The following is a 72089-nucleotide window of genomic DNA, read 5'->3' as shown; positions in this document are numbered from 1 at the left end:
TTAGCTTTTGTTTATCATGGAAGGATCTTATCTCATCATCAAATCTGAAAGTTAGTTTTGCTGGGTATAAGATTCTTGGTTGGCATCCGTTTTCTTTTAGGGCTTGGTAAATGTTGTTCCAGGCCCTTCTAGCTTTTAGGGTCTGGATTGAAAAATCTGCTGATATTCTTATTGGTTTCCTCCTGAATGTAATTTCATTCTTTTCTCTCACGGCCTTTAAAATTCTGTCTTTATTTTGTATGTTAGGTATTTTCATAATAATGTGCCTTGGTGTGGGTCTGTTGTAATTTTGTATATTTGGAGTCCTATAAGCCTCTTGTACTTGGTTTTCCATTTCATTCTTCAGATTTGGGAAATTTTCTGATATTATTTCATTGAATAGATTGTTCATTCCTTTGGTTTGTTTCTCTAAGCCTTCCTCAATCCCAATAATTCTGAAATTTGGCCTTTTCATGATATCCAATAATTCTTGTAGATTCTGTTCATGATTTCTTACCATCTTTTCTGTTTGGTCAACTTTGTTTTCAAGATTAAATATTTTGTCTTCAATATCTGAGGTTCTGTCTTCCAGGTGTTCTATCCTATTGGTTATGCTTTGTATGGAGTTTTTAACTTGGTTCATTGTTTCCTTCATTTCAAGGATTTCTGTTCGGGTTTTTTTTTTCAATATCTCTAACTCTTTATTGAGATGTTCTCTTGCTTCCCGTATTTGCTCCTTTAACTGTTGATTGGTGCGATCATTTAATGCCTGCATTTGCTCTTTCATCTCCTCCTTCAATGCCTGCATTTGCTCTTTCATCTCCTCCTTCAATGCCTGCATTTGCTCTTTCATCTCCTCGTTTGCTTTCCTGATTGTTTTAATTATGTACATTCTGAACTCCCTTTCTAACATTTCTTCTGCTGTGCTGTCATTGGGTTTTATTGTTATAGTATCTAGGTTTGTTTGTGACATTTTCTTCCCTTGTTTTCTCATATTGGTCAGATGTCAGTGGGACTTTGTGATATTGCAGAATTCTTCTATTGGCTTATATTGTCCCTGTAGATTTCCAGTGTATCACCTTCCTGCCTTCAGTAGTCTGAAGTCTTGGAATAACTTGATAATGCAGTGCTTCCAAGGAAAGCTGCCCCTAGCCCTCTACTGGTTCCAGGACTTGTAGCTGGCTCTGTGTGAAAAGGCTCTCACTGGGGGGATCTGCTCTGAGAAGCTAGCCTGGAAAGGTGTTTCCCGCCAGAGGGGGTCGGGCTGCGGGCTGCTTGGGGAAGTCCCTGGCTGCCCTGTCCTGGTCCTTGAATCAACATGTGGGCAGGAACTTGCTGCCCTGGTTCAGTGACTTGATGCTTGGTTCTGTGCAGAAAGTTTCTCACTGGGCGGCCTGCTCCGAGATGCTGGAGAATCTGGCCCTGTGGGAGGAGCCCACTGCCGGAGTGCACAGGGCTGCCTGGGGAGGACTCTAGCTGCTCTGCCCTACTCTAATAAGCCACCTGAATCCAGGCCTGGCACCCGGGCAACACTTCACCGGGTGGGGGAGACTCACCCCGAGGCTCTAATTTAGTCCGAGTCTCTCAATGCCTCCCCTTCTTGAACCTGGATTCTGGAGTGACTGGAGATGCAGTCATCCTCTAGTCTGCCATCTTGGTTCTCCCCATAAGTGTAATTTTAACAATTCAAGGGTGCTATTTCTATTCCATACAAGTAGTCACTTAAGTTACAAATCATTCCTTTCTACAATATCATAGGAATTTACATGTAAAAATATCACAAGTATTTTTGGGGGAGGAGGGATTTCACACTACCAATTTGATTTCTTTATTGATTATGTTTATTCAGACCATTTTCAATGGTTTCTGATAAGTTGTGGTTTTACAAAAAGCTGCCCATTTCACCTGAGTTTTAAAAGTCACAGTATTCTCAGGATGTGTTTTGCTGTGTCTGAAATTCTGATTCATGTTTCCATTTTCTGTTCTTAATATTTATTTGAAACTTCTCATTTAATTTATTAATTTTGCTAAAACATTTTTCTCTTTTATTTGTAATTTAAATAGTCCACTTTTTATTTTGTTGTACTTCTCTTTTCTCATTTATTATACTATCTCCTGTAATATTTATTTAAATTTTATAGCATTAAGATATCATTATTGTTGTACTATTACTCTTGCAGTTTACCTTAATATTTACATTCAAACCTTGGCACATTAACTTAAAAATATTCTTTTTTTACAATACAATTAATTCCAAGCCGTAATTAACCTCTAAGTACTACTCTAGCAATGGCTTACAAGATTTAGTGGATGGGTTTGGACTATGTGTATTCAGTTGTAACTATATTCTCATTTTCATTTAAATTTGTTTATTGCCCTGTGAAATACTCAGAAGTGCTTCATAAAATTTCAGATCTGGAGGGAATGAAGACCTTTGTTTGTATTTCTAATTTTAAACCATATTAATCAGAGAATGTGGTCTTTATTTACAGGTTGAATTGTACTTATCAAGACAAAATATAAGTACTAGTTCATAAGTAAATTTTGAAATATATATTATGCGTTTTTAAAAAGGCTTTGGGAAAGGTCACATGTTTTCTCTGACTTGCAAAAGCTAATCCAAAATAAGGGAGGAGAGGTAAAAAAGCATAGAAGAAAGATCAGTGGAACAGACAAAGCAGAATGAAGAGAAGGGAGGTGGGATGGGTTAGGGTAAGACAACAGGATCTGAACTAATTGGTCTATGTATGTGTACCACAGTGAATCTCACCATCATGTTTATCCACAGGACACTGATTAAAAAAAAATCAACTGTAAGAAAATAATAGAATAATCAGTAGAGGCAAGGGAACAGGGGGAGGGAGAAGGGCAGGGAAAGGGGAAGTACTGGGGACTGAAATAGAACGAGTTATATTCCATGCTTTTATAATGATGACAAAATGAATCCTATTGTTAAGTAAGTAAAAAGAACCAATTAAATAAAGAAAAAAAAAAAAAGAATGTGACTTCTATTTTGGTGTCGGGATTGAATCTGGGGGCACTTGTCCAATGAGAAACAGCCCTCTTTCTTTTTCTTTTCTTTTCTTTTCTTTCTTTATTTTTTATTTGGAGACAGGGTCTGCCTGAGTTAGGACTCACTAAGTTACTGAGTGCTGAGGCTGGCTTTGAACTTCAGATCATAGTGCCTCAGACTCCGCAGTCACCAGGATTACAGGCATGTTCCAAAGCTGACTGCGAGCATCATTTTTGAGTACATGTTTCTAGGTGCAGTCTAGTTTATTCATTTTATTGCTTAAATTACCCGACCTTTTTTTTTCTAGATTTTGCTTGATCTGTACATTTCTGAGAGAGGTAGTATACATACCTTTCTCTCAAAATCCCATGCTATAATTCTAGATTTGTTGGTTTCTTCTTGAAATTCTGCTAGATTTTTATTATCCATTTTGAGGCTTTTTGAAAATGCATACAAGTTTGAAGCTACTATATACTATATGAGGTACCCTCAAAAAACTCACGTGTGAGATAATTCAAGAATGGTCAGAAGTGAAATGATTAGATTATGAGACTTGTAACCTAATCAGTGAATTAATCCGGCGATGCGAACTAACTGGATGATCCCTATAGGCAGGTAGGATGTGGCTGAAGGAGGTGGGTCACTGGGAGTATGTCTTTGTGGTTTATATTTTTTCCTTGATGAGTAGAGCTCTCTCTGCTTCCTGATTACCATGTCCTGATCTGCTTTCTTCTTCCACACGCTTTGCCATGATGTTCTGCCTCAGCTCAGACCCAGAGCAATGGAATCTGTCATCTGTGCTCTGAGATTCCTGAAACTGTAAGTGCCAAATAAACTTTTCTTCCTTTAAAACTGTTCTTGCCAGGTCTTTTGGTCACAGTGATACAAAGCTGACTAACACATATGTCAATATCCTGTCTAATGAAAACTGAAGTGTTTGGAATTCTAAGATAAGTTTTTGAAATAAATATGTTATTTCTTTTTGGTGAAATACAGCACATTTTAGAGCAAGCAAGTCATCTTTACCTTAGAGAGAGATCACCTGGAAATTGCTACCAGTGATAATAGAACACCTATTACAGTCCTAAATTTCTTTAACATCTTTCTTCATTTTCATTTACCCTTTGTAAAATCTCTTGCTCTCTATTCCTCTACAAAATTTCCCTTGGTTTGAGGAAAGAAATATGCTTGCCACTTTTTTATATTTGAAAATATATTTCAAACCAATGTCTAAGGAAGATAGTACTCACCTAACATGTTGCCAAAGCTGAATGAATTTCATTGTTGTCAGAAGTTAACAAGAGTTTTAATATATTTAGTTTGTGCATTAGGATATACTACTTTACCAATTTTAAGATGATATCTAAAAATTTGTGCTGTAAAACCATAAGAACAGAAATGTACTCAGGATTCATTTTTTTTCTGAAAGTATAAAATTTATTCTTTCTAAAAAGTTGAAATTAGACCATTTAAAGAACAGTTGTTCTATGGCTCAGGGTTAAAAAGCAGGAATACTCCTTCTTGGCAAGGTGAAGAAGTTAGAGAATCCCCTGAAATTCAATTCCAGATGGGATAAGAATCACAGAGACACACGGATTCAGGTACTGTGTACATAAGAGAAGTCGGAGCCTGAACAGGGACACCAGCACCGGCTTTTTACCTCAGAGGAGAGGGCTGACACAGACAGGAGGAGAGAAGCACCGCCCACAAGGCTGGCGTGGGAAAACCTGTGCAGCAGAGAGGCAGTCTGACCTGAACTGAGCCAGAAGCAGTGCAGCAAGCGGCTGTTTCCATGTTGCTCACCTGGCATGTGGTAAGCTGAGGTGGGAAGACATCTCGAAGCTGTCCAGCCACAGCTTTCTGCTGCAGGAGCCTGGGAACTCATAGGCATTTTGCCAGACTGTCCCAGCAAGTGTCTGCATGAGGTCCAGATTGTGCGTGGTGGGGTGCTATTAAAAAGAGGCAGAAAGAGACTTGTGTCCAGCGCATTTCAGCCTAGAGATACTGAGGGGAGTGTACCTTGCTTTCCCATTGGGTCTGGTGACTCACAGGACCAGCCAGGAAGAGTGCAGAAGCTGGACAGATGGGTGCGGTGGCATTCAGTGTCTGATCTCAGGAAGCCCATATTCCTGTGTGGTGGAATGTGCAAGATCTCTGGAGAGTTCGTTTACCCCAGTGGAATTCTCAGGGGTTCCTGAGATCCAGATGCCTAGCAGAAATTAGCATCTGCTCAGGCAGGGACTGCAGAGGACCATCTGAACTAAATACCAGTCCTCAGAACTCCTCATTTAGAACTCTGCATCACTGCCCTGGGAACACTAGTCTGCTCAGGCTAAACTCCAATTGCCAATGCTTCCCATTCCATTCTTCCTTATGTTGCTGAGGAGGGAGGCTGAGAGCTGTTACAACTTGCTCTGCTTCCAGATGTCAGCTTAATCAACACATGAGAATGGGCTTCAAACCTTCAGCTCTCCCTCTTCAATGAATATATAGGCCAAGAAGCAATAGAAAGTAGGGCAATATAACACAGACAGCGAACATCCATTATTGGCAACAATATTTACACTTCAGCAGAGACAATGCCTTTATTTTTTATTTAAATGTTTTCTCTAATTTTTTCCATTTTTGTGTGTGTGTGTGTGTGTGTGTGCATGCACGCATGTATGTGCTTCCTCTGCTGATTGGTTTGTGTGTCTGTGGGCACATATTTTATTTTTCAGTTTTATAATTTTTCACTCAAATTTTTTTGTTTGGACTTTGGAAGTTCAGATATTTTGTGTGTTTTGGTTTAATTTATTGTTTGTTTATGCTATTCTTATTGCTCCTCTCCTTTCTTCCTTCTCTTCTAGAAAACTTATCTTGTATCCTCTTCCTCTCCTCTTTCTTCTTTATAGCTGTGACATTCTACCCTTCTTCTGATATCAGAATTGACTTTTTGAATATTTTAAACCTACTTTTGTTTCATGATCCAATTTTATTTTCTCTTGCTGAACTGTAAGCTTACTAGTTTGTAGAACTATTTAGTTTAGACAATTCATAACCCCATTATGCATGCTGTTGGGGTAATTAGTACTGTGGGTGGTGACCTAGTTGACACCTGCCGTTTAATTCTAAATATAGTGTGTGGGTATCTATCGTTGTTGCTGTTGTTAACTGATGACCCCATCATTCCTTTTTGTGTGTGTGGTTATTTGTGTTTTTGAGGTCATGGTAAGCACTGGGCATTCACTTTAATGTTTTAGATTGGTGCCTACTGTTGTGGCAATTGCTTGTGTACCCTTAATATGAAGGGGAATGGGAACCTATTGGGACACCATGAGTTCACAGGGTAGGGACTCTGTTGGTGAGCTACTCACACAGCTTACCCCAGGGACAGCTCACCTTGCTCCACACACAGCCTCACACTGCCCAAACCTCAACAATAGTTTAACACAAAGAATAGAAGAAGCAAACCTCGACAAATGATTAGGGGCTTGTAGAAATGCCTAGAGCAAGATTCCAGGTCCCACATTAGGATATCTGTTCCTGCAATGAGAACAGAGAAAGATGTCAAGATGATGTCTCAGAGGATGCCACAGTGTTGTAGCAGCTGTACGAAAGAGTGAATTAAATCAACAGTTCTAAAGCAGCAAACTGAGAGGCATTGGTTGTTGAAATTAACACTTGAATTACAATGAGTCTATGTGTTGTAACAAGAGAGAGCAACAACAGAGGACTTGTTACAAAAGAGATAACTATGCACCAAAAGATACTCTCATTAAAAAGGAAAGGGAGGCCAGAGGTTGTGGCTCACACCTGTAATCCCCATGGCTCCAGAGGAGGCTGAGGCAAAAGAATCAGGAGTTCAAAGCCAGCCTCAGCAAATGCGAGGTGCTAAGCAATTTGGTGAGACCCCATTTCTAAATAAAGTATGAAATGGGGATGGGGATGTGGCTCAGTGGCTGAGTGCCCCTGAGTTCAATCCCTGGTGTGTGCCCCCCAAAAAGGAAAAAAATTCATCTCATGACATACAAAGTTCAGCATTTCTGAAAACAAAAATAAAGAGGCAAAAAAATCTCTAACAAAAATTTACCATCCACTAAGAAAGGAACAAAAGGAACATTATGAAATTTCTGAGAATACAAAATATTGATAACTAAAATGATGAATGCAGTAAAAAATTAAGAGAGGAAATACAGCAGGTGAAACACCATTTTAACAGAGATAGAAATTCTGAAAATAAATTGATTGGGGATCCTGGAAATGAAAGACACCATAAACTGAGTAAAAATTTACTAGAAAGAATCACAACATTAAATTACATAGAAAACAGAACTTCAACCTCAGAGTCAGGATATATGAACTTCAATACTCAATGTGAAATAAAAGAAAATATCAGAATATACTCATAATATATAAGGACTCTAGGAAAACATTATGAGGCCAAATTTAATTTTAAGACTCACTGAGATAAAAGGGGGCATGGAGATACATAGTAATGACACTGAAGAAGTTTTAATGAAATGATTACAGAAAGTTTCCCAAGCCTTAGGAATGAGATGAACATACAGGAGGCATATACAAAAACAAGTAGACAAAATCAAATTAATTTAAAAAAGCCCTCAAGACATATCATAATCAAAATGTACATCATAGAGAATAAGCCTGATATACTAAAAGTCACAAGAGAAAACCATTGGGTCACATTTAGAGGTAAACTAATGAGGTTCATGTCTGACTTCTTAGCTCAGCTCAAACTCCACAATCCAGAAGTGATTGGAACAAGATAGTGTAGTCTCTTAACAAAAATAATTGCAGACCAAAATTTCTATTTCCATTAAATCTATCATTCAGAATCAAAAATGAAATAAAAATATTTTATGCAGTGAAAAATTTAAAGAATTCATGATGTCTAAGCCAGCATTACAGAAAGTACTTAATGAAATTCTGCACAGAGAATTGCTCAAAATGATATCCCAGATCTCTCATATGGCTATATCTCTCTAGAAAAGCTTTTAAGTAAATGGAAATTAACAATTAATTAAATATATAAAGCTAGCAAGAAATAATAAACATCTCTCAATAATAACTTTGACTATAAATGGACCCAATGTTCCTATAAAAAGATATAGACTGGCAGAGTAGAGTAAAAACAAGACTCAACTATATGCTGTTTGCAAGAGACTCATCTTATAGGCAAAAATTTCCATATACTAAAAGTAGAAGAATGAAAAAAGATATTCTCTTACATAAAGTCCAGAACCAAGCAGGAGTAACCATTCTCATCTGACAAAGCATATTTCAAGTACAAATTAATCAGAAGAGACAAGGAACATCACTACATACTACTGGTAGAGGGAACAATTCAACAAGACAAGGTGATAGTAAACAACAAATGTTGGTGCACTTAATTACAAATTATAATCCAAAATAGATTATATTTTAGGTTACAAATGAAGTCTTATCAAATACACACAAAAAGATATTATTCTGCACATCCCATCAAGTTATAATGAAATGAAATTAGAAATTAACTAAAAAAACCACAAAAGTCATGAAGATTAAATAATAATCTTTTTTTTTAACCCATGTATTCCAAATAATTAGCATAGGGCCTAGTAAATAGTAGGAGCCCAATATTTACTGGATGAAAAAATTCATTAGGTGATTCAAATTTTGGGGGAACTTTATTATTTGCATTCAAAGATCATGATTTCTTAAGAGGTTTTTCCTTTCTTGTTTTATTAAAGAATTATAATTATATATAGTATTTGGGTTCATTCTGACAAAATCATACATGCAAGTAATTTAATTTTAATCCCCATTACCCCCTTTCCCTTCTTTCTTTCCACCACACCTCTCCCCTTCCTCTTCTCTTTTGATGGTAATTGTACTCTTTTATTTATATTTGATTGGCTTTTTCTAAATACATGTATGTCAAAAATCTCTTTTTTGTACATTTATAAATGTATATAACATGCTATTGTTAAATTCATTCCATGTTCTACCACCTTTCCTCTCTTCCATCTCTCTAGCATTCTCCTTTATGTACTCTACTGATCTACCTTATGTCTTTATAATTTCCAATCCCCTCCCCTGCCACCTTCTTTCCCTTATTTTGCTCTAGCTTCCATATATACGAGAAAACATTTGATTCTTTGTTTTATGAGTCTGGCTTATTTCACTTAGCATGATTTTCTCCATTTCCATCCATTTACCACAAATGTCATTATTTCATTCCTCTTTATGACTGAGTAGCACTCCACTATGCATGTATGCCACATTATCTTGATCCATTCATCTATGATGGGCATCTGGGTTGATTCCATAATTTAACTCTTGTGAATTGCGCTGCTATAAATATTGAGGTATCCATATCATGATAGTATGCTGATTTTAGTTCTTTTGGATAAATACTAAAAAGTGGTAGATCTGAATCAAATGGAGGTTTTTTTGAGAAGTGTCCTCATAGCTTTCCATAGTTATTGTAATACTTTGCAGTCCTACCAACAATGTGTGAGTTACCTTTTTCTCACATCCTCTCCAGCAATTATTATTGTTCATGTTTTTTGTAATTGCCATTCTGAATGAGATAAGATGAGATCTTAGTGTAGTTTTGATTTGCATTTTCCTAATTGCTACAGACATTGAATATTTTTTTGGCATATATTTATTGGCCATTTGTGTTTCTCCTTTTAAAAAATTTCTATTTAGTTCTTTGGCCTATACATTAATAGAGTTATTTGAAGGTTTTCTTTTTTTTTTTTTTTTGGTACCTCAGATTGAACTCAGGGACATTTACCCACTGAGCCACATCCCCAGTCTTATTTTGTATTTTATTTAGAGACAGTTTCTCACTGAGTTGCTTAGCAACTCACTTTTGCTGAGGCTGGCTTTGAACTCCTGATCCTCCTGCCTTAGCTTCCCAAGCTGCTGGAATTATAGGTGAGGGCCATAGTGCCCAGTGGGTTTTTTTTTTTTTTTTTCTTTCCAATTTTTATATATTCTGGAAATTAATCCCTGATCAGAGGAGTGGCTGGCAAAGATTTCTTTTCCAGTCTGTAGGCTCTCTCTTCATTCTCTTCATGCCCTTAATCATTTTTCTTTGATGTGTAGAAGCTTTTTGGTCTTGGCATCACAATTATTGACCCTTGCTTTTATTTCTGGAACTTTAGGAGACTTGTTGAGGAAATCAATGATTGTACCAGTATGATAGAATGTTGATCCCATGTTTTCTTCTAATAGTTACAAGGTTTCTGGTCTATTCCTAAGTATTTGAGTTCTTTTGATTTAACTTTTGTGCTGGGTGAAAGGCAGAGATCTAATTTTATTCTTCAACAAATGGATATTTGGTTTGTTCTACACCATTTGTTAAAAAGGCTGTCTTTTCTCCACCACATATTTTTGGCACCTTTATCAAGTATCAGATGTCTCTAAGTATTTGGATTTGTCTCAATGTCTTCTATTCTATTCCATTGGTCTTCATATCCATACTGATACCAGTAGCATGCTGCTTTTGTTACTAAAACTGTGTAATAAAATTTTAGTTTTGGTATTTTGATTCCTCTTCTGTATCACTCCTCTTGTTCAAAATTACTTTAGCTAGTCTAGGTCTTTTATTCTTCCAAATGAATTTAAGGGCAGCCATGTCTAGTTATGTGAAGAATTTCATTAGTATTTTGATCGTGAGTGCCTTGAAATGCGTACATGGCTTTTGGTAGCATGGACATTTTCACAATATTAAATTTGCCTATTCAGAACATGAGAGGTCTTTCCATCTTCTGCGGTTTTCTTCAATTTCTTTCTTTAGTGACCACTGGTTTTCATTGTAGAGTTCTTTTACTTCCTCGGTTGGATTAATTTCCACATTATTTTTTTGAGGTTATTGTGAAAGTGATGGTTTTCCTGTCTTCTTTTAACTGAATTACTTTTGGAATATAGAAACACTACTGATTTATGAGTGTTGATCTTGTATCCTAATAATTTGCCAAGTTCATTTGTCAGCTCTAGAAGTCTTCTGTCTCTGGATTAAAGGAAAATTTGTATTTTGATCTGATTAAGGTGAGGATTTAGCCATAAAAACACCCCAAAAACATCAACAGAATTTTCCAGTTCTAAAAAGTCCTCGTTCGAATTCTTTTTCTCTCCTCAAGAAAATACTTTTCTTCTAAGATTTTTTAAAGCAAGTTTAACATTTTTACTCCTCAAGATGTAGATCAAGAGTTTCAACATTGACTCAGTATTTGTTTATGGGTGAGGTCATTTTTCTCTGCCCCATAGACTCTACATCAGAATGTGGGATACATCTACTAGGCATTATATGGGAACAAAAATACTGAAGGCTTAAACCCTTCCTTTTATGGGCCTGATGTGCATGTTGATGGAGATGATAAAAGCACAACATTCAACATCCATTCGTGCTCAAAACACCAGAAAAACTAGGTGTAGTAGGAACATACCTCAACATTGTCAAAGCAATATATGCTAAATCCAAGGTCAACATAATTCTAATTGGAGAAAAATTGAAAGCATTCTTTCTAAAAATGGGAAGGAGACAAGGACACCCTATTTCTCCAATCTTATTCAACATAGTTCTTGAAACCCTAGCCAGAGCAATTAGAAAAAAGAAAAAAACTAAAGGGATAGGAATGGGAAAAGAAGAGCTTAAACTATCCCTATTTGCCAATGACACAATTCTATATTTAGAACACCTCAAAAACTCCACCAGAAAGCTTCCAGAACACATTAATAAATTTAGTAAAATAGCAGAATATAAAATTTACACCTATAAATCAATTTTATTCCTATATATCAGTGATGAATCAACTGAAAGGGAAATTAGGAAAACTATCCCATTCACAATAGCCTCAAAAAAACATTGGGGGGTCAGTCTAACAAAAGAGGTGAGAGGCTTCTATGAAAACTACAGAACACTGAAGAAAAAAATCAAAGATCTTAGAAGGTGAAAATATCTCTTATGTTCTTGGATATGCGGAATTATTATTGCCAAAATGGCCATACTATAAAAAGTGTTATACAGATATAATGAAATTCCTATTACAATTCCAATGATATTCTTCAGAGAAATAGAAAAAGCAGTTATGAAATTCATTTGGAAAAATATAAAGCCCAGAATAGTCAAAGCAATCCTTAGTGAGAAAAGCAAAGCAAGAGGCATCACAATACCACACTTTTTATTTTACTACTAAGCTCTAGTAACAAAAATGGCATGGTATTGGCATGCAAATAGAATTGAAAATCAATGGAGCATAATAGAAGAAAAAGAAACAAACCCACATTAGTACAGTTATCTCATACTAGAAAAAGGTGCCATAAACATAAATTAGGAAAAAAAGATAGCCTCTTCAACAAATGGTTCTGGGAAAACTGGAAATTCATATGCAGCAAAATGAAATTTAACCCATATGAATCACACAACTGCATACAACTCAACTCAAAGGACCTAGGCATTATACCACAGACCCTGTGCCTAGTAGAAGAAACTCTCCACCATGTTGGCTTAGGAACTGATTTCCCCAATAAGACACCCCAACTGTAAGAAGTAAAATAAAAAATCAATAAATGGGGTGGTATCAAGCTAAACAGCTTCTTGACAGCAAAGGAAACAATCAAGAGTGTGAACAAAAGCCCACAGAATGGGAGAAAATATTTGTCACCTGCACCTCAGATAGAGCATTAATCTCCAGGATATTCAAAGAACTTAAAAAACTTAATGCCAAAAATAAATAAATAAATAATAAAATAACCCCATCAATAAATGAGTAAAAGAGTTAACAGACATTTCACAGAAGAAGAAATCAGTCAACAATTATATAAAAAAGTTCAATGTCTCTAGCAATTAGAGAAATGCAAATTGAAACTACACTGAGATTCTATCTCACTCCAGTCAGAATGGCAATTACCATGAATATAAGTAACAATAAATATTGGGGAAGCATATAAAGGAAAAAATTCAGTTATACATTGTTGGTGGGACCGCAAATTGGTACAACCTCTCTGGAAAGCAGTATGGAGATTCCTTTGAAAACTTGAGAATAGAGCCTGGCATGGTGGTGCACACCTGTAATCTCAGCAGCTCTGGAGGCTGAGGCAGGATGATCTTGAATTCAAAGCCAGCCTCAGCAACAGTGAGGCACTAAGCAACTCAGTGAGGCTGTCTCTAAATTGAAAAAAAAAAATACAAAATAAGGCTGGGGATGTGGCTCAGTGGTTGAGTGCTCTGAGTTCAATTACTGGTACACTGCTCCCCCCCAAAAAAGAAAACTCGGAACAGAATCCCCATGTGACACAGTTATCCCACTCCTTGGTTTATACCCAAAGGTCTTAAAATCAGCATTCTATAGTCATGCAGCCACATCAATGTTTACAGCAGTTCAATTCATAGTAACCAAGCTGTGGAACCAATGAAGGTGCCCTACCACAGATGAATGTATAAAGAAAATGTAAATATACACAATGGAATATTACTGAGACATAAAGAGAAGTGGGATTATGACATTTGCTGGTACATAGATGGAACTGAGGAGTAGCATGCTAAGTGAAATAAGCCAATCTCCAAAAACCAAAGGCCAAATGAGCTCTCTGATATGTGAATGCCAACCAACAACTAGGGTGAGCGGTGTGGGGTGGGGGAGAAAAAAAGTTCATTAAATTAGACAAAGGGGAATAAAAGGAAGGGAGGCATCATGGAACTAGAAAAGACAATAGAATGAATCACTTTCCTATCCTTGTATATGAGTACATGACAGTGTAACTCCACATCATATATAACCACAATAATGGGACCCTGATTAGAATACGCTATATTCCATGGTTGTATAATATGTCAAAATACACTTTACTGTCATGTATAGCTAAAAATAACAAATTAAAAATGTAAAATGCAATTTTAGGAAACACGAAATTTAGCATTAGAACTATCCTGGGGCAATGTTTTTAAAAAAAGTATACACACTATTAGTGTTCAGTAAATTGTGTAGGAGAAACTGAAAACCATACACAGAAAAGATAAACTGGACTTCGTTCTCTTTCACCATTCAAAATGGATTAGTGTGAAAGTTAAAATTGGAAACTAAAATCCACTAGAAGAAAATATAGTGGAAATACTTCAGGACATTGAAATGCACAACGATATCTTTGGACAAGACCCTCTAGCACAGGAAACAAAAACAGAAAAGCAAATTATATCAAATTAAAAGGCTCCTTCAGAGCCAAGAAAACAATCAACAGAGAGAAAAGACAACCTATAGAATGGAAGAAAATATGGGCACACTCTCTGACAAAGCATTGAAATGCAGAATATACATGGTTCTCCAAAAATTCAAAGCAAAAAACAAAAACAAACAAATGAAAAATCTTAACAGTCTAATAAATATTGGGCAAAAGACATGACTACATGTTTCGCAAAAGAAGACACACAAATGTCTAATAGGTGTACAAAAAACGCTCAACATCATAACCATCAATTAACCCACAATGAAATCATCTAACGTTCATAAGATAGAAATTATCAAGAAATAAAAGAGGGTTTGGGATGTAGCTAGATGGTAGAGAACATTTCTTGTGTGTATGTATCATCCTTTGAACTGAAAACAAACAAAAAAACAAAAGCTAGAGAGGACATGGAGAAAAGGAGACATTTGCACACTCTTGGTGGGACTGTAAACTAGTAGAGCCATTACAGAAAACAATATGAGGGTCCTTCAAAAATTATAAATAAAATTGCCATGTGACCCACTATTGGTTATATATATTTAAGGGAATGACATCTACATTCCAGTATTCATTGCAGCACTATTCACAAGAGCCAAGAAAGGGAAAGAAAACCTGTCTGTCAACCAATGAACGGTTAAAGAAAATGTGATACATTACAGAATATGATAATGTCCATTCCCCCAAAATGAAATCCTTTCATTTGTGACAGCATGAATGGAAACAGAGATCATTAAGTTTAGTGAAATAATACAGGCACAGAAAGAACTTCACGAGCTCACTCATTTGTGGCATCTAAAAATGTTAATTACATGAAAGTAGAGAATACAAAAGCCATTACCCATGACCTTGGATAGAGATGGTATGTTGCTTCAAGGATATAATATTTCCTATAGGTAGAAGGAATACGTTGAAGATATCTATAATACAGATTGTGATTATACTTAATACAGTGTACTGTATTCTTAAAAGTTGTTGAGATTTTAAGTATTCTGACCACAAAAAATGATCAGCATGTAAAGAAATGTCATGTTAATTAACTGAATTTAGGCATGCCATAAGGTGCATATGTATATATACACACATGCATGTATTTGTGTGTCTGTGTGTGTATATATATACACACACACACATACATAATTGCATGGTTACATCTGTATATACATATACACATAAAAATAACATAATAAACATAAATTATGCATCAATTAAAAATAAATAAAGCTGGGCACAGTGGTGCACACCTGTAATCCCAGCGACTTGGAAGGTTGAGGCAGGAGGACAGCGAGTTCAAAGCCAGCCTCAGCAAAAACAAGGTGCTAGGCAACTAAGTGAGATCCTATCTCTAAATAAAATGCAAAATAGGGCTAGGGATGTGACTCAGTGACTGAGTTTGATCCCGGGTACCCCATCCCCCAAATAAATAAATAAATAAATATGCTTTTTAAAAATTTTTATAATAATCTTAGATAAATAATCTAGATAAATCTTAATTTTTGAGAAATATTTTTTTGTAAATTTTTGGGTTAAAACTTTTAAAAAAGTTAATGTTGGAGCATATTTTTTATGTACTGCTGTGGCTGTTAGTGGTTTAATTTTGCCAGCAAATCCCAAGACGTGCATACAGTTTATCCCTAGATAGCCTCTCTGAGGGACAGAAAGACAGTGTCCTGCCCCACTGGGTAAGCCTAACACATGAGCAAGAACACATGAGCAAGAACTAGTGGGCTGACCTAGAGAAAGAGCAAGGGAACATAGAGGTATAGAGAAGTTTCCAGAGTGAAAAATGAAAAGCTCAAGTTGCTGATATGAAGCAAAATGCCATTAATGCAGCCTGGGTCTCGGCTTGCACAGGAAACAAGTGTTCCTCATGTCTGCTGAAATGAGAGGCAGAGAGGGCAGAGAGAGCATGTGACTCAGGAAACATGAGAGTCTTGTATGATCATTAATAGATTTTGGATGCATATTCTCTCTCCTTTTGGAGTTGATAGTCTACTGAAACAAGGGAAATATTGTTATGGAGTGTGAAAGAATTACAAACCACCATGCACATTGAACCAAACTGAAAGGGAAAAAAAAGGTCTTTTAACAAGCATTCCAGGCAAGCAGCAGCTGGTAGCAGGCTAATGCCTCAAAGCACTACCAGCTCCTGAATTTTCAAAGTACAGTGTTTATAAATGCAAAAACCACAAGAACAATTGAGACACATGTAGGTCAGAAATATCCTGTTGAGATAAATATTTTGATTACATGAGAAGATTTTTTTTTTACAGGAAATGTAATATCAATTTAATAAAGAATTGGAAATTGTGAACAAATACCAAGCAAAAATCCTCAAAATGAAGGAATCAATAAACCAAAAACAAATTCAATAGAGAACATCTCCAACAGCCTACAACACCTAGAAAACAGAACCTCAGACAAAGGAGACAAAATATATACTTTTGAAAATAAATCAACTGCACAGAGAGGATGGCAAGAAACCACGCACAGAACTCCCAAGAAATGTGGGAAATAATATAAAGACCAAATTTAAGATCTATCAGAACAGACAAAGACATGGAGTATAAAACCAAAGGAATGCACAACCCCTCCAATAACATGATATCAGAAAATTTCCCAAGTCTAAAGAATGATATGGAAAAAAAATACAAGATTCTTACAGACATATAATGAAATATGATTCATTATATTTCTAGCACTTCTTTCCAGTATGCTTTCTCTCCTGGTGAATTATGAATACTCTTCTATCAAAAACTTTTCAATAATATTTATATTTATAGGGCTTCTCTCCAGCATGATTTTTTAGATGGCAGATAATACGTGATATTTTACAAAAAGATTTGACACATTGTTTACATTTGTTGGAATTCTTTAAAGTATGATTTCCCTGGTGGTGAATTAGGTACATTTTTATATTTTTTATTAAAAGCTTTGCACAATCTGCACATTTCTAATGCTTCTTACTAGTATGAATTTCCTGGTGTTGAATAAGGTATGATGCTTGAATAAAAGCTTTGTCACATTCATTACATTTGTAGGGCTTCTCTCCACTATGAATTCTCTGATGGCGAATAAGGGATGATATTGCATTAAAAACTTTGTCACATTCATTACATTTGTAGGTCTTCTCTCCAGTATGAATTCTCTGATGGCACACAAGGGACAATTTTTCATTAAAAGTTTTGCTGCATTCTTTACACGTGTAGGGCTTCTCTCTGGTATGATTTCTATGGTAGTGTATAAGGCTTGATCTTGCATTAAAAGTTTTGCCACATTCTTTACATATGTAGGGCTTCTTTCCACTATGAATTCTCTGATGGCGAACAAGGTATGATTTTGCAGTAAAAACTTTGTCACATTCATTACATTTACAGGTCTTCTCTCCTCTCTGACTTCGCTGGTGGTAAATAAGTCTTGATTTTGCATTAAAAGTTTTACCACATTCTATACATTTATATGACATCCCTCCAGTATGAATTCTCTGATGACAAATAAGGTGTGAGAGAGGATTGTTTTGATTATCCATTTCAGAGTCATTTTGTTATACATCAGGGCCTCAGTCAGAGATGCGGAAGGTCCTACTGTACTGTCAACATGGATCCAGCTGCCGGGAGGCTGAAAAGCAAACAGTATAAATAAACATACAATGGAGTCAGGTCAGAACAAAATGGCATTACTTTGGTTCTTTCCCATTTTAATATAAAGAACAAACTGTCAAATCATCGTATGATTTCTCAAGCAGTACAGGCTAAAAGAAGCCCAGCTGTTTTCTCTGGGACAAAAGAGAGGGACAACCTAGGTTGAATTTTCAGAGATGAGTTTTATGAAAAAATAACTTTTAAGTCCTGATAGCCTAGAGAGAGGTACATTTTTCTTTTTTTTTTTCTTTTTTCCCTTCCCCCCACCCCTCCCACCCCTCTTTACCCTCTATACAGTACTTCCTTCCTCCATACTTGCCCCCCTCCCTAACCCTAACTCTAACCCTAACACTAACCCTTCCCTCCCCCCCATTATGTGTCATCCTCCACTTATTAGCGATATCATTCGTCCTTTGGCTTTTTGAGATTGGCTTATCTCACTTAGCATGATATTCTCCAATTTCATCCATTTGCCTGCAAATGCCATAATTTTATCATTCTTTTTTTTATTTTTTAATTTTAATTTATTTTTATTGTAAACAAATGGGATACATGTTGTTTCTGTTTGTACATGGAGTAACAGCATATCATTTGCGTAATCATACATTTACATAGGGTAATGATGTTTGAGTCATTGCTATTTTTTCCTTCCCCCCACCCCTCCCACCCCTGTTTTCCCTCTATACAGTCCCTCCTTCCTCCATTCTTGCCCCCCTCCCATCCCCCATTATGTGTCATCATCTGCTTATCAGTGAGATCATTTGCCTTTTGGATTTTTGAGATTGGCTTATCTCACTTAGCATGATAGTCTCCAATTTCATCCATTTGCCTGAAATGCCATAATTTTATCATTATTTATAGCTGAGTAATATTCCATTGTGTATGTATATATATATATATATATATATATATATATATATATATATATACCACAGTTTCTTTATCCATTCATCAATTGAAGGGCATCTAGGTTGGTTCCACAGTCTGGCATTGCGAATTGAGCAGCTATGAACATTGATGTGGCTGTATCTCTGTAGAATGCTGATTTTAAGTCTTTTGGTTATAGGCTGAGGAGTGGGATAGCTGGGTCAAATGGTGGTTCCATTCCAAGTTTTCTAAGGAATCTCCACACTGCTTTCCAGACTGGCTGCACTAATTTGCAGTCCCACCAGCAGTGTATGAGTGTACCTTTTTCTCCACATCCTCTCCAACACCTATTGCTGCTTGTATTCTTTTTTTTTTTTATTTTTTTTTTTAATGTAAACAAATGGGATAAATGTTGTTTCTCTGTTTGCACATGGCGTAAAGGCATACCATTTGTGTGATCATAAATTTACATAGGATAATGTTGTTTGATTCTTTCTGTTATTTTTTCCCTTCCCCCCTCCCCTCCCACCCCTCTTTACCCTCTATACAGTACATCCTTCCTCCATACTTGCCCCCCTCCCTAACCCTAAATCTAAACCTAACATTAACCCTTCCCTCCCCCCCATTATGTGTCATCCTCCACTTATTAGCGATATCATTCGTCCTTTGGCTTTTCTTTTTTTATTTATTGTAAACAAATGGGATACATGTTGTTTCTCTGTTTGTACATGGTGTAAGGGCATACCATTTGTGTAATCATAAATTTACATACAGTAATGTTGTTTGATTCATTCTGTTATTTTTTCCCTTTCCCCCACCCCTCCCACCCCTCTTTACCCTCTATACAGTACTTTCTTCCTCCATACTTGCCTCCCTAACCCTAACTCTAACCCTAACACTAACCCTTCCCTCCCCCCATTATGTGTCATCATCCACTTATCAGCGAGATCATTCGTCCTTTGGCTTTTTGAGATTGGCTTATCTCACTTAGCATGATATTCTCCAATTTCATCCATTTGCCTGCAAATGCCATAATTTTGTCATTCTTTATGGCTGAGTAATATTCCATTGTGTATATATACCACAGTTTCTTTATCCACTCATCAATTGAAGGGTATCTAGGTTGGTTCCACAGTCTGGCTATTGTGAATTGAGCAGCTATGAACATTGATGTGGCTGTATCTCTGTAGTATGCTGATTTTAAGTCCTTTGGGTATAGGCCAAGGAGTGGGATAGCTGGGTCAAATGGAGGGTCCATTCCAAGTTTTCTAAGGAATCTCCACACTGCTTTCCAGAGTGGCTGCACTAATTTGCAGCCCCACCAGCAATGTATGAGTGTACCTTTCTCCCCACATCCTTGCCAAACCTGTTGTTGTTCGTATTCTTGATAATCGCCATTCTAATTGGGGTGAGATGGAATCTTAGGGTGGTTTTGATTTGCATTTCTCTTATTACTAGAGATGTTGAACATTTTTCCATATGTTTGTTGATTGCTTGTAGATCTTCTTCTGTGAAGTGTCTATTCATTTCCTCAGTCCATTTGTTGACTGGATTATTTGAATTCTTGGAGTAGAGTTTTTTGAGTTCTTTATAGATTCTGGAGATTAGTGCTCTATCTGAAGTATGATTGGCAAAGATATTCTCCCACTCTGTAGGCTCTTTCTTCGCATCGCTGATAGTTTCCTTTGCTGAGAGAAAGCTTTTTAGTTTGAATCTATCCCAGTGGTTGATTCTAGCTTTTATTTCTTGTGCTATGGGAGTCCTGTTAAGGAAGTCTGATCCTAGACCAACAAGGTGAAGATTTGGACCTACTTTTTCTTCTATAATCTGCAGGGTCTCTGGTCTGATTCTGAGGTCCTTAATCCATTTTGAGTTTAGTTTCATGCATGGTGAGAGATATGGGTTTAGTTTCATTCTGTTGCATATGGATTTCCAATTCTCCCAGCACCATTTGTTGAAGAGGCTATCTTTTCTCCATTGCATATTTTTGGCCCCTTTGTCTAGTATGAGAAAATTGTATTTATTTGGGTTTGTGTCCGTGTCCTCTATTCTGTACCATTGATCTACCTTTCTATTTTGGTACCAATACCATGCCGTTTTTGTTACTATTGCTTTGTAGTAGAGTTGAAGATCTGGTATTGCAATACCCCCTGTTTCACTCTTCCTGCTAAGGATTGCTTTAGCTATTCTGGGTTTCTTATTCTTCCAGATGAATTTCATAATTGCTTGCTCTATTTCTGTAAGGTACATCATTGGGATTTTAATTGGAATTGCATTGAATTTGTATAGCACTTTTGGTAGTATGGCCATTTTGACAATATTAATTCTTCCTATCCAAGAATATGGAAGATCTTTCCATCTTCTAAGGTGTTCTTTAATTTCTTTCTTTAGTGTTGTATAGTTCTCATTGTAGAGGTCTTTCACCTCTTTTGTGAGATTGATTCCCAAGTATTTTATTTTTTTCAAGGCTATTGTGAATGGGGTGTTTTCCTAATTTCTCTTTCTGAAGATTCATCACTTATGTATAAAAATGCATTGGATTTATGAGCATTGATCTTGTAACCTGCTACTTTACTGAATTCACTTATGAGTTCTAAGAGTTTTCTGGTGGAATTTCCAGGTTCCTCTAAATATATAATCATGTCATCAGCGAACAGGGATAGTTTGAGTTCTTCTTTTCCAATTCGTATCCCTTTAATTTCTTTGGTTTGTCTAATTGCTCTGGCCAGAGTCTCAAGAACGATGTTGAATAGAAGTGGTGAAAGAGGGCATCCCTGCCTTGTTCCAGTTTTTAGGGGGAATGCTTTCAGTTTTTCACCATTTAGAATGATATTAGCCATGGGCTTAGCATAAATGGCCTTTACAATGTTAAGGAATGTTCCCACTATCCCTATTTTTTCTAGTGTTTTGAGCATGAAGGGGTGCTGTATTTTATCAAATGCTTTTTCTGCATCTATTGAAATAATCATGTGATTCTTGACTTTAAGTCTATTAATATGGTGAATTACGTTTATTGATTTCCTGATGTTGAACTAACCTTGCATCCCTGGGATGAAACCCACTTGATCATGGTGTACTATCTTTTTAATATGTTTTTGTATGCAATTTGCTAAAATTTTGTTGAGAATTTTTGCGTCGATGTTCATTAAGGATATTGGTCTGAAATTTTCTTTCCTTGATAAGTCTCTGTCTGGTTTAGGTTTCAGTGTGATATTGGCTTCATAGAATGAGTTTGGGAGGGTTCCCTCCTCTTCTATTTTATGGAATACTTTGAGAAGTATTGGAATGAGCTCTTCTTTAAAGGTTTTGTAGAACTCGGCTGAGAACCCATCTGGTCCCGGACTTCTCTTTGTTGGTAGGCTTTTGATGACTTCTTCTATGTCAGTCCTTGAAATTGGTCTATTTAAATTGTTTATGTCCTCCTCGTTCAGTTTAGGCAATTCATATGTCTCTAGAAACCTGTTGATGTCTTTGAAATTTTCTATTTTGTTGGAGTATAGATTTTCAAAATAGCTTCTAATTATGTTTTGTATTTCAATCCTGTCTGTTGTGATATTTCCTTGTTCATTCCGAATTTTAGTGATTTGGGTTTTCTCTCGTCTTCTCTTTGTTAGTGTGGCTAAAGGTTTATCAATTTTGTTTATTTTTTCTAAGAACCAACTATTTATTTTGTCAATTTTTTGTATTGTTTCTTTTGTTTCAATTTCATTGATTTCAGCTCTGAGTTTAACTATTTCCTGTCTTCTACTACTTTTGGTGCTGTTCTGTTCTTCTTTTTCTAGGGCTTTGAGCTGTAGTGTTAGGTCGTTTATTTGTTGAGTTTTACTTCTTTTATTAAATGCGCTCCATGAAATAAATTTCCCTCTAAGTACTGCTTTCATAGTGTTCCAGAGATATTGATATGATGTTTCTTTGTTCTCATTTACCTCTAAGAATTTTTTAATTTCCTTCCTAATATCTTCTGTTATCCATTCCATCATATAATAGCATATTGTTTAATCTCCAGATGTTGGAATAGTTTCTGTGTTTTACTGTTTCATTTATTTCTAACTTCAATCCATTATGACCTGAAAGAATACATGGTAGTGTCTCTATCCTCTTGTATTTGCTAACATTAGCTTTGTGGCATAATATATGGTCTATTTTAGAGAAGGATCCATGTGCTGCTGAGAAGAAAGTGTATTCGCTCTTGGTTGGATGGTATATTCTATAAATGTCCGTTAAGTCTAAATTATTGATTGTGTTATTGAGATCTATGGTTTCTTTGTTCAATTTTTGTCTGGAAGATCTGTCCAGTGGTGAGAGAGGCGTGTTAAAATCACCTAGTATTATTGTGTTATGGTCTATTTGGTTTCTGAAATTGAGAAGGATTTGTTTGACATACATGGAGGAGCCACTGTTTGGGGCGTAGATGTTTATGATTGTTATATCTTGCTGATTTATGCTTCCCTTAAGCCGTATGAAATGACCTTCTTTATCCCTTCTGACTAACTTTGGCTTGAAGTCCACATTATCGGAAATGAGGATGGATACTCCAGCTTTTTTGCTGAGTCCATGTGCATGGTATGTTTTTCCCCATCCTTTCACCTTTAGTCTATGGGTATCTTTTTCTATGAGGTGAGTCTCTTGCAGGCAACATATTGCTGGATCTTTCTTTTTAATCCAATCTGCCAGCCTATGTCTTTTGATTGATGAATTCAGGCCATTAACATTCAGGGTTATTATAGAGATATGATTTGGTTTCCCGGTCATTTGGTTCATTTTTAAAATTTTATTTATTTATTTGTTTGACACAACTTGTTTCCTCCTTTATTTGACAATTCCTTTAGGATAATTCCTCCCTTTGCTGATTTGCTTCTTTGTTTTTCATCTCTTCCTCATGGAATATTTTGCTGAGAATGTTCTGTAATGCTGGCTTTCTTTTTGTAAATTCTTTTAGCTTTTGTTTATCATGGAAGGATTTTATTTCATCGTCAAATTTGAAGGTAAGTTTTGCTGGGTATAAGATTCTTGGTTGGCATCCATTTTCTTTCAGGGCTTGAAAAATGTTGTTCCAGGCCCTTCTAGCTTGTAGGGTCTGGATTGAAAAATCTGCTGATATCCGTATTGGTTTCCCCCTGAACGTAATTTGGTTCTTTTCTCTCACAGCCTTTAAAATTCTGTCTTTATTTTGTATGTTAGGTATTTTCATTATAATGTGCCTTGGTGTGGGTCTGTTGTAATTTTGTATATTTGGAGTCCTATAAGCCTCTTGAACTTGATTTTCCATTTCATTCTTCAGATTTGGGAAATTTTCTGATATTATTTCATTGAATAAATTTTTCATTCCTTTGGTTTGTTTCTCTAGCCCTTCCTCAATCCCAATAATTCTTAAATTTGGCCTTTTCATGATATCCCATAGTTCTTGTAGATTCTGTTCATGATTTCTTACCATCTTCTCTGTTTGTTCAGCTTTGTTTTCAAGGTTAAATATTTTGTCTTCAATGTCTGAGGTTCTGTCTTCCAGGTGTTCTATCCTATTGGATATGCTTTCTATGGAGTTCTTAATTTGGTTTATTGTTTCCTTCATGTCAAGGATTTCTGTTTGGTTTTTTTTCAATATCTCTAACTCTTTATTGAAATGATCTTTTGCTTCCTGTATTTGCTCTTTTAACTGTCGATTGGTGCGATCAATCAATGCTTGCATTTGCTCTTTCATCTCATCATTCAATGCTTGCATTTGCTCTTTCATCTCCTCGTTTGCTTCTCTGATCATCTTAATTATGTACATTCTGAACTCCTTTTCTGTCATTTCTTCTGCCATGCTGTCATTGGGTTTTATTGATGTAACATCTAGATTTGTTTGCAGCATTTTCTTTCCTTGTTTTCTCATATTGTTCAGGTATCAGTGGACTGCTGAGATATTGCAGATTTCCTCTATTGACTTACAATGTCCCTGAAGATTTCTCTATATATCCCCCCTTAGCCTTCAGTAGGCTGAAGTCTTGGAGGAAGCTGATAATGCGGTGCTCCACAAGGAAGCTGCCTCTCTAGGAGTGGTGGCCTTCAGGTGGGGTATAATCCCTGTTAGTGGGCAGAGGTGCCTGCACTTGTTGACCAATGGTCATCCAAAGGGGACCTAGGCTGTGGGCTGAGGCAAGGCCTGTTTGGGCCTGAGTCTCTGGTTTTACCATCCTTGTGGGGAAACCTCACCCAGCAGGGAAGACTCACCCAATGGGGAGGTCTCGCTGGTCAGTTCCCTCCTAGAGGTTCCCCTCAATTTACAGCTACCACCTGGGCTGGGCTGCCTTCCTCTCGAGAGAGGTACATTTTTCTAAGACAAAATCTGGTACATTATTCCCCTGCTATCCTGGAGTATGCTAGTCACAGAAAACAAGTCAATTTTTTTTTTTTGTTTTTGTTTTTGTTTTTGTGGTGCTGGAAATTGAACCTAGGGCCTTGTGCATGCGAGACAAACACTCTACCAATTGAGCTATAGCCCAAACCCTGAAAATAAGTCAGGAAAATCATTGAGTTCAGTTTCAAGTGGAGGAAATAGATTGACAGTAGGGTCCTCCTATCTCAGCTTCAGTCTATAGTCAATTTAGCATCTGCTCAGGCAAGTAGGCCAACCTACTTGGCATGAAAAAAGTAACATGTGACACACGATTAGAGTTCTCAGTGGACTATAGATCTACAAGCCATTCCTCTGCCTGCCTTTCCACTAAAGTCTGGGACAAGTTACAGTTTACAGTCTGTAAAAACATGAATAGTAAAATAGCCTGCATGGCCCATGACATGATCAAACATAGCAAAAAAGTGAGCAACAGATAGCAGGGCCAAAGTAATTCAGGCAGGTAAGGGTCCGGGGCATTAATTAACAGCTCCTTGCCTGTAGTCCTTGACAAGGGTAGGTAGATTTGGTAATCAATGGGCTCTGGGGATCCTAGACATCCATTCTCCCAGGGGCAGTCTCCAACTTCCAGAAGCAGATGGCTTTCATGGCCTCCCTTTCCTCTATTTGACCTGATTCCCTCAGTTCTGGCTTCAATGAGGTTGGTAAAGACAGAGAGAGAGAGAGAGAGAGAGAGAGAGAGAGAGAGAGAGAGAGAGAGAGAGAGAGAGAGAGAGAGAATATTGTATGATTAAATGTTGTGACCTATATTGCCACATCCAGAAGTACTTTACTTTTTTGCTATGTCACCAGCAACTCCCGGGCCTAGTCACGTAGGCAGGAAGGAGAGATAAGCAGGGAATGACCAGAACAAAGGAGACCCTAATCAATCAGAGTTGCAGGGCATGCTCATTTCGCTCACTTCTAGGAACTCTAGAACATCAGTCATGGCCCCCTTCTCCCTCCCCGGAGAAGTCTGTATTATTACTTTTAAATAAAACCTGCTTAATATGCTTGCCTTGGCATGCTTCTCTAGTGTTTGAAGTAGACCTTGTCACAGGTAAATGGTGGTATCATTATTATAATATATTTTACATATTACTAAATTCACTGAATGTCTGCATAGGGTATAGTTTTCTCAATGGTAACATAGAATAAACTATATTCTGCTCTGGGTATGCAGAATGGCTGTGATACAGATTGGGTTATTGGATTTCAATTACCACTCTGCCTTCAGATTTGCTGAATTGGTCTACCATGTGTCAAATACAGTTATTATTCTCTAAGTCCTCTATGTCACATGCTTGAAAATCAAGGAAAAATAAGTACTGCTTTAGGGACTTCTTGGCTATTCACAGGTTTTAATGAATTAGGAGATCAGGTGTTCATACATTGTCACACCTACACTGAGATTGACCACAGAAGTAAGTCAAGACTAAAGCTTTTAAAGCTTCTGTACAACAAGTCGGAACATCACCATTATGTGGCAAACCCTTGACGAATTCTCCAAAATTAAATATAAGGGTCCTGAACTGCAAAAATTGATTTTAAAACCACAGACAATTCCATGAAGAAATAATTAGACAATAATTGATGCTAATAGAAGGGCATTGTTTCAGTTTACTTTGAAATATTTCATAAAAGAAAAAAAAATAATGAAATTCTCAAGGAATTAAGAGATGGCTTCAGCTGTTCTAGGACCTAGAAGTGTGGCAGTGAGCCCATATACACTGGATGAGAACAGAGTACTGTGCAGTTTGGAAAATAAGCAGGGAAGACCAAAGTGGATGAGTAAAGGGAGATTCCTACAGGAATATTTGGTTGGGCACAACGTAAACACACATGTCTGTCTGTACTTAGGTTTTAAATTATTGCTCAAGTCTGAAGTAAGAGAGAAACTAGAAAGACAAATAGGGCATATAGAAGAAAGGGAAGCCTCAAAGCTAGAAATTATGGCTATTTATAAGCTTTGTGCAGTTTATATGGATGGAAGAAAGGAGGATAACAATCACCTTGGGAAAATGGCATTTTCATTATTGTTGAAAACTGAGTTTTTGTTAATTGTATAGTAGAGTTGTAAGGTGATGGATTTTGTGCTAATGGTTATAAGGATATTTGCCCTCATTAGCATTTCTTCTAATCTTTGCCTCTGTGATACACATAAGATAAAATCATGCTGAGAAAATGCCATTAAAAGATCATAATAACAAACAACAATAACAACAAATCCTAACACAAGAGGAAAAATATTTTCAAAGGAGTAAATTTCATAACATCAATTTATATCTTGTGATGTCAATAACTTAGATCTAATAAATCATGCATTCATTACTTCGGTTCACAGGAACATTTTTCTGTGCAGCATTTTCTTCAGGGCAACATTGACATCTTTATTCCTCAAGTTGTAGATCATGGGGTTCAGCATGGGCACAATGATGGTGTAAACCACAGAGGACACTTTCCCTTGGTCCATGGAGCTGACTGACGATGGCTGCAGGTACATGAACGCAGCAGATCCAAAGAAGAGAGCAACAGCTGAGATGTGGGAGCTGCAGGTGCTGAAGGCTTTGGCTCTGCCCTCAGTGGAGTGAATGCACAGGATGCTGGTGATAATGAAGATGTAGGAGCTAAGGATGGTCAAGACTGGAACAAAGATATTGAAGGCACTGGTGCACAGACCTACTACCTCATTGATAAATGTACTGGAGCACGAGAGCTCCAGTAAGGGATAAAGATCACAGGTATAATGGTTTATTATAGCATCACAGAAAAGTAGTCTAACCATGCAGACTATGTGAGCTGTGGCACAAATCAAGCCCATGCTATATACCCCAACTACCATCCAGGAGCACACTTGAGTAGACATGGTTACATTGTAAAGCAAGGGGCTACAGATGGCAACATAGCGGTCATAAACCATTGCAGCCAGCAAGTGACATTCTGCAATTGCAAAAGCTGCAAAGAAGTAGAGCTGAGTCATGCATTCAGCATAGGACTACAGATGGCAACATAGCAGCCATAAGTCATTGCAGCCAACCAACAGGTAACAGCAAAAATGAGGAAGAAGTAGAGCTGAGTCATGCATCCAGGATAGGAGACGATGTTCTCCTCCATCACAAAGTTCACCAACATTTTGGGGGTGATCTCAGTGGAAAGACACAGGTCAATCATAGACAGACTGCTCAGGAGATAGTACATGGGAGTATGTAGGATAGAGCTGAGCCCAATCAGCATGACCATACCAAGGTTCCCCAATAATGGGAGCACATAGATTTCCAGGAAGAGGAGGAAGAGGGGCAGCTGGAACTCTGGCTGCTCTGAGAGTCCAGCCAGGATGAACTCAGTCACTGTGGAATGATTTCCTGTTGCCATGTCCTTTGTTCTTCTTCTGAAAAGAAAGAGAAAACATATGGTTATTGGAGGTTATTCCTTGGTTATTCCTTTTCTTGTCCATGAGAGTTCCTCATATATATGGTTTCTTGTTTAACTATCCCCTTTGCCTCAATATAGTTATTTACTCTGGCTCAATTAATCATGATGAAATTTTGTCTTGATTTTATATTTACTTAGAATTATTTTTAAAAGTATATTTGGGCTTCCTTTAACAATTTACTCACTTTTAGAAACATTGATCTGTTTTGAAGTTTTTCTTATTTTGAACATTTCAATGCCTTTAAACCCATATCCCTAAGTTGAGATTTGCAAACCTACATTCTTATAGATGCCATTGTCTTATAGACGCCAATTCCTGAGTGAAAACTTAGAGAGGGAAGGACTTGCCCAAGGCTTTTAATAACCTGAAACTAGTTTCTGCCAGTGATAAGTAACATTATTACCATCATCAACTGTTTTAATTTTTAAAACAATTCTCAGGAAATCTGCATTTCCATCGAATTGTTAGGTTTGTGAAATATTATTAAAATGATACAACATCTGTATCAACTACTGTGCAATCTGCTAGGTGGGTTGGCTCACATTTGGCCCATTTGTTCTCAGGACCAAAATGTGAGGGAAATAGAATCAGTAGTAGTTAATGCCCGGGCCTTGAAGTCAAAGTGCCTGGGTTCATAGACACAATCATTTACTCACTGACACCCTTGAGAAGGTAATGTATGCATTTTTTTCTTAATTTTATAAGTGCATAGTGAAAAATGTGATACCTCCTTTATAATCAAATTGGCAGAGACTTTATCAGATAATGTGCAATATATCATGATTATGTTATAACCTATAAACATTTTTGGGAAACAAAGTACAGTTACTCCTTTAAATCACAAAACAGACGTCTTCACAGCTCCATTTTCCATTCAACTCTGATCTTTTACGAATCAGGGTAAAGTACAAAGCCAAAACATACACTAAGAAAACATGAAGTTTTAAGTGGCATCTCCATGGTCTTAAGCTTTGAACATAAAATTTGATGTTTCTCTACACCGAAGAAAAATCCCAAATAGATTAGAGCTGAATGATTAAAAACATGAAATATATATCTCAATAGTGCAACAAAATATACTGAAGAGAAGTCATAGATATGAGCAGAAAGACTAAACTAAAACATCTAGAAGAAAAAAACCGAAGTGATTCTTTGAGATCTTTGAATGATTAAAGATTTCTTAGAAATGACACACAAACACAAAGAGAAACACAGACATAAAAACAAAAGCAAAACAAACAAAAGCCAAAACCATAATAATAGTTGATTTGAGCTTCCTAAATTCAAATATATATTTTAAAAACATCAGTGGGAAAATGAATCAGTGAAATGAATACATAAATCTAGCAAAGGGCTTTAATAAAAGTATATAAAATATATTTACAAGTAATAATATGAAGACAACCAAATACTTTAGATAAGCAAAATATCTGAGCAGATATCTTACAAAAATATATGTGAATAATCAATAAGCACATAAAAATATGTTTAGTTATTTTTGATCAATGAAATGAAGATAAGATATTTTTACACACCTATTTTGAAAGGGAGGAAAAAACTCTGACAATGCCAAATGTTGGTGATGATGTGAAATTGCTCAACCACTTGGAAAACTCCTTAGCAGTTTATTATAAATTTGAACATACATTTAATGCATAATCCAACATATCTGCACCTTAGTTTCACTCTAAGAGAAATGTAAACATTGGTCTATACAGAGATTTGTATCAAATGTGCATAGTAACTTTTTACATAACACCCTAGATGAAAGACTATACACATATATAGAGAGTGAAATACTGCTCAGTATTTAAAAAGGAATAAATTACATACACATGAAATAATACAAATCTCAAAAACACTTATTTTTGTAATACATTGAAAAATTTTCCTCAAATATTTGGAAATATTCATGAATGCAGCAATCTATATATGGAGTTTGCTTTGTATGACAATTTTTAACAATGGATTATATTTGTGTGATGAAAATCACTAGAAGATTTTCTTCTTTGGTCAACTTTCCTAAATTGACATTTCAATTTATTTGACCACTTTACAAATGATCAGCTACATTGCATTAGTTCTTAGTAATGATTTATTGAATTAAATTGTAGATTCTTCAGTGATTTCTGTCCTTACATTCTTAATGTGGTTAAGTTGTGGATATTCTGGTCTTAATTGTTAATTCTAGAAGTTATCCAATTTTATAAATCAGTTTAAGTACACTTTGGATTTGCTGATTTTATGAGTTATATATTTTCTTGTTATCTGAATGTTTTCAAATAAGTTTATTTTATTCTTCACACATTTCTTTAATACAATTTTCCTAAGCTCTTGGAATTTAATTTTTCCTAAGTTCTTGAAGTAGAAGCTTGAATCATTAACTTTTGTTTGTTTTAGTTTACCTATGTTAGAGATTTCCTTCTAAGACCTACTTTAGCTGCATCTTCTAAGCATTGATATATCCAATTTAAGATAATATTCAATTTTAAATATTTTATAATTTGTTTCATTTGTTCATTATCTCCCAGATTAGGTAAAAGTGACGTTATATTTACAGACTTCGGATTTTGTTTTTTTGTTATTGCTTTCTTAAAATATCTGTCACAATTTTACCATAGTCATTTAACTTTGAAATGTCAAAGTTATTGCAATTTGCTAAGGTTTATAATAGAACATCTTGTCAGTTTTAATATATATTTCCAATATGTCTTAAACAATATCTTTGTCATATTATATACATATATATCTACTATATATATTAATTACACAGACATATATACTTATACATATATATATATATATATAAAATCACACACATTTCAGTTATTTCCAATTCTGTAATTATGTTTAGTTGTTACAGATACATAGTGACTTTTGGGGCCACTGTTCCACTAGCTGTTCTACACACACACACACACACACACACACACACACACACAATGGAATATTACTCGGCCTTAAAGAAGAATGGATTTATGGCATTTGCCGCTAAATGGATGGAGCTGGAGAATAAACCAATACCAAAGAACCAAAGGTTGAATGTTTTCCCTGATATGCAGATGCTGATCCACAATGAGGGGTGGGGCTAGGGAAGAATTGAGGTACTTGGATTAGATAGAGGGGAGTGGAGGAAGTGGAGGGGTATGGGGGTAGGAATGATAGTAGAATGAATTGAACATTATTGCTGTATGTGTATACATGAGTACATGACCCGTTTTACTCTATATCATGTACAATCAGAAGAATGAGATATTATACTCCATTTATGTATGATGTGTAAAAATTAATTCTGCTGTCATGTATAACTAATTAGAACAAATAAAAAATTTTTAAAAATTGATATATTTTTAATTATTCTGTAAGAATTGTGATGTTTGGATTGAGAAATATTGATATAATGTTTAAGTTTTGGGCTCTTGCTCATCTAAAGAGTGCTTCATAGTTTTTATAATTGAAGGAAGCGTTTAGTTAGTTATCAACTATCAGCTTCTGCATTTCTTCTGACTTCCTATAATTTTATGTTTTTCTAAGAAAAGTGCTTTAATTAAATGTCAAAGAACTGAATGAATCTAAAAAATTATATAAACAGTCACATATTAGGAGCTCTGAGAAAAATAGTAAAAATAAGTAAGGCTTGACTACGTTTAAAGAGAATGAGATTTGGTCTGGATTAGTATATCTTTTTAAAATTTTTTTTAAAATTTATCTTTTAATTTTTTACAGACTGCATTTTGATTCAATGTACACAAATGGGGTACAATTTTTCATTTCCATGGTTGTACACATGTAGATTCACACCATTCATGTAGTCATATGCATACATAGTGTAATACTGTTTGTCTCATTCTACTATCTTTCCTTCCCCCACCCTGTCCTGCACCATTTTCCTCTACACCATTCAAAGTTCTTTCACTCTTCTCTTTCCCACTGTCACCTCCCCTTGTTATGTATCATCATCCATTTATCAGAGAAAACATTTGGCTTTTGATTTTGGCCTTTGTTTTTTTGGGCTTGGCCTATTTCACCTACCATAATATTTTCCAACTTCATCCATTTACCAGCAAATGCCATAATTTTATTCTTTATGATTGAGTAATATTCCATTGTGTATATATACCACAGTTTCTTTATACATTCATCAATTGAAGGGTATTTCAGTTGGTTCCACAATCTAATTATTGTGAATTGAGCAGCTATGAACATTGATGTGGTTGCATCACTATAGTATGCTGATTTTAAGTTCTTTGGGTATAAAACGAGGAGTAGGATAGCTGAGTCAAATGGTGAGTCCATTCCAAGTTTTCTGAAGAATCTCCATACTGCTTTCCAGAGTGGCTGCACTAATTTGAAACTCTACCAGCAATGGATGAGTGTGCCTATTTCCCCACATCCTCACCAACACTTATTATTGCTTGTGTTCTTGATAATAGCCATTCTAATTGGGGTGAGTTGAAATCTGGGTGGTTTTAATTTGCATTTCTCTAATTACTAGGGATGATGAGCACTTTTTCATATATTTGTTGATCACTTGTATATCTTTTTCTGTGAAGTGTCTGCCCAGTTTCTTAGCCCATTTATTGATTGGGTTCTTTGTAGTTTTGGTGTAAAGATTTTTAAGTTCTTTATAAACTTTGGAGATGAGTGCTCCGTCTAAAGTGTGTGTGGAAAAGATTTTCTCCCACTCTGTAGGCTCTCTTTTCACATAATTGATTGTTTCCTTTGCTGAGAGAAAGCTTTTTAGTTTAAATCTATCCCATTTATTGATTCTTGCTTTTATTTCTTGCACTATGGAGTCTAGTTAAGGAAGTCTGGTCCCAAGCCAACGTGATGGAGATTTGGGCCTACTTTTTCTTCTATTTAGTGAGGGGTCTAACTCCTAGATCCTTGATCCATTCTGAGTTGAGTTTTGTACAGGGTGAGAGGTAGAGGTTTAATTTCATTGTACTACATGTGAATTTCCAGTTTTATCAGCACCATTTTTTGGACAGGCTATGTTTTCTCCATTGTATATCTTTGGCACATTTGTTTAGTATGAGATAACTGTATTTATGTTGGTTCATCTCTGTGTTTTCTATTCTGTATCATTGATCCACCTGTCTATTTTGGTGCCAATACCATGCTGTTTTTGTTACTATTGCTCTATAGTAGAGTTTAAGATCTGGTATTGTGACACCTCCTGTATCACTCTTCCTGCCCAGGATTTTTTTGGCTATTCTGGGTTTTTTGTTCTTCCAGAAGAATTTCATGATTGCTTTCTCTATATCTATGAGAAATGTCATTGGAATTCTAATTGGAATTGCATTAAATCTGTTTAGTGCCTTTGGAAGTATGGCCATTTTGATAATATTAATTCTGCCTATCCAAGAACATGGGAGATCTTTCCATCTTCTAAGGCCTTCAATTTCTTTCTTTAGTGTTCAGTAGTTCTCATTGTAGAGAGAGAACTACTTTCATTAGAGAGAACCTCTTTCATTAGATTTATTCCCAAGTATTTTGGGGGGGCGCTATTGTGAATGGAGCTGTTTTTCTCATTTTCCTTTCAGATGATTCATCACTTATAAATTCTTTAGATTTATGTGTGCTGATTTTATAGACTGCTGTTTTGCTGAATTCATTTATGAGGTCTAGAAGTTCTCTGGTGGAGTTTTTTGGATCCTCTAAATATAGAATCATGTCATCAGCAAATAGTGATAGCTTGAGTTCTTTTCTATTCGTATTCATTTAATTTCTTTGGTCTGTCTAATTGCTCTGACTAGTGCTTCAAGGACAATACTGAAAAGAAGTGGTGAAATAGGGCATCCCTGTCTTGTTCCAATTTTTAAAGGGAATGCTTTCAGTTTTTCTCCATTAAGAATGATGTTGGCCATGGGCTTAGTATAAATAGCCTTTACAATGTTGAGGTATGTTCCTACTATCCCTATTTTTTCTAATGTTTAGAGCATGAAGGGATGTTGCATTTTGTCAAATGCTTTCTCTGCATCTATTGAAATAATAATACAATTCTTAACCTTAAGTCTATTGATGTAATGAATTACATTTATTGATTTCCATATGTTGAACCAATCTTACATCCCTGTATGAACCCCATTTCATTGTGATACACTATTTTCTTAATATGTTTTTGCATGCAATTTGCCAAAATTTTGTTAAGGACTTTTTTGTCTACATTCATCAAAGATATCGGTCTAAAATTTTCTTTCCTTGATGTGTCTTTGTCTGGTTTTGGTATCAGAGTGATACTAGATTCATAGACTGAATTTGAAAGGCTTCACTCCTTTTCTATTTCATGAAATACTTTGAGGAGTATTGGTATAAGTTCTTCTTTGAAGGTCTTGGAGAACTGAGAATCCATCTGGTCCCAGGCTTTTCTTGGTTGGTAGGTTTTTGATGGCTTCTATTTCATTGCTTAAAATTGATCTGTTTAACATGTGCATGTCCTCCTGGTTCAGATTGGGAGGATCATATGTCTCTAGAAATTTGTCAATGTCTTCGATATATTCTATTTTGTTGGAGTATAGATTTTCAGTGTAACTTCTCATTATGTTATGTATTTCAGTGGTGTCTGTCATAATATTTCCTTTTCCATCGCAAATTTTAGTATTTTGATTTATCTCTCCTTCTCTTTGTTATTGTGGCTAAGAGTTTATCTATTTTGTTTACTTTTTCAAAGAACTTTTCATTTGGTCAATTTTTGGAATTGTTTCTTTTGTTTCAATTTCAAAGATTTCAGCTCTAATTTTAATTATTTCCTGTCTTCTACTACTTTTGTTATTGATCTGTTATTCTTTTTCCAGGGTTTTGAGATGTAATGTTAGGTCTTTTAGTTGTTGACTTTTTATTCTTTTTTTGAATGCGCTCCATGCAATGAACTTTCCTCTTAGTACTGCTTTCATAGTGTCCCAGAGATTTGGATATGTTGTATCATCATTCTCATTTACCTCTAAGAATTTTTTTTAATCTCCTCCCTGATGTTTTCTATTATCCATGCTTCATTCAATAGCATATTATTTAGTGTCCAGGTGTTGGAGTAGTTTCTGTTTTTTATTTTGTCATTGATTTCTAATTTCATTTCATTATGATCTGGTAGAACACAAGGTAGTATTTCTATGTATATATATATATTTTTTTTTTTTTTTGCACTTACTAAGAGCTGCTTTGTGGCATAACATGTGGTCTCTTTTAGAGAAGGATCCATGTGCTGCTGAGAAGAAAGTGTATTCACTCATCAATGGATTTAATATTCTATATATGTCTGTTAAGTCTAAGTTATTGATTGTGTTACTGAGTTCTGTGGTTTCTTTGTTTAATTTTGTTAAGATCTGTCCAATGGTGACAGCAGTGTGTTAAAGTCACCCAGAATTATTGTGTTGTGGTCTATTTGATTCCTGGAATTGAGAAGGATTTGTTTGATGTACGTCTATGTGCCATTGTTTGGAGCATAAATATTTATGATTGTTATGTCTTCCTGATTTATGGTTCCCTTAAGCAGTATGAAATGTCCTTCTTTATTCCTTCTGACTAACTTGAAGTCCACTTTGTCTGATATAAGGATGGAAACCCCTGCTGCTGTACTGAGTCCATGTGCATGGTAGGTTTTTTTCTCATTCTTTCACCTTTAGTCTGTGTATGCATTTTCTATGAGACGAGTCTCTTGAAATCAGCATATTGTTGGGAATTTCTTTTCAATCCAATCTGCCAATCTTTGTCTTTTGATTGATGAGATTATGCCATTAACTTTGAGGGCTATTATTGACATAAGATTTGTATTCCCAGTCATTTTGACTTATTTTTGGTTTTTAACTTGATTTGGTCTGTCATTTGATTGGTTTTTCCTTTAAGGTAGTTCCTCCCTTTGCTGACCTACATTGTTGTTTTTCATTTCCTTCCTCATGGAATATTTTGCTGAGAATGTTCTGTAGTGTAGGCTTTCTCTTTGTAAATTCTTTTAACTTTTGTTTATCAAGGATTTTATTTCATTTTCAAACCTGAAGTTTAGTTTTGCTGGGTGTAGGATTCTTTGTTGGCAACTATGTTCTTTCAAAACTTGAAATATGTTGTTCCAGGCCCTTCTAACTTTTAGGGTCTGGGATGAGAAATCTGGTGATATCAGTATTGGTTTCCACCTGTATGTAATCTGATGCTTTTTTCTTGCCACCTTTGAAGTCCTATCTTTATTTTGTATGTTAGGTATTTTTATTTTAATGTGACTTACTGTGGATCTGGTGTAACTGTGCATTTGGTGTTCTGTAAGCCTCTTGTATTTGATTTTCCATTTTATTCTTCAGGTTTGGGAAATTTTCTGATATTATTTCATTGAATAGGTTGTTCATTCTTTTGGTTTGTATATCTGTGCCTTCCTCAATCCCAATAATTCCTAAATTAGGTCTTTTCATGATGTCGCATAGTTCTTGGAGGTTTTGTTCATGATTTTTTAACCATCTCGGTTTGGTCAACTTTGTTTTCAAGATTAAATATTTTGTCTTCATTGTCTGAGGTTCTGTCTTCCAAGTGATTTCATCTGTTGGTGATGCTTTCCATTGAGTTTTTTATTTGGTTTATTGTTTTCTTCATTTCAAGGATTTCTGTTTGATTTGTTTTTGAAAATATCTATCTCTTTGTTCAAATGATCTTTTGCTTCCTGCAGTTGCTCTTTCATCTGCTTATTGAAGTGATCTTTCATTGCCTGCATTTGCTCTCTTATCTCATTCTTTGCTTCATGAATCATCTTAATTATGTATATTCTTAACTCCTTTTCTGATATTTCTTCTATCATGTCATCACTGGATTCTATTAATATAGAATCTAGGTTTGTGGGGAACATTTTCTTCCCTTGTTTTTTCATGTTGTTCATGTATCTTCCCCTCTAACAGTGCAGATCTAGGGTACTGCAGTTTCCCCCTCTAGGCTTATAGTGACTCTACAGGTTTCCAAAACCTCTTCTTTAAGGGGGAGATCAACATTAGCAGCACCCAGTACAGACAATATGCATTCCTAAATGAACTAGCCTCTATGAAGCTGTTAACAAAATTGTCATAATAAACAGAGAAGGTGAGTTCAATTATAATCTACAGTATAACAAATGGATTTGCAATAAGGTCTGCAGTTTCTAATGGAAGGCAAAGAGGATGGGGAGGGGTATAGAATGTAACTATTAATGGAATAAGAAAAGAGTATATAGAGGTTCTAGATCATAGAAAGTGTGAAAGTGTAACCAAAAGAAGTTGGTTGTCAGCATGAGAAAAGTGAGAAATAGACTCTGAGGAAACAGATAAACAAAAGGAAAATAGAGAAAGCAATAAAAATAAAGAAAAACTTAAAAATTTCCAAAAAGGAGGAAAACAAATCTACACTTTAACAGTCATATACTATTCAAACCTCCCAGTCTTCAGTATCCTGATGGCACCTGACAATGAGATTCCAGTCTCCAGCTGGCATCTCAGGATGGGATTTGCCCCACCTGAAGATGGGAGCTTCCATTTCCAGGATAATCCAAGATGGCTGTACTGGCTTCCAAATGTTTTGGCAAATGGGGAGCTGCAGCTTAGGGCTTGGGTGTGGTCAGCCAGGGGTCCTGGAGGTGGGGTGTGGTCAGTCTGGTTGAGGCATCCTGGAGGCTTGATCAATTCAGTCGGGGGTCCTGCAGGTCCTGGCTGTTGCTCAAAATGATGGAAGCCACATGTAACCAAAACTGCATGTACTGTGACAGTGGACTTCCAAGCAACAGCAGGTATCTGGCGATCTGTTGGCAATCTGGTGGCGGTCTACAGTCAGTCTTCAGGCTACTGGTGTGTGATGGGCAGGTGGAACTTGGGTGGTGGGTGACGAGTAGGTGAAAGGTAGGTGATGGCAAATGGCTGATGATAGGTGGCAGTCAGTGAATGATCTGCATTCACAATAGTGGAAATGGTGGCAGACTGCAGGTGATTACAGTGGACAAATGGTAAATAGCAGCAGATCGATAAGCAGCAAAGAATGCCTCACAGAGAAACAGATATCCTCTGCTTGAAATCCGAGTTTTGGAGTGACAATGAACACAGCCTCCCTCTAATCTGTCATCTTGAATCTCCCCTGGATTAGTATTTCTTCTATGCTGCACAATAAAATCAATAATTGAATTTTTAAAAATCCCACACCCAGGCTTCAGAAACCTGATTTAGCTTTGGCAGTGTAATAACTGCAAGATTATGGATTAATATTCTTTAGCAGAACATTAATTGTCATTCACACTGCATCATGGGTACAGACTAATGGTTGACTGATAGAAGACAGTGATAGGCAAAAAGAGGGAGACACAGCACTGGTGCTGAGTTGAGTGGGAGTGTCTTTAACCAGCATCACCATGTTGTGTTATGGGAGTAAAAAAATTTTTTTCAGTTCCCCAGGTTCATAAATGGAGAGGAATTTTGCTTGAGGATGAATCATACTCAGATTTTCATCCATAATACTTAAATGATTTAGATAACGATGTTTAGGACATTCCATATGATAAATAACTTAATGACATTGGATTTATTTCATGCTGCAATGAGTTTCTGAATTTGGGGGAATCATGTAAAGAGTGAGTGTGTTTTACATGTTGGACAGAAATGAATCTTTTGGAGCCAGAGAGTGGACTTTAGTACACTGAATGTTATCCCAAAGATGTACAGGTCTCAATTCTAGAAACTGTGAATATATTAGAAAATTGTCAAAGGGACTTTGAACTATGAATATTTTAAGGTTCTTGAGAAAGAGGGCTTTATGGGTTACTTGGATAGGTCCCATGTAATTACAAGTGTCCAATAAGAGGGAGGCAGGAAGAATAGAGTAGGTAGAAGATAGAACAATAGAATCAAGAGGTTGGAGTGTTGTGGAGGTAGAACACAAATCAAGCAATCCCAGCAGCCTATAGAAGTTGAAAAAGGCAACAGCACCAGAAAGAATCAATTCATTCTGTCAACGCTTCAACTCTAAATGGCTGAGGCTCATTTGGGACTTCTGACCTAGCCAGCTATTTGATAATAAATGCATGTTGTTTCCAGTCACTAATTTTATTTCAGGTTTTTTTCCAAAGTAATAGAAAATCAATACATATGATAAATGGCAGAGAACACAAGTTTTATGCCAGACAAATAAAACAGTATATTTAGTGAGTACTGATCTGACAATAATATGTAGGATGATTTGAATGGGAAGAGACAGTAGACAGGTATGTAGTATACCTTTTAAAGTCGTATAAGTAAGGTTATGCACTATTTGTTTTTCTGTGTCAGGATGAACCCTTTTAGCATTTTGTTTCGCAGGTTCATCCATGACACTGAAATTTCAGAATCTCCTCCTTTAAAACTGAATATTATTTCATGATGCAGGTGCATGCATGGATCTGTGCATACATAGGTAAAAATTATGGGATAAATGAGCATGAAACACATGGACATGCCATAACTTAGAAGCATCTGTGGGGCTCAAGAGCAGTTGACTCATAAACTGCCCAACACAATTGATATAAAGATAAGACAATTTTGTGTGTGATGCAATCATCTATTACAATTGGTGTTTGTGTTAGAAAAAGACCATATTTCTCTATTTTGCTTTGATCAGAACAGATATGAGAGATTTAGATTGCTTTAATTTGATCTAAAAATAAATGCAAAAGTATTCAGATATTCAGAGGACAGCAATATCATCCTATAGAGAAATAAGAATGTTCAATGCACAGAAGGGAGTGTTGTGGGAGACCTAGGATGTGCCCACAATTTCATGGGTCAGAATACACTGTAAGTAAAATCACAGTTACTGGAGTCAAACTTCCTGGCTTGGTTGCAAGGTTGGTTTCTTATTATGTGCGGGACCCTGTGAAGGTTTTATCAACTCTCTCTGATTTCACAACGGGAATGACTGCTGTATAATGCTACTAGGTGATATAAATATTACATCAGAGGTAGAATAATGCATCCAATTATCATGGACAAAGTGCTTGATCTCCAAATAATCTCAATTAAGATGATTATTATATTATTACATCATTATCACTATTGTATTATAATTATTAAAAAAATAAAATTAGGTGGATTAAGGATAATCTCCAGAAGCTAAGAGAGGGACACAGAACAAAGTTCCTTTCAGGGCCCTATCTGATACTTAATTCCAGATTTGTAGTCTTGAGTACTAAGAAAAACGTTTCAGTTGTTTTAAGTCACTCAGTGTATAACAGTTTGTTACAACAGCCATAGCAACTGATACACTATGCAAGATTTGCACGTTTTTTATTTTCATTGACCCTCACTAACCATATTAAATATCATCATTTACTCATAAGATAGGAATGCCAGGGCTGGTGTGTAACTCACTGATAGAGCATTTGCCTCATCTGCACAGAGTCCTGTGTTTGATCCCCGGCAACATAGAAAAGAAAAGAAAATTGCAGAAATCTGGAGAATTTTAAGTAGAGAACTGAATACAAGCATCTGGTCAACATTGCCATAAACATGTCAAGAGTTCTTAAGGACCTAATCAATGAAAGATGGCTTTTGTTTCTTTTGGAAATAAGAGAAATATTGAGAAAAAAAAGAAACGTGTGCATTATAGAAATTACCTTGTGTTCATCTGAAGATTAAGTTATTTGTTTGGAAATAAATTTCTATTTAATATTCTTACACAAAATATTTATAAACAATTTTGAGATAATAATTGCAATATCTTTTTTTAAATTGAATTTACTTGAAATGCTTGAAATTATGTTATAATACCTGTTCATCTGTTAATGTTTAAATAGTTTCAACAGATTTTTAGGGGAAGAAAAGCTAACATTTCAGTGTGACCTGAGGTGCTGCCACCGGTCATGGGAGCTCACTTATAGGCTCCCTTCTCTTGGGAGCAGAGGTGGTGTTTTCCAAGATGGCTTTCCAGAGGGACAGCAGGATGCAGTCTTATACAGTCTCCAGTCCTCGGGGTAGGGAAAACCACAGGGGCAAGAATTCTGTGGGCCAACTTGTAGAAAGGTCAACTGCACACTGGGAGTGTGGAGAAGGTTCCAGAGTGAAAGTAAAAAGTACATGTTGTAGATCTGAAGTGAAACAGCCCCAATACAAGTTGGGTCTTAGCTTTCATAACACTAAATTTGTGCCTCATGTCTGTTGAAATGAGAGGCAGTCTGAGACAACACAAAACAGGAAAGCAGAGTAATCTTTGTCTCATTGCTGTTTATAATCCATTGAAATAAGGGGAAAGGTAAAGAACAAACATTCAAGTGAACATATGATTATCACAAACAGTACAATCTAAAAAGAAAAAGTCATTTCTCTGAGACATCATAGAGAGATGACGTGGAAAAAGTGATTTAGGTTGACTTTCAAAGATGTGTTTCCTGAGGAAGTAACTTTAAGTCCCTATGGCCTCGAGAGGTACATTTTTCTAAGGCAGATTCTGGTACAAATTTTCACTCACTATCCCAGGGTATAATATTCACAGTAAATATTCCAATAGATCAAAATGCCACCATCACCTTTTGTGTCCTTGAACAATTCTTCCAAATTTAATGTACTAGAGATGAAACATATATGGTTACTTTATGAATGAGACTTTAATGGATATTAATGAGGCAGCAATGGATATGGTATATATGGTATATATGGTTTTTCCATAAATATTTCATAAGAAGAAACAAGACAATATTCATGGATCTACTGGATCGTTCCAGGTTTGAAGGTGTGGTCTTGTACTATATGCACAGAAGGAGACTTCCTGAGAATAAAATCCAGCACAACTGGACAATAAGAAGGCAAGTACACACTGGAAGAACAAAGGACAAAGCAGGGAGTATGTTGGATAACACAATCACAGCATGTTCATATACCTGAAACTCAAACTTTAAAGTTCTAATTGGTAAGCAAAAATAAGGTGGATGCAAATGATATGTGTGGAGGCATAGGTCAGGCCAAAAATGTGCACAAACTAGAGATTGCTACTGCCATACAGTTATGATTTTTTACATTTTTATATGGAGAGATTAGAAAACATTTGTAATCACTGTTGGGAGATGATATTTTTATTATGGCTTAGAACTGAACTGAATTTATAACAATTGCACAGAAGAACAGAGGTAAAACACTAGGGTTGGTTGAAATTGGTTTATTTGTCCATATAATTATTAGTATTTCTTCTAATCTATGTCTCAATGACACTTGTAAGATGAAAGCTCACGTGGAAAATGGCATTAAAAAGGCCATGGGGAGAAGAATGTCAGTATCATCCCATCAAAATGTTGACAAATGCACTAAGATGAAATAGGTCCATTCAAAAACTATCATAGTGACAGGGTGACTAAATCACCTTCTTCTTCTGTTCACAGTAAAGATTTTTTGTACTCTTCATGAGACTTTAACAATTTTATTCCTCACACTTTAGAATAAAGGAGATTCAGCATGGGGAAAATAATAGCATAAAGCACATAATATCCATTTCCTTGATTCACAGAGCTGAACAATGATATAGGCAAGTACGTGAATGCTGCAGATTCCCAAAGACCACAGGCACCAGCGTGTAAGAACTGAGTGAAGTGCAGGCTTTGGACCTGCATTTCGTAAAATGACAAGGAGGATGCTGGCAGTGATGAAGATCCTCAACTAAGGATGGTTAGGATTTGGACAAAGATGTTAAGTGAACCAGAACATAGAATCAGCCATTTGTCGACATAGGTTTTAGATTGGGAGAGCTTTAGGGGGAGGGGGAGATCACAAAAATAATGGTTGATGACATTAAACTTGTAAAAGGTGACCCTAATCAAATAGTCCATTTGAACTAACAAACCACAACTATGCCCCTAAAATCAGGAAGAAGCAGGGAAGCAAGGGCGTAGACATGACAATGTGGCATTTATAGGTTTGTTTTATTTTTCTTTCATCAGTATGGACTTTTTATTATTTTTGTTATATTAGGTGAAAATATCATGGAAATTATCCAGAAGACAGAAGCACAGTGATATAGAGAAGTGGGTGGTATTTGATGTGTAGGAAGGAATTCCCAAAAGGCCCCAGCTCACCCCTAGTGATGTGGACTAAGTATCACTTCAAGTAACATCAAACGTCCTGGAACAAAATTCTTTAAACTCAATTATTTCCTATGTTTGAGAACCTGAGTGTTCAGTCTAATAATGAGCTTCAATTTATTTCTTGTTTAAAAGGGGAACTGGGGCTAGGTGCAGTGGTGCACACCCCCCAGCGACTGAGGAGGCTGAGGTAGGAGGATCACAAGTTCAAAACTGGCCTCAGCAACTTAGTAAGGTCCTAAGCAATGTAGCAAGACCCTGTCTCTAAGGAAAATATAAAAAGGATTGGGGATGTGGCTAGGTGGTTAAACAAACCTAGGTTCAATCCCTAGTACCAAAAAAAAAAAAAAAAAAAGTTAGAGGTAGCAGGATTATACTAAGTATTTCTCTGAAGGATTACTGTAAATAATTAGTAAAGTGATCCATTTAAATAATCATAGGTACAGTTTTTATGTTACCACTATCACCACCATTGCCATCATCATCACGGCTTTACTATTATTAAACTATAAACAAAATCTCTTTGAAGTCTGAAGTATTGTTTGATCTTATCCTTTTTATTTCTTCACACAGACTTATTACAATTTAAGTTCAAAGACAGAGGAATAGAGCGTAATTTTGGAGATGTGCCACAGAGGTAAGCATGACAAGTATTCCAAAACTTGAAAAACAAACCTATTGAATTGCACACTGTGCAAACTGAAGACCTGTTTCTATTTGACAATGGCACAGTGATTTTATTCATGAACCTGCTCACCTATTCAGAATTTTCTTCAGGGCAGATTTGACATCCTTATTCCTCAGGCTGTAGATCAGGGGGTTGAACATGGGCACGACTGTTGTATAAAACACAGAGGACACTTTCCCTTGGTCCATGGAGCTGACTGACGAGGGCTGCAGGTACATGAACGCAGCGGATCCGTAGAAGAGAGCAACCACTGAGATGTGGGAGCTGCAGGTGCTGAAGGCTTTGGCTCTGCCCTCAGTGGAGCGAATGCGCAGGATGCTGGCAATGATGAGGATGTAGGAGCTAAGGATGGTTAAGGCAGGAGTCACAATGTTAAAGGCACTTAAGAAAAGAACCAATAACTCATTGATGTAGATGCTGGAGCAGGATAGCTCCAACAGTGGAAAGAGATCACAGAAATAATGATTAATCACGTTAGTCTTGCACAAGAGAAGTCTCAACATGAAGGCTGTGTGAATTGTAGACCCGATGACAGCCAAAATGTAGACTCCCACTGTGAGCCAGAAGCAGAGGCAATGGGACATGATGACACTATACAGCAAGGGGCTACAGATGGCCACGTAGCGGTCATAGGCCATCGCGGCCAACATGTGACACTCTGAGATGGCAAAAACAGAGAAGAAGTAGAGTTGAGTCATGCATCCAGGGTAGGAGATGGTGTTCTTCTCCATCACAAAGTTCACCAGCATTTTGGGGGTAATGACAGTGGAATGACAGAGGTCAATGAAGGACAGATTGCTGAGGAAATAGTACATGGGGGTGTGCAGGTGAGGGCTCAGCCCAATCAGTGTGATCATGCCCAGGTTCCCCAGCACTGTGAGCATGTAGATTCCTAGGAAGAGGAGGAAGAGGGGCAGCTGGAGCTCAGGCTGCTGTGAGAGTCCAGCCAGGATGAACTCAGTCACTGCAGAATGATTTGCAGTCTCCATTATCCTGTTAAATTTTCAAAAAGAGAAAACAACTGAACTTTCATGCCCATCTGTGTGTGTGCACATGTGTGCATGTGTGAATGTGGGAGCTATTATTTTCACCTTTATTTGTGGTAATACATATTGCTTCTCTGGGTCAACCAGTGAATCTGCTTGATCAAAGGAGGATATGCTGACATGGAAGCCCTTAAAGTTAAGATGGTTCATAAGTTTGAAAGAGCACCAAATTTTTGGATTTTTATCTTTTTGAAGGAAGGTTGTTCTAGAGGACTCTGTTCTTTTTTCTCATATTCTATATAATATTTTAATGTTAGATATATCAAATGTCACAATGATTATATTTCCATTTGACTTAGAATAAGGAAAAGAAAAGCTTTCTATGATTTATTAATACAGACTTCATAGTCTATTTATGCAGACTTTGTAGTTTTATTGACTATTTTTCTTACCTGAGCTCCAACTCAAAATAACTGAACAATGGACAACTATCCTACAGTGTCGTTCCCTCTGAAACCACTTCTCTGTGCTCCAATTTTCTTCACCCATTTCTGCCACCCACAAGGAAGAAACATAACTACTTACAGATGCACACTTTATTTCAGTAACCGTTCTGAGAGTGAGGATGCATCCCCCACTCCTGTTCCAATTTGAATATATTTCAGGGACAATCATGATGATATCCATTATTTCATGGATTTCTCCACTCTGGTCAGAGAAGCCATAGGTTATAACTGGGCTATATCAATTGCTCTTCATGGTTGAACTGGTGTAAGTTAGAAAACTACTCACATTTCCCAAATTTTAGAAGGGTTTAGGAATAGAAATGCTAGATATCCTCTAATGGGTCTCTTTTTATAATCATGTATTTTGCACATGCTCTCTATAGAATTTAAAGGCGGAGGCTATATGTATTAGTGAGCACAAATGAGTTACATTTGAAATTTTTGTCCAAATTCATTAATAATCCATGATGTTATGTGTTTTTTTTAAAGGCTAACAAATATCTTTAGTTTTCATTTGGGAAGAAGTGAAGTAGATTCTAGAAAACAAAAATTCAGATGGAGAAATCTTGTCATTTGAAAGATGGCTGAAATAAGTGGATTAATTAGCTAGCATGGTAAAAGTACATACATAATGTGAGTTTGCATCCAAATATTCAAAATAATGCTGGAAACTGTAGAGTCAAATATATGGTTTCATGACCAAGATTATTCTAACAGTCAAAAATATCTTGATTTACAGACTGCATTACCATTTTGGAGATGTTGTTGAAGGATATGGCAAGTGACAAATGGGAATATTAAATCATCTTTAAAATATATTCAAGTATTTCATGATTTTATAATTCTAATGGGTCCTGATATTAGATGAGACATACAGTCTGATTTCAAATCTCATCTCAAGCCTGCATTTTCTGCATGAACTTAGGAAAATCATTTCCACTCTCTACACCTCTGAAAAAAAATGTAAATGCCATTGTCTGCCTCATGTGAAAACAATGAATAGCTCCTGTATCTCCATAAGAACTTAATAAAGAGCAGTTTTATTTGCACTGTAAACCACTCAATTTGTCTCTGAATTGTCTTTCATCAGCCAATATTTTCATTTTCATAATTTTGGCTGGAGAATTTTTATTTTTTGTTTTTATCCACAGAATAGTTGCTGCTTTTTCCTACATAAAAACACATAATACAGGGATTTACAATTCTTTTGCTGAGTGTTAAATTCTTATATTGTCAATATTTTCCATCGTCTCAATTAAAATTCATACTCACATTTACGTCATTCAAATATTTATATATCTGGCAGCAAAAAGAAGAATTTTCTTCTTTTCTGTCCCAACAAATACCATAATGTGGCTATTCTATCATAGGATGTTTGGTAGGCTATTATTTTTAGTACATAATGTTCCTTTAGTTTTTCTCTTCCCATATCAACTTTAAGGTATTAATACTTCTTTAATGCTTCAGGTAGTTTAGTTAACATCTATAATGGTAAAACCACATTAATTAAACCAATTTCTGTGTGCTGATGAATATCCCTTATGTTTACATGTAAAATGTGCTTAATTCTGATGAATTATTATGAGTCATTTACCAGCATTCCTTCTGCACTAAATTGTAAAGTGAATACAATGCTATAGCAGTGCCTTTCATGTAATAATTCTCAACAAAAATTTTATCAATAGGGTGGTGGTAATAAACTTAGCAGTAAGTGGGCACAAGTTCAGCATATGTGAAAAAAGCCTTCCCACTTTTTGAGTAGAAATGAGTAAACAAAGAAGTTTTGCCATGATTTTAGACTGCAGGAAGATGATAAGCAAACCTGTGTTAGCCAGGGCATGCGGCTCTTATATTAAGGACACAGAAAGACAGGTAATCAGCCATGTGCATCTCAATTAACACTATGAGAGAAACTGTATCAGAAGAGTCTAAGATTTTAAAAGTCAAGGTCTGGGATTCAGACATACCCCTCCTTCTTCTTAGAGAATCCAATGTGTATTTTCTTTTCCACTTCTCTGAAGGTAAAGTGACTTTGATGACATGAGGAGGTGATAGACCAAAGACATCCTTTGAGTCACTAATCCTGATCTTTTCTGAATCTGATGCCCAAACACACTTGGCTCTCTGCAAAAATTGGCTGATGTGATGATTTTATATGGTGGGTATAGATAATAAGAGCCTGTTTAGCAACAAACAACGATAATGACCTCCCACTGGAATCCCATCCCACAAGTGTCTACCCTGGGGAAAAACAACTATTATAATTTTTTTCCACGTAGGTTCTCAAATGTTTAGTATTGTCACAAGGAAATGATTCTTAAACACAAAGTCATGAGAGAGTGTTAGAGCTCTACTGAGTTCCATGCCATGACATTTAAAAATTAAAGTTTTCAGAATAATTTTGAGATGTACCTTGAAGGAATTATCTGAAGTGGATTTTTACTAAAGAAAAATAGAAAATCAGGGAAAGCCACAAATCCTCATATGATTTGAATATTTTTAGTTTCCTTGACTGCTAGTAACTGCAGTTATATATTATGATAAATTCATTATCAGTAATTCTTGGATTCTTTTCATGTGTTGACTGAATGATCTTAATCTGAAAATAAAATCTTAAAATATTTCAGATTCATGAGGAGTTACTAACAAGGAAAGATGACTTTTTTTTTCTATTCAAAATTAAAATAGAACAATCAACGAACAATGAAAACACATGTATTATGCTTTCTATGTTAGGTGTACCCCAAAAGCTCATGTGTAAGACATGCATGAAAGTCTAGGGTAAAATGATTGGATTTTGAGAATTTTAACCTAAAAGGTGTTTTAATCTACTGACAGGGATTAACTGGGTGGTAACTATGGACAGCTACCATGTGGCTAGAGGAGGTGGGTCCCTGGGCCCATGCCTTTGGGGCATGTATTTTGTCCCTGTAGAACAGAACTTCCTCTCTGGGCCCAGCTGCTTTCTTCTGACATGCTCTTCTTCCCTAATGTTCTGCCTCACTTCAGGACCCAAGGAATTGAGTTGGTTTATGTAAGACCTCTGAAATAAACTTTTCCTGAGCCTCCAAATAAACTTTTCCTCCTCTAATTATTCTAGTGAGGTCTTTTGGTCATAACAGTGAAAAATTTGACTAAAACAGTATGTTACAGAAATTATGTTCATATTAATCTATTTGATTCAAATTAAAGTTACATCTAACATTTTACTCAATATTCAACAAATAATATGTAGTTTTTAAAATACTAGTAACAATAAGTTTTATTAAATTTACTTTGGAGTACTTTAAATCATTGTTAGATATGGAGTTTTAACCCAATTTTGAAAAGTATTTTTGCAAATTGCTGAAGCCTATTCATTAAATTTTCAAGGCTAACAACTTAGAAAAATTGATAAAACCCATAATACACATTGCTCGCTTATAATGATCAACTTTAGAACTAGAAATAGTGTGAGAATGGAGGAAGGAGGGACTTTATAGAGAGAAAAGAGGGGTGGGAGGGGTGGGGGAAGGAAAAATGACAGAATAAATCAAACAAACATCATTACCCTATGTAAATGCATGATTACACAAATGGTACACCTCTATTTCATGTACAACCAGAGAAACAAGTTGTACCCCATTTGTTTACAATAAAAAATTTAAAAAATAAAAAGATAAAAAAATGAAATAGTGTGAGGTGCAAGATAAAATTTTGACAATTTAAAACTTTTATTTTTAAATATATGGTATCCACAAGCATCCATTCATATTGAAGAGTGCCACACACAGCATCATTATCATAATATATGTGATGAGCCAGAGCTTTGCCTGATTATATCCTCAATTGGTGAGAAATGCATGAGAATTAAACACTTGTGTTTGCCATGGAAAGCCATGTAAATTCAGAAAGACAAAATAGAGTCAGGAAGCCACCTCAGAATGGGGAAGCTGTGAGGATAAGAAAGGCCATTGGAATGAACTCCATTATTGAGACAAGGATTATTCCACTCAGCACAACATACACTTTTCTAATCGCTATCAAATTGTTATATGTCATGTATGTACTGCACATTTTATTTGAATCACATTTATGGTCATTAACCCAAATGCCTGACTCTAGAGAGAATGAAATTGAGTCATTTGTAGTGTAATACACTTATCAAAAGTGCAGAAGAAACCTTTAGTCATTCCTGACATTCATTATCCCTGTTCCTCAATCATAACTGTCTGGAGTCTTCCCTCAACCTACAGCCATCTAGAGAGGCCAAGGATTATTCAGCCCCTCTTGCAGCTGGATTTGTCTGTGTATCCTTACAAAAGGGATATAGTTGGAGGTGAGGTCCATCACTTCTAATCAGTGTCCTACGAGTCAAAGACATTTCCTTCTCTTTCCTTATATTTCTGTCTGATGGTCAGATGGTGGAGATGAAAGAGGGATCTGCAGACATTATGAGGGACAACAGATGGGATGGAAGCCGTCTGAAGAGTAGTATAACAACAATGTAAAATGATTCCATCTGTGAGGAGTCACGAAAACTTCCCTGACTCATCTTCTGGTTAAGTCAGTGTGGAGTGTGAATGTGTTTGTGTGTCTGTGTTTGTGTGTGATAGTGCACACTCATACCTAATTGTAAGTTTATCACACTACCTAGGAATAGAATATATTATGTGTTTTACATTCTTTTCAGTTATTAAAACTTTGGATTACACAGTTTCTCTTGTAATTGTTTTAATAAGTTCTATATGTTTCTACTTTTCCTCCTTTTTTATAGGTCTTATTCTTTTTTTATTTATTCTTTTTAGTGATATAAACATAAGGATACATTTTGACATAATCACAAAAGCATGGTATATATATACATATATATATATATATATTATATTTATATATGTTACTGTCTTGGGGATATACTTGATTACTTGGTGTTGGCATTGCTATGCTATCTTCATGTATGTATATTCAAAAATTTGATCAGATTCATTCTCCAGTTCCTTTTTTTCATTCTCTAGATCCTTTCTGGCAGTCTTCTTCATCTGCTCTACTGACCTTTCCTCTATTTCAATGAAATACCCTATTCTATTTTTCTTTCTCTCTTTCCTTCTCCCTCTCTCTCTCTCTCTCTCTCTCTCTCTCTCTCTCTCTTTCTTTCTTTCTTTCTTTCTTTCCTGCCCCTTATTTTGGATTAGGTTATGCATTTCAGAGAAAATATTTGACCTCTGACGTTGGGGGAATAACTTAATTCACTTAGCACAATAGCCTCCAGTTCCATCCATTTACTTCCAAATGCCATAATTTCATCCTTCTTTCTGACTGAGTAATAATATACCACATTTTCTATATCCATTCATCTGTTGAAGGATACCTACATTGTTTCTATAGCTTGAATATTGTGAGTTATGTTGTTATAAACATTGACATGGTGCATCACTGTAATATGCTAATTTGAAATATTTTGCAGATATACTGAGAAATGTGAGAACTGGGTCACATGGAGATTCCTTTCTCAGGTTTTTGAGGAATTTCCATATTGCTTTCCAGAATGGTTGTACCAATTTGTAGACACACCAAAAATGTATGAGTATACCCTTTCCCCCACATCCTGGCCAACATTTATTATTATTTGTATTCTTATAATTGCCATTCTGATTGGAGTAAGATGAAATTATGAATTCATTTATCAGCTCCACAAGTCTTCTGGTGGAGTTTTCTGGGTCTTCTAAATACAGGATCATGTTCTCGGCAAACAATGATAATTTGAGCTCTTCTTTTTCCAATTTGTATCCCTTTGTTTTCCTTTTATCGCCTCTTTTCTCAGTAGAATTTCAAGTACTATGTTGAATAGGAGTGTGGAAAGTGGGCATTCCTTTCTTGTTCCTGATTTTAAGAGGGAATGCTTTCAGTTTTTCTCTGTTCAGTATAATGTGGGCCTTGGATTTGTCATATATAGCTTTTACCACGTTGAGGTAAGCTCATTTATCCTTAGTTTTTCCAGTGGTTTAAATATGAATAGGTGATTCACTTTGTCAAATGCCTTTTCTTTATCTATTGAGATGATTATGTGATTCTTGCCCTTAACACTGTTATGTGTTAAATTACATTTATTTATTTCCATGTTGAACCAAACTTACACCCCTGGGGTGAAACCCACTTAAATAATGTTTCAGTATCTTTTTAATGTGTTTTGGTATGCAGCATACCAATATTTTATTAAGAATTTTTGTATTTATGTTCAACAAGGATATTGGCCCAAAGTATTCTTTCCTTGATATGCCTTTGTCCAATTCTGGTATCAGGATGATATTGGTTTCATAGAATGAGTTTGGCAGTGTTCCATTCTTTTCTGTTTCATGGAATTGTTTGAGGAGAATTGGTATTATTTCTTCTAAAGGTCTGATAGATCTCAGTTGAGAATTGGTCCAGTACTGGACTTTCCTTTGTTGGTAACTTTGTTTGATAGCTGCTTTAATGTCATTAATTGATATTGATTCATTTAAGAAGATTTCTATGTCCTCATATTTCTATTTTACTAGGTCATATATGTTTAGGAATTTTTCATTATTTTCAAGATTTCCTAGCTTATTGGAGAATAAATTTTCAAAATGATTTATGATGGTCTTCTGAATTTCAGTAGTGGATATAGTGATATTTTCTTTTTCAGCTCCAATTCTGTTAATTTGAGTGTTTCCTTTTTTTTTTTTTTTTTTTTTTTTTTTTTTTGGTTAATTTGACTAAGGGCTTATTAATCTTGTTTATCCTTTCAAAAAAAAAAAAAAACAACTGTTTCATTGACCTTATTTATTTATTCTCTTCTTAATTTAATTGATTGATTTTGGCTCTTCTTTTCATTACTTCTTTTCTTCTACTCATTTTGGTGTTAGTTTGTTATTCTTTTTCTAGGTCCTTGAGTTGCAGTGTCAGATTATTTAGTATCTTTCTATTCTTTTAATGTATGAACTCAGTGTTATAAACCTTCCTCTTAGAAATGCCTTCATACATATTGTTCTGGAGCTTTTGATATGATGTATCACTATTCTCATTTACTTCTAAGAATTTTTAAAAATTTCTCTTCTGATTTCTTCTGCTCTCCATTGATCATTCATTGGAGATCATTCAAAAGCATATTATTTAATCTCCAGGTGTTAGAGTGGTTTCTTTTTTTTATCTTATTATCTATTTCCAATTTTATTCCATTATAGCCTAATAGAATTTAAGATTTTTTAATTTCCTAAGATTCTCTTTGGTACCTAAGATATGGTTTATTTTATATGATTTTCCGTGTATTGCTGAGAAGAAAGTAAATTTAGTCATTGATGGATGAACTATTCTATAGGTATCTGTTAAGTTCATATTATTAATTGTATTTTTTAACTCTGTAGAATCTTTACTTATTTAGTGTCTGGATAATCTATCTAGTGGTAAGAGAGGTATGTTAAATCTCTCACTATTAGTGTATTCTGATCTATTCAATTCTTAGTATTGAGGAGGATTTATTTTATGTACAAAGACACATCATTGGAAAATCAATGATTAGAATCATTATATCTTATTGTTTCATGATTCCCTTAAGTACTATGAAGTGAACTTCTTTGTATCTTCTGATCAATTTTGAATCCAAATCCCCTTTGTCTGATATGAGAATAGCTACCCCTGTGTGTTTACGAGTAGCATTTGCATGGTATGCCTTTTTCCATCTTTTCTCCTTCAGTCTGTGGATATTTTTACCTACAAGGTGAGTCTCTTGTAACAACAAAATATTGGGTCTTGTTTTTAATCCAAACTGACAACCTATGTCTTTTGATTGAGGAGTTTAGAACATTTACATTCAATGTTATTAGAGAGAGAGTTTCCTTATTTCATGTCATTTTGAAACACTCCTAATTTTAATAACATTTGATTCTTCTTTGACTGACTATTCTTTCAGTGTAATTAATTGCTATACTGCTTTTCATTTTTTTGTTTTCTTTTATTCCTCATGAAATATTTCATTGAATATGTTTTATAGGGCAGATTATATATTTTGTCTTCAAGATTTGAAAATTTATCTTTAAAGTGTGCTAATGTATTGGTAATGTTTTCTACTGAATTTTTTATTGGTTTGTTGAGTTAATAACCAAATTATTATGAACCAAAATAAGTTTAAGTAGTTGTAAACCAAAAATTATATAATTATTTTATATTTCTAGGATACCCATTGATATTTTTTCAGAATCTCTCTTTATGGAAGTTATCTTTCACTTCCTGTATTTTCCTCTCTAATTTCACTACTTACATTTTCTTTCAGCTCAATGAACATTTCTAAATTTCTTCTCTGATAGGCAGAATCAATATTGTCAAAATGGTTATACTACCGAAAGTGCTATACAAATTCAATGCAATTAAAATCCCAATGATGTACCTCATAGAAATAGAGCAAGCAATCATGAAATTCATTTGTAAAAATAAAAGATCCAGAATAGCTAAAGCAATCCTTAGCAGGAAGAATGAAGCAGGGGTATCATAATACCAGAACTCCAACTATACTACAGAGCAATAGTAACAAAAACAGCATGGTATTGGCACCAAAATAGACAAGTGGATCAATGGTACACAATAGAGGACACAGAAATGAACCAAAATAAATACAGTTTTCTCAAACTAGAAAAGGGTACCAAAATATACAATAGAGAAAAGACAGCCTGTTCAACAAATGGTGCTGGGAAAACCGGAAATTCACATGCAGAAGAATGAAACTAAACCCCTATGTCTCACCCTGCACGAAACTCAACTCAAAATGGATCAAGGACCTTGGAATCAGACCAGAGACCCTGCACCTTATAGACGAAAAAGTAGGTCCAAATCTTCATCATGTCGTCTTAGGACCAGACTTCCTTAACATGACTCTCAGAGCACAAGAAATAAAAGCAGGAAACAATAATTGGGATAGAGTCAAACTAAAAAACTTTTTTTCTCAGTAAAGGAAACTATCAGTAATGTGAAGAGAGAGCCTACAGAGTGGGAGAAAATCTTTGCCACACATACTTTAGATCACTAATCTCCAGAATCTAGAAAGAACTCAAAAAACTACACCAAGAATACAAATAACCCAATCAACAAATGAGCTAAGGAAATGAGCAGACCCTTCACAGAAGAAGATCTACAAGCAATCTACAGATATATGAAAAAATGTTCAACATCTCTAGTAATAAGAGAAATGCAAATCAAAACTACCCTAAGATTTCATCTCACCCCAATTAGAATGGTGATTATCAAGAATACAAGCAACAATAGGTTTTGGCGAGGATGTGGGGAAAAAGGTACACTCATACATTGCTGGTGGGGTTGCAAATTAGTGCAGCCACTCTGGAAAGCAGTGTGGAGATTCCTTAGAAAACTTGGAATGGAACCACCATTTGACCCAGCTATCCCACTTCTTGGCCTATACCCAAAGGACTTAAAATCAGCATACTACAGAGATACAGCCACATCAATGTTCATAGCTGCTCTATTCACTATAGTCAGATTGTGGAACCAACCTAGATGCCCTTCAATTGATGAATGGATAAAGAAACTGTGGTATATATACACAATGGAATATTACTCTGCCATAAAGAATAATAAAATTATGGCATTTGCAGGCAAATGGATGAAGTTGGAGAATATCATGCTAAGTGAGATAAGCCAATCTCAAAAATCCAAAGGCCAAATGATCTCTCTGATAAGCGGATGATGATACATAATGGGGGGTGGGAGGGGGACAAGAATGGAGGAAGAATGGAAAATATAGAGGAAAGAGGGGTGGGAGGGGTGGGGGGAAGTGAAAAATAACAAATTGAGACAAACATCATTAACCTTTGTACATGTATGATTACACAAATGGTGTGACTCTACTTCATGTAAAACCAGAGAAATAAGTTTTACCCCATTTGTTTACAACGAATCAAAATAAGTAAATTAAATAAATAAATAATTCCTTCTCTGACTTTTTATCCACTGTGGTTTTGAGGGAGTCAGTTGTTGATGCATATGGGCTATTTGGGGTGATTTGTTTCCTTGCTTTTTCAGATTATTTGTAAATCTACTCCTCTCGGGTGATAATTATCACCTTTAAGCAAGGTACTATTTTGTGAGCTTCTCTCTAAAGAACGTCAAGTTGGGTGAATATCCAGATATCAATAATCTAAATCAATGTGTGAGCTTTGCTGACGTCATCACCACTTTGAAAGACGCTACTGAGTCCTATTTACTACGATCACTTCAAAGCCATGCCTTGTACTATTCAGCCTTATGAGATGCAAATAGCTTCTTGGTGTTGTTCTCCACAGTTCCTCAAATCCAGGTCTAAAACTTGTAGTAGAGTTCTGGAATAGGTCAAAAAGTAGTTATTAAATTCAATAAAATTGCTATAACAGTAAATGAATAAAAGGGGGAAGATGAAAGATTGGCAATAAAGAGTGGGAAAAGAGAAAAAAAGGAAAGATAAATGATATAAAAGAATAATACTAAGGTAGACTTGCATATATTTGAGGTAACAGCAAATATGTAAGAAGACAAATAGGGATAGAAGGAGGAAGTATAAACTTGAGCTAGGGGACCAGACAGAAAGATAGATTGCAACTAGTGCTTTAAACCATTATGAGTACATTAAAATGGGTTGAAGGAACAATGTTTGTAGTTAGGGTAAGAACTTTCAACCAAGTTAAAGAGTGATATATATGATCAAATTTGACATTAGAGATATTTATAGTCAACCATGCCGAAGCAAAGGCAGTTCTTGTTGAATATTCTTTGTATTCCATTGAATTTTAGACAGTCTGTAGATCCCTCCAGAGTTGCTGGGGCACAGGAATCACTTCCCTAGTAACTATGGACCTCCCACAAGTCAGTTCTTCTTTGTCATCTCAGGAGTCTGCAATTGACTCCTTAGAGGGTGCAGTGTTGTGTCTTGGTCGTTTCTATTGTGGGCAGGAATTCAGGATGCAGGTCTGGAGTGTGCTTCTTATTGCTGTGCATCACTGAATACCTGTTCCTCTCTGTACAATTCCTTTCAAGGTGGTGTAGTGCCTGGTGGCTATCTAAAAACTCCAGCCCTCTGGTTGTGGATTTTCTGCAGGTGTTCTGTGGTACAGAAGAATTCCCCTGGAAGTTGTCACTCTCTGAGGTACTGTTATAAGGGATTCAGGTGTTTCACCTGGATTCTAATTTCCACTGACCCAGGTTGTGAATGGAAGGCAGATTCCCTCTGTTGATTGCAACTGACTGATAAAAAGTCCATCCAGTGTCCGGACAATGACTTTTCACTTGCCAATTGTGGTCATGCTTCAGACTTGGAGCCAGGTCCAGCTGGGAGCAGTCACTCTGTACTGCCTCAGGTCAGGCAATTTTCTACTTTGACTGGCCTCTCTCTGGTTACGGTTGCAGGTGCCTTCCACTTAAGTTTCCTGTGATACTCATGCAATATCTTCTAGTGGCCTCTGCCAGTGGCTGCCACCATCTGGGAATGAGATCTCTATGTCACTGGACATTTAGGCAGCTTCTCTCTGATATAGGACCCAGGATCAAAGGGAGAGTACCTAGACTTCCCCTGGTGTCTTCACCCATTTTGAGCAGTCATGGTTGGTGGTCCTGAGGGATCCACTTTCTTCTACTTGGGGTCAAAGGTGTTTTCCTGTTTGTCTCTGACTGGGTCCTGTGGCAGCTCTGCAGAGCTTTTTGTCCCAGCCTAGGTCACAAGGAGACTGAGCAGAGCTCTGGGATAGGCTCACTACCCACATAGTTCTGCCCCACCCACTTCCCTTTTCCATGGTGAGGGGGAGGAAGTTCTAATGATTTTTAGCCAGTAGCACTTCCTGCAAAATTTCTTTGGAGCCAGATTATTAAGATGACCCACTGCAGGGGACTTCCTTCTGGCTTAATATGAAGCTGTCTGGATGTGGGAAGATGCTGTGTTGATTTAAGGGGGTGACTCGTCAGCTGGGGTCTCCACAAAATGGTGGTGGGCCCCCAGTGCAACTTTTTTCTTTTCGCAATTTGATTTTAAGCTGTTTGAACTGCTTCAAGGACATTGCTATCTGGTCACACTTAAACTTTTGCCTGTCTTTCTAAAGATTTTTACCTGAGTGAGATCAAGAGTTTTTCTACTCCGCCCATTCCAATTCTTTTTCTGTCTCAGTTACCTCATTCGGCTTCCCCCACCCTGGTCCCAGTTCCAGGTTAGGGAACTCTGCACTTATTTTCTACGTTAGTAACCAATCTTCAAGATTCTCCAGGTTTCAGAATTTGTAGCAGTGAATCTTAAAGCATCTATTTTGTCACCTACCTCTCAATTCTGCTTCTCTTGATTGTCCTTTCTGTACTGTGAGGATATCAGGAATCACTGACTCCACTCTGTCACCTTCTAGCTGCCAAGAATCACGATCTTCAGTCTCATTCTTAAAGTGACTTAATCACTCTTCTTTAAAAAGAAGAGCTAAAGTAGAGCTCTCTCTCCATTTTGGAATCTTTCTGATAGTTACATTCTATAAGATCTTTAAATTACTAGAGTCAGTGGGGATATTTCTATTTTTCTAACTACTTTTGAACACATTTAATGTATAAATAAATGATTGGAAAAAATAACTAAAATTTCTTACAGCATTTATATCTATCACTTATTAATATGAAAACATTTTTGAAGGTTATTCATATAATGCCTAGAATATTAAGTTGCAACTACACATATAAACCTTATAGAACATACCCAAGCAATATTAATGGAAAACCTACATATACATATTTGTTACACATTGGCATGTTACATATAAATATTCCACAAATATACCTACATAGGGATAGATACACATAAAGATTTTTTTGTGAGACCATAAATTAGAGTATTAAAATAAGAAATGATTAGTGCATAGAAAATCAAGAAGTTTCTTCTGATTTTCAACACGGAGAATAGTCTCCCCTCTCTCATTACAAGTTTTTCTTTTGCAGAGTGATAAACACTGTACTGCATTGGAGCGTTTGTGTCACATATTGGAAGACAAGCTAATGACAAAGCAAGTAGTGATCTTTGCCTGTTGAAATAAATTTTTTTGGAAAAGTACCTTAACTAAGTTTAAGTGCTTATGTTGAGTTAAAGAACACTCAGTAGCCTGGTGCTCTGATTGGGCACAGTATCACAGAGAGAAACAGAAAAGAGTACAATGTTACTTGGAGATGTTCATGCTTTTCTCCTTAATACAACATTTTTGAAGACTTTGAAGCTTAGAAGCACAAGACAACACAACTGTGGTGTGACGTATAGAAGTGGCTCTCAGAAAAAATGGATATATCTGGTCTCCCTGATTCTGAGAAAATCTTCTAGGGAAAGATGTGGAAATCATCTGGTGCTAATATCAGCAGGAACAGAAAGTTGGGTTGCTGAGCAAACTTTGAATGTCACAGAGAACTCATGAGGCTTACAAATGCTGAGAGTTATCACTCAGGAGGACTAATTCAAATTTTTCTCTTTGCCATTACCAAGAGCCTCCATAGGAGCGTAATTGGGCAAGGGAGAGAAAGAACATTTTTGGTAGTAAACCTTCCTCCCTCTTCCCAAGAACTATTTTTTCTCCCAGAATGAATAGTGAGCTTTGGATAAGAGGGGGTTCTTGTCATTATTCAAAAAACAATTTTGCAATAAATAAATGCCACATTTGGATGAAACAGTAAAAAAGTGGCACAACCAAATCAGAAATTATATTATACACATGCTAGGGGGAAGCATGACTTCTCAGAGATGAGGGGACATGAGTATGGCAGTGTTGGGAAGTAGAGGTGGGAGCCTAGCCCCAAAAATAGGAATTCTGGAATATTGCAAAGATACACGTCAAAATGTCTTGTGTATTATTGTCAATCTCTTTCATTATAATGGAATTTCCTTGTGGGTAGGAAATATCATCCATCATAAGCCTCCATATTTCCTAATGTAGTTTCACACACAGTAACAAGATGGAATCATATTCTCTATATTACAAATGGTTAAATTTATTTATTTTGAGAAAACAATTTTAGAAACATTTGCAAATAGTAGGTTACAACACCAGGTAAAAAATCAAGAATATCAAAATATACACTCTACATGTATTTATTCTCTGAATTGAGATAGATAAATCTTGTCTAGAAAGAATCATGTGTCATACATGTGAGGTATAATCAAATATGTTGAGTTCTTTGCAGTATTTTAAAAACTATCTAGAGGTGATAAAGTTTATTCAGGACACATGAATTCTGAAACATCCCAGAGATGTGTAGTATCCTTGTGTGTGATCCATGAATTCAGTCCAGCCTGGGCACCTTTCTTCCAAACAATCAAGTACTACTAAAAAAATCTCATAATTCACTGACAGATATTGCTGTCTCAATGGTTTCCTTACCAAACATAATTTATAATTTTTTTCCAAAGTAAAACACTCTTTTCCATGGTAAACCATGCCTGTCAAGCAGCTTATTTAGAGCAATTTTGACATCTTTATTTCTTAGGCTATAGATCAGAGGGTTCAACATGGGCACAATAATGGTGTAAAATACAGATGATACTTTCCCGTGGTTCAAGGAGCTGACAGATGATGGCTTCAGGTATATAAATGCTAGAGAACCAAAGAAAAGAGCAACAGCCGAAATGTGGGAACTGCAGGTGCTGAAGGCTTTGACTCTGCCCTCAGTGGAGCGAATGCGCAGGATGCTGGCAATGATGAAGATGTAGGAGCTAAAGATAGACAGCGCTGGGGCAAAGATATTAAATGCACTTAAGCACATAACTACTACCTCATTAATAAATGTACTGGAGCAGGAGAGCTCCAGTAGTGGAAAAAGATCACAGAGGTAATGGTTTATTATGGTCTTACAGAAGACCACTCTTAGCATGCAGGCTGTGTGGGCTGTGGAACCAATCAAGCCCATGCTATAAACCCCAACTAGCAACCCGGAACAGACTGGGTTAGACATGCTGACACTGTAAAGCAAGGGGTTACAGATGGCAACATAACGGTCATAGGCCATTGCAGCCAGCATGTGACATTCTGCAATTGCAAAAACAATGAAGAAGTAGAGCTGAGTCATGCATTCAGCATAGGAGATGGTGTTTTTCTCTGTCACAAAGTTCACCAGCATTTTGGGGGTGATCACAGTGGCTTGACAGAGATCAATGAAGGAGAGACTGCTGAGCAGGTAGTACATGGGTGTGTGCAGGTGAGAGCTGAGCCCAATCAGTGTGATCATGCCCAGATTCCCCAGGACTGTGAGCACATAGATTCCTAGGAAGAGGATGAAGAGGGGCAGCTGGAGCTCTAGTTTGTCTGTTAATCCTGCCAGGATGAACTCAGTCACTGCTGAATGATTTCCTTCTGCCATTTTCTCATGAAAATTCTAAATAGAAAGAGAAGGAAAAATTTAAAATAGGTTTTCATTGCCCAATTACACAAGGAAACTTGAAATAGAATTCAAATCTGTTCAGTTCAATTCTATACCTGTTCTTTGTGCTATCAGTCAAAGGCCTTGGGATTCCAGTAATATGTGACTTGTTAACGAATATCAGATAGAACTCTCTCTCAAGCCTCTGAAAAGAAAATGTTTTTGTTTTTCATGAGAAAATAACAGCAACATAAAAAACACCAAAGTTACACTTGATGAAAGGCTCAAAGACTTTTCCCAAGATGCTAAATAAGACAAGATGACCAATCGATGCACTTTTATGCAACATAATACTAGTGACTCTAACTAGGAAAATCAGGCAAAACAAAAATATTAAAATATATTCAGATTGGAAAGAAAATGTGATACCACCTCGGTTTGTAAATAACATAAATTTGCATATAGAAAAGCATAAGGAATCTAAGAAATAATTAAATTCTTAATCTTAATGGTAGAATACAAGACCAGCACAGAAATTTGATTTTATTTTTTTACACATTTGCAATGAAAAATACAAAGTCCATTTACAATAGCATGAAAAGGATGAATTAGTAATAAAGTAAATGAAAATAATGCAAGACATTACACTTAAAATTACAAAGTATGGTTGAAGGGAATTAAAGACCTACATAAATGGAAGGACCTCACATGTTTATGAATCAAAAGCCTCCCAATCAATACCTCCCAATTGGATCTGCAAATTCAGAGCAGTCCCATGAAAATCCCAACTGTGATTTCTGTAGATGATGACAGGTTATCATAAAATTCTTAAATAAATAGAAACCTAGAATAATAGAACAAACATGAGTGAAGAGTAAAGTAGGAGGGCTTACTTTTCCCCATTTGGAAACAATAGAAAGTTAGAGTGATCAAGACAATGTGGTATCATCCTAGTATAGACATACAGAATCTCAGATAGAATTGAAAACATAGAAGTAAACTCATATCTATGGTCATTGGAATTAGTTTAAGAATTTTGTGACAATTCCTTATGGAAATAATAATTGTGCAGAGACAAATAGATAGCTATGTGCAAAAGAATCTTCCTCACACCAAACACAAAAATTAATACAAAATGGGTCACAGAACTAAGTGTAAGACACCATAATAATACTAGAAACAAACACAAGAATAAATCAATGTGGTCTTTGATTGGACAATTTTTTAGATAAGATGCATAATAAAAATTGGACATCATGAAATGAATTTTTGAATGGTCTTTTAAAGGACACCAGTAAGAAAATGATTTGGGGACAACATGCAGAATTGGAAAAATATTTCTAATGTGTATTGGATTTGGTGAACACCAATAATACCAAAGAGTTAGTAGTCAGTAGTATACATGAAGATATCCTACAATTTAACAATAAAAAGGAATGGGAAATAACCCAATTAATAAATAGCTGAAAGATTTCAATAAATATTTTTCTATGTGAGATACACAGATGATCAATAAGGCCCTGAAAATATGCTTTTCATGATTCATTTTTAAGATAATTAATATAAAAACAAGGAGAAAACATGTCTCACCCATCATGAACGTTATGAATAAAAGTTGAGATGAAAACAAGTGTTGGGGGAAGTGGGAAAAAATGTGAACCCTCATCCATTGCCAGTAAGACTGAAAAATGGTACAAACTGTTAGGAAAACAGTTCGTTACTTCTTCATCTTATGAAACATAAACCTATTGTGTCACCCAGCAATTTTACTGCTGGATACATACCCGTAAGAAATGAAAGCACACATGCACATTGTTTTTGTGTGTGAATGTTCAGTCATAAGACCAGGAGTGAAAGTCATGCAAAATATCCATTCAGTGGTGAGTAGAGAAGCAAAAAGAAGCATTTCAATATAGTGGAACATTATTATTCTAATAAAAGGGAAATAAGCACTGAGATGTGGCACATTGTGGATGGGCCTGAAACATTCTCAGTGAAAGAAAGCAGACGGAAAAGATCATGCATAGTATGATTATATTTGTACGATGTCCAAAATAGGCAGATTCATTGTGACAGAAAGTACCTTAATGTCTTCCAGAGGCTGTGGACTGGAAGGTGCTGGATGGGACAACTAATGGATATGGGCTGTATTTGCGGTGGTGGTAATGAAAGTATTCTCCAATTAAAACATAGTGATGGGCGTACTACTTCATGGATACACTAAAAACCACTGAATTCTGTACATGAGAAAGGTCAGTATTGTACTATGTGAGTTACATGACAATAAAGAACTACAAAATAGTAATGACATCATGCTGACCTTACAGAACATTCCATCACCACCTACAAACTTTTCACCATTCACTAAGCCTTCCTTTTCTAGATTGTTTGATGTGCACCTCTGTATTCATGCCAAATGTGTCCATGAAGTTTTCCTTCAAACAATGTGGTAAATCTCTAGCTCCCCACTCAAAATGTTATGCTGTATAGCCTCAAAACAAGAAAAACATAGAACTTTCTACTGACAATTAAGAAATTGCAGATACAAGGAAGACATGTAATCAATTTAAAAATGTTTCTTTTGAGTGTTTTCTGACTCATCAGCAGGTCATCTCCTGACATAGGCAACCATCCCTGATTTTGGGCGAATTTTATACTGGGAAAGCTGATGGATGTCTACAGGAGGAAATTATTAATTCATGATCATGCCTAAGTGTGGCTGAACTTGTAAACCAATTATTCTATTCTCTGTCTTCTTGAGATGACCTTTATAAATGCGTGATATAAGTCTCATCATTCAGCATTTGTCCTTTTGTGACAGGCCTATTACACATAGCATAGTTTCCTCCAGCTCCATCCATTTTGAATCAAATGGCAAACTTTCTTTGGGAAAGAAATCATTTTAAATTCTTACAAAAGAAAACAGTGATGACTCAAAATTGTTCATAAGCCTCAGATTTTGTGTTTCATTAGACTTTTACTATTTGATAAAGTTAAAAGGGTAGTTACTCCTGAATTACCCTGTTTTTAGTAAACTATTTGGTACATCTCTACTACTTAGTCTATGGACATGACAGTTATGTGGTGTAAATAAAATTGAGAATAATATCTCTTGGTGAATTAAGGAGACACCTGAAGACTACTCATGAAGTGAGAACTATTGAGTTATTATTCCAAAGGACATTGTATTTAGATTTGTCTTGGAAAAATGGAATTTATCAAGAATTTTATATATACATATAGTTATATATGTATGTGTGTTTATATATATAGTTATATTTGTGTGTACATATATATATATATATACACATATATATGTAGAAGACAGAGAGAGAGAGTTTTATCCTTATAGTTTTATCTACCAAAAACTTAGGTATGCCACACAATGAATAACTCTGAAGTAAATGTGAACTAATAATGAAAAACTTTATATTAATGATTCAAGGATATACTCTTAATCTGTGCACAGGTATTAACATTAAAGCAAACTACAGAGTGATATACAATATTTTTTTGTGGGTATTTAAGATAGAAAGATGAATAACATAGTATCATTTCTCTTCAGAATGTTGGAACCTAGAAGGGGAAATCAAGGCCAACTAGACACTGTGGTAAATACCTTGATTGGGGAGGTTCTACAGGACAAAGCTATTGTGATTTTAGAGCAGAATGGGAGTCAGTGAAACCTGTAGACAAATAAAATAATGTTTTCTTTTTCTATGTCCTAACAGGTAACACATGATGTGACTGTTATCTGAAAGGACCTTTGGTAATTCATTTTCTTTCCCTAGTTTTCCATCACTTTATCCTGTGAAATTCTATTTAACAGCTAAGACCCTTTTTTTAAGATCTTTATTTAACAATGACATTCCAGTTAATAAGACCAAATTCTGTGTGTCCATGAGTATGCTACTTTGCCTCCATGTATCTTGTGCTAACTATGAATTACTATGAGTCATTTACCAGCTTTTCTTTTACACATAATTATAAAAAATGCATTACAGGGCTTCAGAGTGCCTTGCATATAACAAGTCTCAATAAAATGTGATCAATAGAATTATTGCAAAAAACACAGAGATAAATTGACAGACTCAAAATGGATGAACAAAAAGCCCTCACACTGCTTGAGATGATATGTTTGAACAAAGAAGCATTTGTCATGACTTTATATTGCAGGGGAAATGAAATCCTAAGGGAACCAGTGGGTGTGGCTCTTAGAATGAGGACAGGGAGAGACAGATGAACAGTCACATGCATCTCCTGAGAGAGACTGCAGCAAGAGAGTCTAAGATTTAAATAGTAAAGGTATGGGATTCAGACGCACCCTTCCTTCTTCCAAGAGAGTTCAGAGTTGTTTGTTTTTTCTTCTGTTCCTCTGGAGAGAAATGACTTTGATGATGTGAAGAGGTGACAGACCAGAGGTTTCCATTGAGTCACTAATCCTGATCTCTGATGAAGCTCTATCTTCAAAGGTTGGCTGATGTGAGGATTTTATATGCTGCATGTAGAGTAAGAGTCTGATTAGGAACAAGTGATGATAATGACCTCCCACTGGAATCTCATTCCACAAGTGTCTACTCTGGGGAAAATCGACCATTAGAATTATCTTTTTTCCATATTGATTCTCAAGTGTTTAATATTTTCACATGGGTGCAATTCCTTGTTCTTGTTTGATTATGGATTATAAAGAAGGATGTGAGGTCTAATGTTAGAACTCTTGTGAAGTTCCTGTCAAGACATTTTAAAATAAAAATATTGGCCGGGGGATATAGCTCAGTTGGCAGAGTGCTTGCCTCACAAGCACAAGACCCTGGGTTCAATCCCCAGCAGCACCGCAAAATAAATAAATAAATAAATAAAAATAAAAAAATAAAAAAAAATTGGAAATGTTGGAGCACTCTGAAGTTATCTAAAGTGTGCCTTGCAATAGAAAGCATATATTAAATCAGGATTTGCAAACAGTTAGATTTAAGCATTTTTATTCCCAGTGACCTATATTACTTGTATTTAATTAATATGGCAAACTCATAAAACAGTACTTCTTGTATTATTTTAACTTGGGCAATTTCCATGCTAAACTTTTATTCAACTTCTATGCTAAAGTGTTTTATATATAGATAAACACCTTTGAGGAGTATCTCAAATGAATGAAAAGGTAAAATGAGAATTTTTTTCTTAATAAAAAAATTTTGAGGAATAATGAAAGTGTGTGTATTATAGAAATAATTTTCACAGTAAACTATTTGGTAGTAAATATTATTTAGTGTTCTTATTATCCATTATTCATTAACTGTTTTATAATTTTGAGCAACCTGTAACATTAAGTTTTCATAATTAATTCTATTTTAGAATCATTCAAAATTTTACATATGAACCTATCATATGGTGTTTAAAGGAAATTTAGAAATTTCTACTGTTGAATATTAAGGGCAAAGACAATTTGAAAGCCTGTAAACAGGTTGCTTATCAATAGCGATCAAATTTTAGAAGTAGAAATAATATGCAATTCAAGACACTATTTATATTCTCCAGAATTTGACAATTTTTTAATAAGTATAGGATTAACAAGCACAGATTAATAGTAAAAAAGTTCCAGACACACCACCATAACATATGTGATGAACCAGAGTTGTGCCTGATTATAATTTGGAGAGGTAAGAAATGCAAGAGAATTATGCACTTATATTTTTCATTGAATGGTGTTTAAATTTTCCACAGATAAGATAGAGTCAGGAAGCATTTCAGGATGGGGAAGCTGAGAGAATGAAGAGACGGACATAGGAATGACCAAAGATTTGTTGAGATATTATAGGGACTACTTCAGTCCATTCGCTATATATCTTTCTAGCGGATTTTGATAGATGCTAAAACATCATGTTTTATGTATGCATTTTATATTTAGTTTTAATCACATTTGACATTATATTTATTCCTCTTAGATGCAATGCAAAATCCAAATGTCAGACACTAAAGGCAAAAAAATTGAGTCATTCATGACCTTATACAAACATTGGAAGTGCGGAAGAAACCGTTAGTCATTCCTGACATTCATTCTTCCTTTCTTACTCAGAAATAAATGTTCTAGTCTTAGCTTGACATGATGCCATCTAGATAGCCACAGCATTTCTCAGTCTCTCATGGAGATATATTTTTTTTTTTGTGACTCTTACCAGAGAGTTACCTAATAATAACTAATACAGAAAGTAAAAATTGATTTTGCCTGAAGTCTGCTCCTATAGTATCCTGATGGCCCCTGAAAATGCTAATAGTAGGTGAGGATCTATATTTTAAAATTAATAGGTTTATATTAGATAAATAAAGACAAACTGCATATGAACTAAACTATCAAAGTTTATCAGAGTACCTACTAATAAAATAGATTATATATCCTATGTTCCTTTCAATTATTAAAACTTTTGATGATATACATTCCTCTATAATTATATTTAATAAGGGCTGCTATTTGTTGCTTTTTCCTCTTTTGTAATAGGTTTCATTTTTCAAGGTTCTCAATCACTCATTTCTTGAGCACATCCCTTCTCCATTTTGGAAATTTGTAACTGCAGGAAAATGTCAACCCCAGGAAAATAAACACCCCAAGTTTACTGTCCCAAAGAACAAAGTTAGAGGAGTCAAAAGAGAGTCTTTAACATTTTCCTGCTCACACACTCCTCGGTGGCAGCAGGTTGGGATACAGTGAAGGGCTGAAGGACACCTGCAGGCAGGGGGAGTATACAAGGTAGGTTGCATGCCCCCTGGCAGGTGGCATTCCACAGGTGTTCTGTGAGTACATCCCTTTACTTTACAGCCAGGGTCACTCTGTTTAGATCCTCACCTAAAGACTGGAGACAAAGGCAGTGGTCAACTTCCCCTCTCCTTCTCCTCTGTCACCACATTCCTTTAGGGTCCTTATCTCTCTACAAGCTTTCTTAGGCACTGGTTAGTGTTTCACCCAACACTATCTGATGGCTATGCAAATAATTCAATAGCATCTAGTCCCCAAGTTCTCAGAATTACTAGAAGCTGAACAGATATTTCTGTTTTTTTTTTTTTTTAAACAATTTGAATGCATAAACAACGGCTTGGAAATACATTAAATACTGATTTAATACTGATCACACATTAATATGAAAATAAAATGCTGGAGGAGGTTTATTTAATGCCTATGGTATTATCATACAATTATATACCCATAAACTTTGTAAAGCATATCTAAGTAATATTAATAGAAAACCAATGTATACATGCTTGTGACACATTGGCATGGTCTCATAGGTATCACATACATATATACTCAGGTATGGAGAGACATACACACATCTATTGTTATAGCATCATAAACTGGAGTGTAAAAATAAATGAGTAGAACACAGAAAATCAGAAAGAAAGTGACTTCTAGTTTTCAGAATGGGGAGTAGCCTCCTCTGTCTCATGACAATTATGTGTTTATGGCATGAGAAAAACAAGACACTGCATTGGAGTGTTTGCTATGTATTTGAAGGCAAAGAAATGGCAAAGCAAGTGCAGTTTTATGCTTGTTAAATGAGACAGATAATTTTTAAGTGCAACTCATAAATTTACATGCTTATGTTGGGTAAAGCAGAATAAAGAGCCTGATGTTCTGCATCTGGGAACAGTAGAGCAGAGGAGCAGTGTTGAACATGGTGTAACTTGGAGATATCCATGCTTCTGTACTTGAAGCTTTGAAACTTAGACACATAACACAGAACACAACCATGACCTGTCACATAGAAGTGACTCTCACATAAAAACAACTTATTTGATTTCCATAACTCTGAGAAACCCTCTTAGTGAGAGGGGGAGAATCATGGGGGTAGATCTATCAACAGAATAGAAGGAAGGGGAGTTGAGCAACCAGTGTATGCCACAAAGAGCTTCTGGTTCTTACTGATGGAGACAATTACTTCTAGAAGGACTTCAAGTTCTCTGGTTGACCTTTTTAAGGGCACCTTTTGGAACTTAATAGGACAAGGGGAATAAAAGGAATTATATTGGTAGCAATTTGCCTTCCTTGCACCATCAAAGAAATCATTTTTCCTTTAAAATGGATAGTGAATTTTGGGATAGGAGAAGTACTCATTATTATTCTGAAAACAGTTTTGCAATTTTAATTTTCCTAAGTATACAATTCCCCACATGAATACATGTTTTAGTCAGTTTCTATGCCACTGTAACCAAAAGACTGGACAACAGCAATTAGAGAATGAAAAGTTTATTTGGGACTCACAGATTCAGAGATCTTAGTCCATAAACTCCATTCTTTGAGGCCCAAGGTGAGGTAGAAGCATGCGGGAGAAGAAAGCAGTTCAAGAAATGGTACCAAGAAGCAAAGAGACAAAGTGCAAGAACTCTTCTCAGCAAAGATAAAATATAGAGCCCAAAGGCATATTCCCAGGGATCCACCTCCTCTTACCTGCCTACTTTACATCAAGTTAATCCATATCAGGGGACTAATGCACTGATTGGGTTAAAACTCTCCTAACCAAATCATTTTACGTCTTAACTATTCTGGGGGGCACCTCATATCCAAACATCACAATGCAAGGGTAAAAGAATGACAATACTAAATCAGAAATAATATATGTATAGAGGAAAAAGGCATTGTTTTTTTAGGACATGGGAAAATCAGTATGGGATTGTCAGGAAATAGAGATGGTAGCATAATCCCAAATATATATAGCAAGAAATGGTTTATACACCAATACTATGAATATCATGTTTATATACAAATATCAAGAATATCAAAGGATATGACCAAATGTATTTATTCTCTGAATTAAGACAATTAAGTCATGCTTAGAAAGAGTGCTAGGCATAATCAAACATGTTGAGGCTTTTGAAGTATTTTTAAAAATATTTAGTTGTGATGAAGGTTAATCCAGGTAGATGAATTCTGAATAAATTCACATAAATGTGCTTTCCATTTATGTGATCCTGTAATTTCAGTCCATCCTTGACATCTTTCTTCCAAACAGTCAAGTACTAGTAATAATTACATAACTAGTTGATAACCATTGCTGTCTCATTGCTGTTTCTCTACCAAATATCTGTAACTTATAAACTTTTCTAAGGAAAATATACTTTTCTTAGGAAACTACTTTTTACAAGAAACTTATTTAGGGCAACTTTGACATCTTTATTCCTCAGACTGTAGATCACAGGGTTCAGCATGGGCACAATGATGGTGTAAAACACAGAGGACACTTTCCCTTGGTCCATGGAGCTGACTGACAATGGTTGCAGGTACATGAATGCAATAGATCCATAAAAGAGAGCAACAGCTGAGATGTGGGAGCTGCAGGTGCTGAAGGCTTTGTACCTTCCCTCAGAGGAGCGAATGCGCAGGATGCTGGCAATGATGAAGATGTAGGAGCTTAGGATACACAGGGCTGGGACAAAAATATTGAATACAGTGAAGCACAAAACTACTACCTCATTGACAAAAGTACTAGAGCAGGAGAGCTCCAGTAGTGGAAGAACATCACAAAAGTAATGGTTTATTATATTATCCTTACAAAAAAGCACCCTTAGCATGCAGGCTGTGTGGGCTGTGGAACCAATCAAGCCCATGCTATAAACCTCAATTAGCAACCAGGAACAGACTCGGTTAGACATGGTAACATTGTAAAGCAAGGGGTTACATATGGCAACATAGCGGTCATAGGCCATTGCAGCCAGCATGTGACATTCTGCAATTGCAAAAACAATGAAGAAGTAGAGCTGAGTCATGCATTCAGCATAGGAGATGGTGTTTTTCTCTGTCACAAAGTTCACCAGCATTTTGGGGGTGATCACAGTAGCTTGACAGAAGTCAATGAAGGAGAGACTGCTGAGCAGGTAGTACATGGGTGTGTGCAGGTGAGAGCTGAGCCCAATCAGTGTGATCATGCCCAGATTCCCCAGGACTGTGAACACATAGACTCCTAGGAAGAGGAGGAAGAGGGGCATCCGGAGCTCTGGTTTGTCTGTTAATCCAGCCAGGATGAACTCAGTCACTCTGGAACTATTTTCTACCATTTTCTTCTGAGAAGAAATATTTTGAAATAGATATTATTGATCCTTGTACAATGCAGTATGAAAGAGAATTCACATCTATTCATCCATGTATCTCCAGGTTTCTACAAGTTGTTCCCCTGCCACTAGTCAAAGACTTTGCAATCACAGTAATACCTGATTTGTAGATAAATATCTAAGAGAACTATGTCTATTTGTGTTCTATGCTGTAAGAGTGGATGTTAGTAATACTTGTTCCTGACCACCCAAAGAACTGTCCCGATGACTTTTATTGAATGATCCAAAACTTTCCATGGCTTTGTAGTAATCCTTTCAAGAACTTGGTAAGGAAAGATTTTTTTCTTACTGTTAATGTAAAAATGGCTTCTCCAAGTGTTCGGATGGGAGGCACAGAGGTAAAACAGAATTCTAAACAGGGAAGAGGTGCTCCCAAAGCACCTGATTACTAGGGTGTATATCCTCTGAAAAGTGCCATTAGAGGGAAGGGTTAGAGTTAGGGTTAGGGAGGGGGGCAAGTATGGAGGAAGGAACTACTGTATAGAGGGTAAAGAGGGGTGGGAGGGGTGGGGGGAAGGGAAAAAATAACAGAATGAATCAAACAACATTGCTCTATGTAAATTTATGATTACATAAATGGTATGCCTTTACGCCATGTACAAACAGAGAAACAACATGTATCCCATTTGTTTACAACAAAAAAAAAAAAAAAAAAAAAAAAAAAAAAAGAGTATATTAGGGACAGTAGGAGGACCAACAATGTTGCTGGCAATGCCACATTTTCTTTAAAGGGAAACCAGGTTTATGTAGAATTCCTCTCTGGCCCTCAATCAAGTTTCCTGCTCTGATTGTGACTTCATTTGATCCCCTTTAATACCTTCTCTTCCCCAAATGGCTAAGAAAGATAATCAGAAGACAATCTTTTATTACTAGTTAGCCATTTTTGTCTCATTGAATATTTTTGGTAGATGAGGTAGGCATACAAAACCTAAG

At 35.9% G+C, this 72089-nt stretch overlaps 3 protein-coding genes and 1 pseudogene across 4 annotated transcripts; all 4 read right to left on the bottom strand.

The window, feature by feature from the left end:
* Positions 1–27422: 27422 nt before the first annotated feature.
* On the bottom strand, positions 27423–28456 carry LOC306640365 (olfactory receptor 8G1-like; annotated as a pseudogene). Its single transcript has 2 exons — positions 28126–28456; positions 27423–28024 (listed from the first exon to the last, which is right to left on the bottom strand). The product of its transcript is annotated as an olfactory receptor 8G1-like (transcript).
* A 15842-nt stretch (positions 28457–44298) lies between these two features.
* Positions 44299–45222, bottom strand: LOC306640361 (olfactory receptor 8G3-like; the record flags this gene model as incomplete). Its single annotated transcript, XM_079104561.1, has 1 exon — positions 44299–45222. The coding sequence occupies one exon, from the start codon at positions 45220–45222 to the stop codon at positions 44299–44301; it is 924 nt and encodes a 307-aa protein (XP_078960687.1).
* A 14876-nt stretch (positions 45223–60098) lies between these two features.
* On the bottom strand, positions 60099–61064 carry LOC306638603 (olfactory receptor 8G50-like; the record flags this gene model as incomplete). Its single annotated transcript, XM_079101801.1, has 1 exon — positions 60099–61064. The coding sequence occupies one exon, from the start codon at positions 61062–61064 to the stop codon at positions 60099–60101; it is 966 nt and encodes a 321-aa protein (XP_078957927.1).
* A 9087-nt stretch (positions 61065–70151) lies between these two features.
* On the bottom strand, positions 70152–71102 carry LOC306638602 (olfactory receptor 8G50-like; the record flags this gene model as incomplete). Its single annotated transcript, XM_079101800.1, has 1 exon — positions 70152–71102. One exon carries the CDS (start codon positions 71100–71102, stop codon positions 70152–70154), a length of 951 nt encoding a protein of 316 aa, XP_078957926.1.
* Positions 71103–72089: the final 987 nt, after the last annotated feature.

The sequence above is a fragment of the Sciurus vulgaris genome (assembly GCF_902686455.1).
Source record: "Sciurus vulgaris genome assembly, chromosome: 11".
Taxonomy (NCBI): Eukaryota; Metazoa; Chordata; class Mammalia; order Rodentia; family Sciuridae; genus Sciurus; species Sciurus vulgaris.
This window is presented reverse-complemented; position numbering and strand designations above follow the sequence as displayed.